This window comes from Fundulus heteroclitus, chromosome 10 (genome assembly GCF_011125445.2).
Source record: "Fundulus heteroclitus isolate FHET01 chromosome 10, MU-UCD_Fhet_4.1, whole genome shotgun sequence".
Lineage (NCBI taxonomy): Eukaryota > Metazoa > Chordata > Actinopteri > Cyprinodontiformes > Fundulidae > Fundulus > Fundulus heteroclitus.
The window spans coordinates 26463416-26527895 of record NC_046370.1 but is presented as its reverse complement, the minus strand read 5'-3'; the positions used below and the strand labels follow the sequence as shown (position 1 = coordinate 26527895).

The 64480-nt window shown below is 42.3% G+C and overlaps 4 protein-coding genes across 9 annotated transcripts in view; 1 reads left to right on the top strand and 3 right to left on the bottom strand.

Annotated features, from left to right (window-relative positions):
• The first annotated feature begins 2766 nt into the window (after nt 1-2766).
• On the top strand, nt 2767-9082 carry LOC105935717 (nucleoside diphosphate kinase B). Its single transcript, XM_012876269.3, has 5 exons — nt 2767-2887; nt 4951-5083; nt 6039-6140; nt 7646-7758; nt 8713-9082. The coding sequence occupies exons 2-5, from the start codon at nt 4955-4957 to the stop codon at nt 8825-8827; spliced, it is 459 nt and encodes a 152-aa protein (XP_012731723.2). The 5' UTR covers nt 2767-2887; nt 4951-4954; the 3' UTR covers nt 8828-9082.
• Nucleotides 9083-16993: 7911 nt separating this feature from the next.
• Nucleotides 16994-38814, bottom strand: mbtd1 (mbt domain containing 1). 2 transcript variants are annotated; one of them, XM_012876246.3, is made up of 17 exons: nt 38638-38814; nt 34005-34209; nt 33191-33324; nt 32997-33111; nt 32826-32908; nt 32623-32740; nt 31670-31804; nt 31478-31566; nt 31143-31371; nt 24880-24935; nt 22778-22882; nt 22521-22668; nt 22191-22273; nt 21869-22103; nt 21218-21289; nt 19768-19917; nt 16994-19481 (listed from the first exon to the last, which is right to left on the bottom strand). In XM_012876246.3, exons 1-17 carry the CDS (start codon nt 38656-38658, stop codon nt 19363-19365), a joined length of 2097 nt encoding a protein of 698 aa, XP_012731700.2. In that variant the 5' UTR covers nt 38659-38814; the 3' UTR covers nt 16994-19362. The 2 variants fall into 2 exon arrangements, with proteins under 2 accessions (XP_012731700.2, XP_012731701.2); XM_012876247.3 differs by lacking the exon at nt 19768-19917 and having other exon boundaries at nt 38638-38812.
• A 130-nt stretch (nt 38815-38944) lies between these two features.
• tdrkh (tudor and KH domain containing) lies at nt 38945-60027 on the bottom strand. Of its 3 annotated transcripts, none has more exons than XM_021323444.2 (14): nt 59954-60027; nt 55645-55805; nt 55472-55563; nt 53796-53997; nt 52196-52335; nt 51805-52111; nt 51518-51684; nt 48932-49107; nt 46855-46919; nt 43220-43371; nt 41796-41906; nt 41602-41656; nt 39570-39645; nt 38945-39468 (listed from the first exon to the last, which is right to left on the bottom strand). In XM_021323444.2, the coding sequence occupies exons 2-13, from the start codon at nt 55772-55774 to the stop codon at nt 39590-39592; spliced, it is 1653 nt and encodes a 550-aa protein (XP_021179119.1). In that variant the 5' UTR covers nt 55775-55805; nt 59954-60027; the 3' UTR covers nt 38945-39468; nt 39570-39589. The 3 variants fall into 3 exon arrangements, with proteins under 3 accessions (XP_021179119.1, XP_012731703.1, XP_035998298.1); XM_012876249.3 differs by lacking the exon at nt 59954-60027 and adding an exon at nt 59680-59879; XM_036142405.1 differs by lacking the exon at nt 59954-60027 and adding an exon at nt 56414-56907.
• A 3092-nt stretch (nt 60028-63119) lies between these two features.
• tmem94 (transmembrane protein 94) overlaps nt 63120-64480 on the bottom strand; it is a 53206-nt gene continuing 51845 nt past the window's right edge. For all 3 annotated transcript variants that reach the window (XM_012876226.3, XM_012876227.3, XM_012876228.3), the window contains one exon: nt 63120-64480. This exon is cut by the window's right edge and continues 3594 nt beyond it. The gene's annotated coding sequence lies outside the window, so the exon portion shown is untranslated.

Sequence of the window (64480 nt, the reverse complement as noted above, 5' to 3'; positions counted from 1 at the left end):
AGTTAGTGGTAAAGGTGGGATATCTGATAGTGTTTACCATATATAATTTAAGTCTCTAGTAAATTTAGGATGATGAGCAAAAGCACCCAGCAACCAACCAGGGATCATACGCTTGGAAGACAGATTCGATCTACTGTGGAAAGTTCTTATTTGTACATTAATTTTGCTCATCTGTCTTTCTGAGAGGCAAATTTCTCATTGGCACTGGTATTAAAATTAGGAATGTCCCATGTCAGTTATTTGTTATGGAGAACATTGCCAGAGTACTGAGCCAATCTTGTGCCATGGTGTTTCTAAGAGATGTTTTTATCCTTTTTAAAGAGGAGAAGCACCTCTACGATTCTGATGTTGTCACTGGTCTGGTGATGAGGATGTTTAAAGGACTTGCAGTTTGGGTGAGTGTATGGTGTGGATTATTTTCCATCAAAACCAGTGCACCACTGGAACTCCTCATTCTCGTAGATCAGGGATAGTTCCGTTTTAAGCCTGGCCTGGTCCAATCAGGGATGGGAATGCCATCAGGAAGGCATAGATGGGCTTCAATCGTGGTGTTGAGTCCTGAAGCTGAATCTGGGAACTTTCTGCTGGCTTGTTGGAACAAGTTTGCTTGCAACAGAGCAATGAGGTGCTTGGTGAAATTAAGCCTCTCCTTGGCATGGTTCATAATGGTGTCACATACCAGTGCTATGATATATAATAAAAGATTTAGATAAATGGCAAGTTTGCCCAAATAAAAAGGCAAATGAAAGCTATGACACATAAGAATCAAAACCTTAAACACACACACAAAAATCCAAAACTTAAAATAAACTGTCCAGCAAAAGAAACCCCACATATCAGAAAACAAACCCTGTAAAGTGTTTACAAATGGCATACTCAGATGAAAGGAGATTTGTGACACACGAAATGTGCACTGTTGCTGTGCAGAATTAAAATTCTGCTGTGCAGAATAAAAAAAAAAAATACAACAACCTATTTGCAGAACTCCCTGACCTGTTTTATGTGGTTCTGGAACCGAGCTTTAAAGGATGTGGCACAGCCCCCCCTGCTGGTCGCACTTGAAACCACAGCAAGGTTTTCCAGCTGGGTCTCTAACTGGAACCAGAGTGATGGAAACACAGACATATACTGTTTACATAGATGCCTCATTGGGCGTAGGTTTGCCCGTCGACGTCACCGCCATATTGTATGTGGCAGCAAGTCTATGTTCCCTGTATATATGTTTTAGGTATTTAGAAGGGAAAGATATACACATCCATTTTCCAACCCGCTTAATCCCTCATGGGGTCTCCAGCATCCACTGGGCGAGAGGCAGGGTACACCCCGGACAGGTCGCCAGTCTATCACAGGGCAACACAGAGACAACCATCCACACACACAATCACACCTAAGGACAATTTAGAGAAGCCAATTAACCTAACAGTCATGTTTTTGGACTGTGGGAGGAAGCCGGAGTACCCAGAGAGAACCCACACATGCACAGGGAGAACATGCAAGACCCAGGGTTGGATTTGAACCCAGAACCGACACCAGATCTTTTAACATACTGTTGCCTTTGAAAGCTGCCATTAAAACAAAGTGCAGGACCAAGAATTTGTTTGGAAGAGCATCCCGTGATTTATGTTTTATGAGCAATGTGTGGGCTGAGAATATTGATAAGATAAATTATTGACTCTAGCTAAAATGGTAAATCTTGGGCGTGCTTTGGTGGCGCAGTGGTTAGTGTGCATGACCCATGCATGGAGGCCTTAGTCCTTGATGTGGCTGACCCAGGTTCAACTCTGACCTGTGGTCCTTAGCCGCATGGCTCTCCCCCTCTCTCGTACCGCCTTTCCTGCCACCCACTATATGAAAAACAAGCCACTACTGCTGTAAAAACCTCAAAAAAGGGTAAATCTCAAAGGTATATTAATCTGGAAATAATAAGACATTTAATTGTGGACAGATTAGCTTCTTCCGGTGGAGTATTTGAGCTCCAGCATCTACAAACTCCTCCAGAAAAGGACGCACCTTTCCAGACACTTACTGTGTGCCAGAGCTCAGATAAAAAGCAGGATAAACCCAGGGTTGGTTCAACCACCCCTGCTACTGAGCAGAGTTCAAATCCAGCATTTTGGGCTATTTCTTTTCTCATAATTTTCCCTCCATCTTTAATTGTATTTTACTGCTCACCATTACAAATGAACAAAACCACCAAAGAACAATAGTGTTCTTTGGTGGTTTTCATATGAGTCAGCTTTTTTTGCTTCAATCTCAAAATAATGGTTGGCAGGGATGTTTCATTAATGGGTCAGAGCTGTTACTTGCTTCAAGATTAACTGTGGGCAGTTCTAGACAGGGCCCAGTGTAGAGCTGGTCCTGGCCCCTGTACTGAAGATGCAATACTAAATCCATTTGGTCTGGCCCCCTTGGGAAATTTGGTCTAGAACCGCCACCAACTAAAACATTTTTAACGCAGAAATTTGGTTTAATGCAAAGTAGGCTATGTTCAATGCCAAGTTGAGGTAACATAATCGTAGGTATTTTCAAAAGGCCCCAATAATCTGGCTAACAAGCCTCACCAGACACCTCTTCCATCCATCCATTTTCTAACACATCTATATCCCTTGTGGGGTAGCGAGGGGTGCTGGTGTCTATCTCCAGCTGTCAATGGGCGCGAGGCGAGGTACACCCTGGACAGGTCGCCAGTATATCGCAGGACGCCTGTTCTATGTAAATAATTATGATCGTATGTGGAACAACAACGGAATTTTGGCCCCATAGACTCGCCGTTGTCTCAGTCCCCGCCTACACATATAAAAGCTCGTGCGCAAACTCCGTAGGTCTTCTTCTACTCTAACTTTCGAGTGGACTGTCTGGGTTCTGAAGCGGAGCTCCACTAGTGAAGGTAATGGCAGGAAATCACCACTTTTACCAGTTCTTTTTATTTATTCATTAATTTTTCCATAATTTGATTACCTACGGCGGATTTCAAGTCTAGTATCACCACTTAATTAAAAAATATTTTTTTTAACCCGGTGAAAGTCGCGTTTGTGTCTCTTGTAATGGGTTTAAAATCTTTAACACCTTAATGCATTCGACGCTAACGCTGCGCGGTACCAGCCCGGTTCTGTTGAGCAGAAGCGGCGCTGCAGAACTGCCTCGCTGAAGCAGCGGGAACAAAGGGACCATGTGGCTGTTCAGGAAGGCCCAGACATGCCCGGCTAGACGAGACTATGCGGAGCTGTGGTCTTTACTGACTGCCGGTTTAAACGAAGCGACGGCTGCTGGTGTCTGGGTGACTTCTGGCAGCGAGCTGCTTCCTGTGGAGAGGAGGGGGGGCTCTGGTCTCCGCCTGCCCAGCTGCTCACGAGCAAGCCGAGGGCAGCCGGCTGACGGATTAGACCTCGCTACGGAGCAGGCGGGGCGCTGCTGAAGCCCAGGCCCGTGCGCTCTAACGCCTATCAGCTTTTGCCGCGTGACTTCCACGTCACAGCTCAGGGAAATGTGGCAGTTGAATTAATGGTGATTAAATGTTTTTACGCAGCTGTTTAGAAAGTTAGAATATGTGACGGAATGTTGGAGAAGCGGTTTGTTCTCGTGACTTCCGGTCGGTAGTCTGGACGAAAAGTCTGCAGCAAGCTCCTAGTGAGTGGCTGGAGTGGGCAAGTGTATGAGCGCCAAGTCTGCATGGGTACAACGTAGAACGCAGCCACCACCGTCTTATTCATATTCACTTAAGGGTTAAACATAGTTTTCTACTACATCTCATTCATTTACTTTACATTCTGGGACTCATTCTATTAGCGCCACCTACTGTTACGCTGGTTTTCCTTTCAAGCTATTGCTCTCCAGGGTTTTAGTTGGTCGGGTAAATCCTGTGGTCTTGATCTCTCAGCAGATCCGCTTCAGTGCGTGTGATCCCTAGTCTTTAGGATCTGCACAGTAGCATAAAATGAAGCAGAAGATTTGCATGAACTGGCTCCTAATGCACTAATTACAGCTGCTGAGATTAGATCGCTAAACGAAAGGGGCTCATCTAGATGGTTAAACGTTGTTTAGTACAGTTTGTGTTCTGTTTGATAGTATCACTTCTGGATCTGATCTTGGTGACCAAGTTTTACTGTGTGGCATCTGAACTTCAGCAAACTTCCAGATAACACATGGAAGGAGTCCTTTTGTTGTTGTAAGATTTTAAAAACCTGATTTAACACATTAGGAGCCTCTCATCCATTTCTAACTCTTCAGGTTAGAGTTTTGTGTTTCTGATTCTGAAAGATCTCTGTGGAAAATCTCCCTAGGAACATTTTCCTGTTCTACTGACATCTTGGTGACTACATTAGCAGGTTTTTGTCCATGCATTTAAATAAAATGCCTTATCAAGTCATCGTCTCTGCAGGGTAAAGGGGATTGCCTTCCATTAGGTAATGCTGCGCTGTGAATTAGGGGCAGTGGCAAAGGAGGATTAAACTTGAGCTCTTGGCTTCTTAGCAAGGACTCAAACTTGGACGATGATGTTTAATACGAACACCTTTCAGGTCATCTGACTGCGTTTGTTATTGAAATGGCCCCGTTTTAACAAACTGACTAGAATTTTTAGCTGGATGGCTGGACTATAGCAAACTGATGAACCTTTCCTTGCTGTGCAAACACTAAAATGAAGGCTGATGCTTGAACGTGCCGCCTTTGAGGTCGTATCCCTGCAAGTGTTGGCACCCAAAGCTGTGATTCGTTGCCCGTCAGGGTGGAGTGGCGTGGGTGGGTGGGGCGGTCGGTTGCTGCAGTCCTGGTTGGCTGCCTGATCCTCAGAGTCCCTTGGGTGTTTGTTGGTGGGATGGGGTCGGTACCCTCTGCAGCCGGCCCCTCGGCTCCTGGCGCGGTGCTGTGAGTGACTGCCGGCCTCGTTCCTCCTGCCAGCTACAGCTCTCCTCCTCCCTCTGAGTCACGTTGTCCTTGCCGCTTTTGTTTCAGAAAAATGGCCGAATCAGAGGAGCGCACCTTCCTTGCCATCAAGCCCGACGGCGTGCAGCGCGGCATCATCGGCGACATCATCAAACGGTTTGAGATGAAGGGCTTCAAACTGGTGGGCATGAAGATGCTTGAGGTGAGCACGTCCTCTAGGAGCTTAAGGCGTTTGTGAGCCATGTGCACACGACCGCACCGGGCAACAGGGCGGCGGTCAAGACCTCTGGAGAGCTGATTAGCTTCTGATCTATTCCTGACTGCAGCAGAGCCGGTTGGACCCCAGAGCCGCTTTTTACCATCTGATCCAATAGTGGAGAGTAATGCTGCTTACGTAGCCGTGAAGTGAGATTCATGGACATATCTGCCTTATGTAAGGAGGCCCCTTATGGAACGGGTGTGCCGGACGGTTTCATAAAAGTTGCTCTGGGTTAGCGAGGTTAGGGGATTACATTAAATGCTCAAGTGCAATCCTTTAGTCTGCGATGTACAGAACAGATGGAGCGGGATTTCCTGAACCAGCCTCACCACGCAGGCCTCCTTTCACTAAAATGAGCTGCTAAAGCCATCCTGCTAGCTTTTGTCTGTTGTGCCACTTGATCTGGCTATTAAAATCCCAAATATTACCAAAGTTGGTCATTTTGATCAAAGTAACCAAGTCTGTACACCCCCTGATCACCAGGAGCTCTTAGCCAAACGGCTCTGTCTCTATTTTTATGAATAAATGTTCCCATAGTATTGACCTCTTTTTACCATCGCTATTAAAGGCTCAGGAAACCTCTGGAGGGGCTGAGTTCATGAGCTGATCGGGGTGACATCATGAGGAGAATAAACCTTTTCACACACACAATTTTGATGATCATGGCTTGTAAATGAAAACCCAAAATTCAAAGGAAAATAAGCCTGGAATACGTTACTGTGTAATGAGTTTCACTTAGAGTTTGAGTTTAGATGTACCTGTAGACTATACAGCAGTGATGGTGGATTATAATGTCGTCTCCCTGGTGTTCATGGGAAGTGTGTGATGATGCTGCAGGTCATGTGAACATGGCTTGTTGGCCTCAGCTCTGACGTTAAATGAAACTGATTCTCTGCAGGCCTCTGAGGACCTTCTGATGGAGCACTACATAGACCTGAAGGACCGACCCTTCTTCCCTACCCTCCTCAAGTACATGAGGTCTGGTCCAGTGGTTGCCATGGTGAGAACACAACACATCCTGCAACATCCGAGACTGACAGAAACCTTCCAGTGAATGTTGGAAAGATTGTTTGGGACCGTTTGAGTTTTTGTACTTTTTTTAACTATTGGCTCTCTGGAGCCTCATGTATAAGAGCAGCTTTCATACTAATGTTGGCAATAGGGAGACCTACCAGTGGCCCCTGCTAGGAGTCTGTTTCCAACAGTAACTACTCTACCGATTGGAAGAATCATGTTTTAGCCCAGGCCAGCATGTGTATATTTGTCAGCACATTTGCACATCACATAGGAGTTGCACACCTATTGAATGAAAATTCTTTCTATTCACTAAAGCTGTCTGGTTTCCTGATGGTGCCCTGAAAACGAGACAATCACATTTGGAAATCGGCCCCTCAGAACACTGTTTAATTTCTTCCTGGTCAGCCACGGCGTGAGGTTTTCCATGTTTGGCCGACCTGAAGGTGAAGCTGTGCCACACTGCAGCCACAGCGTGGGACTGACCTGTCAAACAGGCTGCGATTGCAGCCTGTAGTGAGAACCAGTACCGGCAGCGCATGGCTCCGCCTGGCTTCCCTCTGATGCAGGAGCCACCTCCATGCAGAGCTCCTAGGTCAGAGGTCACCAGCCTTTTTGAAACAGTTACTTCATTGGTACAGTTTCGCTATATGTCTAAGCATCTAAGACGGACCCCTAAGGCACCACATGGTCCTTAAGGGTTACCTGGTGCCTGTGGGCGCCATGTTGGTGTCCCCTGTCCTCTGTGATGGCCCTGGATCTTCTGCACCGACTAATTCACTCGTGTGGCAGCAGGATCTGTGAAAACATGCTCCCTCTGAATTCTACAATCAGCAGTGTCCTCCAGCAGCAGCATTGCTCCATAATTCCACGCGGCTTTACGCAGCTATTACGAACGTGTGATTGTCTCCACCTTAGAATCTGTTTGGGCGTAATCTGCTGGTCCAGCACGGTTTATTTATTGCTATAGGAACAAAAGAGGAACGACTAATGCTCCGTTTAGTTCTCTGTCCACAGACCGCTGATATTAAATAGACATGTGACAAAATCAGGAATATTCAGTTTCCATCTTTATTGAGGTGTGCAACATTTGTGTGAAGCTGAATTGGATTAAATTTCTTGGTACAGACTAAACATTGGGTACGATGCTCCTTGAGTTAAATAAAATAGAAAGTTATATTTCAGTGTATCTGGGTGAGTTTTAAGACTTTGTGCTTTGCTATTGTTGATTGAAGAAGTTCATCTTAACGCAACGTAAAGTTAAGTAGCGAGCGCATGTTTTTGTGTGTTGGCACTTTCTACATGAGACCCCAGATGTTTGGGAGAATGCAGCATCTGCTCCTGTATTCCAGAGAGGTGACTTGATTGTTCCTAGGTTTTCAGTCAGTGTGCTGGGAGCCGCTACAGGAACAAGGCAGTGAACACATGAAAGATGAGCAGAGACTGTTTATATGTGGAAAGAGTCAGAGCTGAACTCCTGCTGTTTTCCAGGTGTGGGAAGGAAAGGGCGTGGTGAAGACTGGCAGAGTCATGCTGGGTGAGACCAATCCTGCTGACTCCAAACCCGGAACCATCAGAGGAGACTTCTGCATCGACGTCAGCAAGTGAGTGTTGGCACGAGATCTACGGCGGCTGTCTCCTTTTGTCTGAAGTGGTGGTGGCCCTTAAAAGCTCCTTCCAATTCCGTTACATAAACAGAGAATAACCACCTCTAAACAGAGGAGACCTCAGCTTCTGGCTTTCAGAAACACAGCCTAGCATTAGTCCTGATATTGGGTCAGATTCAGGGCATTTTGGACCGGGACCAGACTGACTTCCTGTTCTGTTGCACCACTAGCAGCACTAAAACCACATTGAAGCATCTTAGACAGACCCTGTTGGGGACCTAGTTAAGGTCTGTAACAGCTGAGCAGGGATGATGGACGGCATGACCCACTGTTCTGGTTTCACAGATTAGCAACTTAATATCTACGGTTACGTGAGTCAGTTCCTCACTGGCCAACGGCTCCGTCTTCCTGTGGAAACAGATTCAGGATTCTGGTCCTTCCAGCACCAGATGGCTGCACCACGGCCAGTATTCAGCAGTAAGGGAATAACGGGCTAATAACACCAGTAGACATTAAGCTGTGGACCTAGACTGAAGCTGGGCCTAGAGCAGAAACTGGTCAGAACCAGTGACGACCCTCCCCACTGATGCTGGTTCATTAACAGAGGGAATGATACAAATTGACCAGAAGTCAGAAGCTGAACATGGCTGCTGCTGCTGAAAACATTTGCATGGTACAGATCTGTTTACACGGTAAAAATGTAGCCCAACCTGTTTTCATTTAAGGCCAAGGTGTTTTACATGTCAACATGAAGTGTTTTCCACTGATTTGCAACACAGAAAAGTAACCTTTTTTTTTCCTGAAGGACACAAACACCCATATTTATACACCACAGGTTGTAGTGGTGTATAAATATGGGTGAATGAAACACTTTGAATAGTCTGACTAGAAGGTTTGGGTCCATTCATGACTTCCTTTCCTCCCATGTTTTTTTTATTTTTTTTTTATCAGGAACATTATCCATGGCAGCGATTCGGTGGAGAGTGCCAAAAAGGAGATTTCCCTGTGGTTCAAACCCGAAGAGCTGGTCACCTACACAAGCTGTGCCTTCAGTTGGCTCTACTGACCTGTTCAGGACCCTTCTGCTCAGACCCCCGACACTTTACCTCAGACTTCCTGTCCTTGGCTGTAGCTTAGATGAGGAACATCCTCCACCCATCTACTCATCATGCTGTACATGGACGTGGTCTTAGTCTGGACCCGTTGTCATTCCAGCTTTCATTCCTGGAAAAACATTCCATCCAGTCGATATCTGTAACTTGTCTGACCCACGGTTTTGTTAAAGGTTGACCTGCTTTGCAATAAAAGGAAATGATTCTAACTTGTTTAGTTCCCCAAGTGTTTATACGCACTGTTCCAAACACTTCCATCTGCAAAACAAAAAGACTGACTAAAGTAAATTCATAGAGCATTTACACTTTTTTTTTTACAAAACACTATATTCCAGTGCCTGGAGAAAATGATATTGAAAATGTTTTGCCTTTATTGGACTTGCCAAGGTTGAATGCATAGCAAAATGAACAAATGGTGGCAGAAATAACAGATGGAACTTAAAAGAACTATTAGTAGTTCTTTTAAGTTAAGTAGATCAAGCAGATCACCTGGGCCAGATGGCTACGCTGCTCACTTGTATAAAGAACTAAACAAATGAGTTTATTCACACAATACTTCTCACATTAAACTGGGTTTTAAAGAAGGCACAAACACCCTGAGTTGGAAAGAAGCCATTATTACTGCTGTACTTAAAGAAGGCAAAGATAAGACTGAGTGTGGATCATACAGGCAAATATCAGTTCTGAATATAGATTATTCATTTCTACAATGGCCAGAAAATGGAAGAACTTATTTACCTATGGTATATAATGATCAAACTGGAGTCATAAACAGACAAGACGATATACTTGGAACTCTTCACGTAGTAGATCAAATAAAAAAAAAAAGAATTAACTGAAGCTATGCTTCTGAGTGATGCTGAGACAATTTTTGTTATAGTTATATTTGGTTAAAACATGCCTTGTATACAAATCCAGCTGCAAGGATCAAGGTTAACAGATTTCTGACGGCTTCATATTACAAAGGGGAAATGGACAGGGCTGCATGTGGTCTGCATTATATTTAGAGCCATTGGCCCAATTCATACGACAAAAACAAAATATGAAAGGTATTACTATCAAAGGAAAGGAATAAAAGCTTGTTATGCTGATATTTTCATTTATTTTGGAGAACCTGCAAAATCTCTACCTAGACTGATTCATCGGTGAGCAATATGGTGAAATGTCTGGTTATAAAATGATTAAAACTCAAACACTTTCCTACAAGTAAAATCCACCAATGGAAACACTTACCACATACCCAATGGTGTGGCAGACTGAATCCTTAAAATGTCTAGGCATTAACATACATAAAATTGAGGTGAATTATGTCCCGTTGCAAAAGAAAATGAAGATTTAAAAAGATGGAACAGGAGTCCTTTCTTTAACCATGAATAGTCTATTAAAATTAATGTACTGCCAAGGCTATTGTATTTATTCCAGATCTTATCCATACCCATTGATCAGAACATATTTAATGAATGGGATAAAATTATATATATATATATATATATATATATATATATATACACACACATATATGAAGGGAAGAGACCTAGAGTCTATTTCAAAACCTACAATTAGCTAAAGAAAAATGAGGTTGGGGCCTGCCAACTACATAGAACTGACAGATCTGTAGATACATTAATACATTTGAGTGATGTATCTCAAAATGCCCAGTGGAAAAATACATATGATTCTGACTTCATACTGAACCAATTAGGGTCACGATTTAAAACTTGGACTGCCAACAATAAACAATTTGTCTGAGGGTGGTAAATTAGTTTGTTTTGAAAACTGAAGTAAAAATATAACTTGGAAAAACAAGATTTTTACAGATACCTGCAAATACGGCATTATATAGAGATAAAGGTAGATCTGCTATCTGATGTCAATCTACGATATTCATGTTTAAAAATGCATATATTGGTGTTAGTAACAAGAAACTTGTTTCTTTTTTGATTACGTTTTTGTCAAGTCACATGTCGAACACAACTGTGACTGTTAAAGCAATACGGGAGAAAGAAGCAGGAATAAACATATCTGAGGAGGAATGGACTTCGATGTGGAAACATCAATGGAAAGGTACTTCCTCACAAATGCAGAGAGTTTGGATGGAAACATTAATCAGATACTTTATTACTCCATGTCAGAAGTCAGATTACGACAGAAATCCCCCCATCTGTTGGAGAAAATGTGGAAATCAACGAGCAAATTACTTCCATATTATGTGAGACTGTTCATTAATTAAACATTATTTGAAAAAATATTCATAGAACACTGCAAGAAATTGTTAAATGTGTAATCCCCTTTGATATAAAGACTTTTTTTAGAAATGTACCACAGGCTTGGATGAAAAAGGATGCATTTGTATTTAGTAATTTCTTAGTGGCCAGTAAGAGGTGTATAACTGAGAAACGGTTATCACAGGAAGTACCAAATTTGACAACAGGGAAGTTCTACTGGATATTTATAAAATGAAAGAGATGACGACATTTATAAACAACAGACTTGGATGGTTTATGTCATGATCAAAGAAGTGGGTTGGCTATACTAAATTTTAAAAGACCCAGTTTTATATTGAAAATTTGAGTAAATTGATTAATGTATATTTAATGGTCACTCCATTTTTTTGTATGTTTTGTTTTTTGATATGATGAGAATATTAACTAAACCCGAACACCACTGAGAAGTGTACCAGTCAGTGCATGTTAAATTTACATAATTAAAAAATGTTGAAAACTTATTAAGAATTAAAAAATAATGAAAGGTTATATTTACAATTAAGAGGGAAAATCGATTTACTACAACTATAACATGTCATAATGAGAAGGTGTCACCAAGCTTCAAATAAACTGTTCCTGATTAAAGGGTAAATTCTGTCAGGGAGCCTTGTATATTTCATAGAAATAAGAGCTATATATTAATTATTTCAGTTTATGTAGCGCCAATTCCAAATGCAATTCATCTCAAGACCCTCTAAAAAAAGGTCAGTTCAATCGAATCATACAAAGTTATCCATTAAATGTAATAGTTATCAAACAATGCAGTCAAGTTCAGTTTATTCAAAAAGTTTCCCAAGGAAACCCAGCAGGTTGCATAGACTCATTGACCTGCAGCATTCACTCCTGGATGAGCGTGGAGCTACAAAGGACGGTAAATCTCCCCTTTAACAGGACGAAACCTCCAGCAGAACCCGGCCCGATGTGAATGGCCATCTGACATGACTGACTGGGGATTTGGGACAGCAGGGACACAGAGTACAGAAGCACTGATCCAGGAATGCTTTCTATGTTAGAGGGTAATGGCAGACTCGCTCCATAGCTGGCTGTCTGTGAAAGAAACAGTTAAGCAGATAAGCTCTGAGCCAGTTTTCAGGTAAAAAGGATGAAAGAGAGCACTTAGTTGCAGTAAAAGCTCAACCAGCCGCCATGTCTAGGAGAAAAACGGTTAGACTGAGAGACGGGGCAAAGAACATCGGCTATAAGATGAAGTTGACAGCGTAGCTCAGCCCATCTGGCCCCTAGGATGGTGTCACAGCTAAACAGAACACCAGCTCAGATGTAGCTACTATGGAGAGAAATAACAGAGAACATGAAGTTAAAAGCTTAACAATCAATACAAAATTAGAGAATAGTAGAAGAATCAATCAGGGTGTAGCAGATAGTCCCTAATGTCCTCCAGCAGCCTAAGCCTATAGCAGCATAACTATAGTGGTAGCTCAGGGTAACATAAACCACTCTAACTATAAGCTTTATCAAATAGGAAGGTTTAAGCCTAGTCTTAAAAGTAGATACGGTGTCTGCCTCACAGAGTTGGTTCCACAGGAGAGGAGCCTGATAACTAAAAAAATCTGCCTCCCATTCTACTTTTGGAGACCAGGAACCACCAGCAGACCTGCAGTCTGAGAGTAAAGTGCTACCAGAGGAACATATTTCTCAGGGGAACATTTTTTTTTCTTTGCAGGTCACGCAACATCTCCTTTTGGAGACAGCATGTATATATTTGATTTGATTATTTTGTCATGGGGCCCAAAATTCCTGGCAGCATCAGGAAACATGTGCTTGTGATCCACTGACAGGGAGGAGGACGACTGGGTTGGTGGTGTTGAAGATCGAGATGAGGTACGTCCCTGGGTGGTCAAATTAGTGCAGGATGAAGAGTAGCTCCAAGTCCATTGCATCATCTGCATCACATGTTTGCCTGTTAAGTGTTTTGTGACCACAGACACCAGGTCTGTTGTCATTTATTCCTGTGATGGTACGTTTCTCGGGAACTGGGATAATGTTGGAGCATTTGCAGGGCGCGCATGTGGCGCAGTGGGTAGCGCAATCCCATATGAAGAGGCCTTAGTCTTCGACGCGGTCGACCCGGGTTCGAGTCCGACCCGCGGTCCTTTGCCGAATGTCTCTCCCCCTCTTCTACCCCTCTTCCTGTCAGCCTACTTTCACAAAAAAGCGAGTCACTAGAGCCACAAAAAAATAAATAAAAAAATGTTGGAGCATTTGAAGCAGGGAGGAACCTCACTCAGCTCCAGAGACTTGTTCAAGATCTGTGTAAAGATGGGGAGCCAGTTGGTCAGTGCAGGCTTTCTGGGAGAAAAAAAGAATGACCACCAGGTCCTGGAGCTTGGTCTTCTAACACTGAAAGAATTTACATCTTCCTTGGTGATCATTAGCGAAGGCAGGAGGGAGGAGGGTTGTAAACCTGGTGGGGGTAAGGTTAGTAATTTTCTTTAGTGAGTGAGGGGTGAATGGCTTGGTTTTCAAACCTGTTCAATTAATTTTATTTGCATGACGCCAATTCACAACAAGTCATCTCAAGTTATTTCCAAAGTCAAATTCAATCAAATCATACAAATTGGTCAGAAAGTTTCCTCTCTAAGGAAACCCAGCAGATTGCATCAAGTCTCTCCAAGCAGCATTCACTCCTCCTGAAAGAGCGTAGAGCCACAGTGGATAGTCGTCTGTATTGTCGATGGCCTTGCAGCAATCCCTCATACTGAGCATGCATGAAGTGATGGTGGAAAGGAAAACTCCCGTTTAACAGGGAGGAGAACCTCCAGCAGAATCAGGCTCAGTGTAAACGGCCATCTGCCTTCACCGACTGGAGGTTAGAGAAGACAGAGCAGAGACATAACAAGCACAGAAGCACACATTGATCCAGGAATCCTTTCTATGTTATATGGTAATAGCGGATGATATGCCTCCCCTAGATGATGTCACAGCTAACAGAAGCCAGACCAGGTGTACCTTCTATGAAGAAAGAAAATCACAGAGAACAAAAAATGAAAAGCTGAAATAACAAACAATGCAAATTGGAGAACAGTAGGAGAACTCAGCAGAGTGATAAAAATAGACCCTGATGTTCTCCAGCAGCCTAAGCCTATAGCAGCATAAGTACAGAGATAGCTCAGGATAACCAAAGGCACTTTAACTTTAAGCTTCGTCAAAAAGGAAAGTTTTAAGATTAGTCTTAAAAGTAGACAGGGTGTCTGCCTCACGGACCAGAACTGGCAGTTGGTTCCACAGGAGAGGAGCCTGATAGCTAAAGGATCTGCCTCCCATTCTACTTTTAGAGACTCTAGGAACCACCAGCAGACCTGCAGTCTGAGAGCGAAGTGCTCTGTTAGGAACATACGGGGTAATCAGAGCTCTGATATATGACGGAGCTTGATTATTAAGAGATTTATACATAAAAAGGAGAATTTTAAATTTGTTTCCTGATTTAACAGGAAGCCAATGAAGCTATAATAGGAGAAACTTTGTCTTTCTTGTTAATTTTCACCAGAACAGCATGCGGCAACAAAATTTTGGACCAACTAAAGGCTTCAAACTGCATTTTGTGGACTTCCTGATAGTAAAGAATTACAATAGTCCAGTCTTGAAGTAACAAATGCATGGACTAGTTTTTCAGCATCACTCCTGGACAGAATGTTTCTAATTTTGGCGATATTCCTGAGGTGATAAAAAAAAGAAACTCTGGAAACCTGTTTAATATGGGATTTAAATGACATGTCTTGGTCAAAAATAACACCAGGACTTTTCATTTCATTAACCAGAGGCCCATTTAATGCCATCAGATTAAAATGTTTATTTTTTAAACAAAAGAAACTGTTGCATTTGTCAGCCAGTTGGAGTGGAGGTCATCCCAATTTAGGAGTCTGAAGTCCCAAGTGCTGCTGAGCAGTTTTTCAGCTTCTCCCTGTGGCTACTCTCAGCTGCCCTGGTCTCATTTTCACTCAGTTTGTTTTTTTCCTGCTTATAGAGGGACCAGTCCCCACTCCCGTAAGCTTCTTCGGTCCACTGAAGTTTCCTCAGATGTGAAAAAAATCTGGCTGTGAAGTCTGACAGTTGAACTTTCAACAAGAATGAGGTGTTAAAATTGAAAGAAAAAAACAAGAACAAACTTGCAAGCACTGGACGTCATAAGCTCTTTATTCAGTGTAAAAGTCCGATTTTACAAAAACCACCAGATAAACTTTCACAGCCATGCGCAAAACAGTTTGTAACAAGGAAAACAAAGAACCCATCCATTGACGTTGGTCCAACAATTGGCTTTATTTACAAAGTCTATCAAAGCTTTATCACAGCACAAATTTACTCAACTTTTTTTAAAATTTGTATCCAAAATAGATTTTTTTTACCCCATAACCTGAACTCACAATTATCTTCTGACAACACAATAAGTAATTCTTATCAAATATAAATATATATATAGCACCACTATATCATGATTTTCTTAAGGGCTATTACATACAAAAGACCCGTGTTAGTATCTAGGTGGGGGGGGGGTGGGTGGACTTTCCAACATGCTCCTCAGGACAGGGAAGACCTCAAGTTAGGCCTTCAAAGGAAACCAATCATTGCCTACAAAATGAAACCAGTCAAGAAAACGAGTCAAAAAAAAAAGTTAGGATGTAGAAACCCATCAAGAATCTACTCCCATTTGACTGGGCGACATTTTGCTCCTAATCTCAATACATTTTCAACAATCTAAAGTTTAAGATTCAGATGAACGCAGTTTAAACACTCTGATTCTGACCGGCTCAAGCTAACACGCCCCATTTCAAAAAAAAGTTTTCAATTCTAGGTGGGATTGGATTTCCAAATGCTCCTGTTCACAGCTAAAGAGACCACCCGACACACTGAAGCACGACCAACAACATCAACAACCCAATAAGGGAAAGGCGGGGGGGTGGGCTATAGCTCAGCACGTCTGTACATGTTCTGCAAATGCGTCCAAATCATCGCTTCCATCTCCTCGCCATGCGAGGCTAAAGGGCAAAAGGGATCAGCCTCAAACTGGAGGGTTGACTTCTCAACAAGGCAGATTTGAAATCAGAGCATGCATCTGATGATGATGCGCTTTCCTGGGGGTGGCAGCAGTTTGTGGACTGAAATATTAATGCTTTTGTCCTGCTTCAATCAGCGCTAATGGGCAACAATCCACACTCAGTCCTTTATTGCTCATTTAAAAGCTGTTTCACAAGAGCTGCGTCCTTCAATAAACCCCAGATTAAAAAAAAGGACCATTCATAAATTCAAAACACTTAAAATGCAGACCTGAGGAAGAATGTTTCTAAACCAAAACACCGTCCAACATAAACTGTGAACTTTGTGCATGCTGTTATCACAAGTCCTTCATGTAAAAAAATTTTTTCAAAAAAAAAAAATTAACCACAAATTAATTTTTATATTGACGCACATTCAGAAAATGTCAATGTGTCGTTGCATCTGGTTTTCTTTAAAATAAAAACGGAGAAAGGTGGAACAAACTATTAAACCTAAGCTTGGTTGAAAATTCCTTTTGATTGTGTTCACGTTATCAAGCTGTAATTATTAAAAATATTAACAGGTAGCTGGGGGGGGGGGGGGGGGGGGGGGGGGGGGCATTCTCTGATGCCAATTGTTCAAAAACCTGGTAAATGTTTTTGTAAAGTTTCTCCCTCAGATTCAGAAACTTGGCCCCATATTTAACATTTATTTAAACAAAATAAAACGGCTTTTTTTAAAGTTAGAAACAGAGGATTCAAAATACGTTTATACTAAAAGAAAATAGCAGTGCATGCTAAAATAAATAGAACTGAAACAAGTGAAAAAATATGAATTTCCGTCACTTATATTTAGATGAAATTTTGCTTTTTGTTAAATTTCAGTGAGGAAGAGTGGTCGAGTTTCTGGACTGTCAACAGGCTAACAGTTTTTACAGCTCTGCTTTAGACCCGGAGAAGGAGCGAACATGAAGATGATTGAACCTCCCAGACCCTGCAGACCCCCCACATCACTAAACATCTAAAGATAAGAGGAAAGCATCCTGAGAAGTGGATTATGAACCTAACTGGTAGAAAGAGAAAGTGTGGACCTGCTAGCGTCACTGAGCTTGCTCTGCATTTCCATCCAGCGAGCGTTCCATTTGAACCCTCACCCCTGAATAATCACAGTTATAAGATTCTGTTAAATGATCTATTCCTTAGAGTTCTATAATGATCTGAGAAATTGCAGCTGGGATAAATTTTATTTCATAGAACCAAACAATATAAGCTCTGTTATTGCATAACATTGAAATGAGACTACCTCGTATGCAGGAAATGGATCCATGTTTGGTGTGTGGTCTTAAAGTGGATCACTAAGGAACCGGTATTTGTTTGCATATGCTAACAGACTGCAAATATTGATTTCATCCTCTTGGCTGATCTATAATCTGTTGGCATTAGGAGGTAGTAGAAAAACAGCTGCAAAAGTCTAGCTTAAACAACCAAAGCAGTCCCACCTTCTATATATACATATATAATATATATATATCTGTGTACACTGTACGAATGTTTAAATGAAGCTGGATGTATTCGTTTGCCTGTGGACTGGACTGCAGGAGTAGCAGTGCATCGTGTCATTCTGTGGCTCAGATAAATCAACACATCTGCATACATAAGAACCAAAAGTACAGAAAAAAAAAACAAATGTGTGCATATTAGCCAAGTATTAATAATAATGAACAGTATGAAAACAGCCTCTTTAGAAGACTGCTCCAACACGGCAGATTTTTCCAGCCTGAACAGATCAGTGAAGAACGGTTGGCGCCAGAGATTCCTCAGTAGAGCGCGTATTCAGTGTTTAATCAGTAAATAGGCTGAGCAGTATTCCAGCAGGCCACGGCCTGCTCCGCAGGAACAGTGCAGCTCCCCCTGCCAGCGCTTCCACCCGACAGCAAAGCTGTGTGAATGTCTGCTCGCTCCTTAGTCTCTTTCTCTCAGCTGTGGGTGAGATCTGAAGGTGATCACAGTTAAAGACTAGACCGCCACAGCTCCTTTTACGACAATTCTCAACAGCAGCATTTGGGCTCATCAGCAGCAGACTGAGGGTAGATCTCTCTCTGACCCTAAGCCTCTTCAAGCTGCACAGTCCTGCATGTAGGCGACTTGCTCCCATCGCAGAAATCTGGGGGGCCCCATTATGCCGTGTCGGCAACAACCACGGAATGAGCTGAAGTGCTTTTTCAGACAAATACAATTTAAAAAAGCTTTTGGGGTTGATGTTTCCCAATTAAATCTTTGTCTGCAACAAAATGTTTCCCTAAATTCCAAAAAAAAAAAAAAAAAAAATGTGAGGAAATTTTTGTTGTTGACTACCAACAAGCTGGTTGCCAGGGGAAACCGGCCCGTTTCTTCTGTCGAATGAAGAGGTTGTGTTGAGGGGAAGCTGCTGAGACTGAAATGTAAACTGTGATCAGGAAGCTGCTTGTGCAGAGCGAAGGTCAAAAGGTTTGCATGAGCAGCTGGTTTAGCTGATTTCAGGGGAATCATGTGGAGGGCAGCTGAACTGGAAACACACAGAGGTTAAGGAGTGATGCTGAGCTGCACTGGACCGTCTCTATAGAAAGCTGTCTTATGTACAGTTGGGACTTGGATTCCAACGTGTCTCCGCCCACCTCTGGATTAAAAAACAAAAAAGGATTCTATGGAACAGCACACATATTACATTTCCCACACAACCACTTTAAATGTTAATGCAACAAAGACAAAATAAAACAAATCAACCCCAAAAATAGTAGAAAATCAAATCAAATCTTCAAGTACTATTAAAAAAAACAAAAAACAAAGATCAATCTGTCAATATTGTTCCAAAGGAAAGAAGGAAAATGTAAAGGTCTCTGTTGTCTCCACACGCTGCGAGAGCCAAACACCAACTGAAGCAACTAAAAACAAAAACCATAGACCCGGCTCAATAAATGCTTCGCACAGCTTCTCGGTTCCTCTGGGTGTGGCCCAGATTTAGGTAGAAGCAGCTGAATCCGTTCCTGGAGTCGTTTTGTGGAGCAGAGAAGGTGGTAGACAAGACAATGCCTGAAGCCCAGACCTCTGGGCCCCTCCAACATGTGCAGCACACATCAGGTGATCCCGTTTGGGCTCGCCTGTCTCAACTCTCCTGCGTCCGTCAGAGTGATTCCAGATGCTGCGGCGTCTTGTTCTGCAGGTGCGTCCACGAGCTTCTCCTCCGTGTCCCGTTGACCTTCACGGCTCCTGTTTGATGTAGTAGCTGCCTGAGCCATTGCTTTCTTGGTCTGAGGTTCCCTGCGTGAAGGTGAACTCGTCCAGATCGGCCATGTCTTCTTTCATCCGCAGCAGAGACTCTGCAGGGAGAGAAAACGGCAGCGGGGGGGTGAGCTCCACGACTGACAGATTTTAGAGGCGGCGCGTTGTGTTACTGCACACACAGTGAGCATCAGCGGACGCCACACATGCTGCTTCAATCTGGAGATGAAACATTGAGAGAATCACATAAAGAGGGAAGTGAAACGGTGACAGTGACCGGTCCCACCAGAGGCCGCCGTGTCCGGCAGCATCAGCAGCCTGCCGCTCCACACCAAGGCGGAGGCGCTCCGGGCCCATCTGATGTAGTCAGTAGTGTGCCAGTACCTGATTTGTGGATCAGATGGAGGTGGGTTCTGGGCCGAGCGGGCCCGTGGACATGGTAACTGGGTGGACTCTGCTCTTCGTCTCCTGAGAAGCTGCTCCTCCTCCTGCCTGACTGACTGAAGGGTCGTCGACCAACTGGAATCTTCCTCTCTAAACACCAAGCCAGACTGGGGTCAGCTACCAGGGGCTTATCATACACATGGGGTCAGTTGAGGAGTTCAGTTATGAACCAAGAAGGAAAGTAAGAGGTTAGAGCTTAGGATGCAACCTTCCAACAAACCGCGCTGCTGTGACTTCCATCCACTAACCCGTCTGAATAAGCCCCTGGTACGCTGTACTCAGTACGCCCTTCCTATGTGCAAAGCCGTTCACTTGGGGTTCATCTTCAAAATGACATTTGGGAATGCATAACCTAACAACGGCAACTTTTGAATGAAGTACGTTTTACCCTGATGTGAGGCAGAAGAGGTTCCTATGCAGGCCAGTGTTTTTCCAGGCTGGAGAAGTATTCAAGAACATTTTTCCTCTGCCTCCATGCGACATTCTCAACCAGGACAGCAGAAAATCATCCCAAGCCTTCATCTTAGGACCAATCGTATCCACCCTTTCACGCTGTGACTGGAGAGTGTTTTAACCAACTCAGCCATGTCCACCATGATGATGGACTCGGCCTCCTCCCCGTTTTCTCATTCTGAATTGTTAACAGTTTGCCAGATATTTCTGGAGGTCAACCAGAAGTCCTCCCCCACCTGACATTTTTAGTCTACAACAGAAGCCCCAATGCTTCTGGCCTCCAGGTACCCGTCTCCTGTTTCAGGAGACCCTGGAGACAACCGCTCCTCCAGCCTGGCAGCTTCCATCGCTCCACCCATCCACCCAGGGGCGGTGCTAGAGATTGGGGGGCCCTAAGAGCAGATGCTTTGAGGTGCCCCCCGGCCCCTCCGGAAAAAAAACAATAACAGGATTTGTCAGTGCGTTTTTCTTTATTTCCAGAATAACCTCTCAATATTAATATTTTGAATATACCTAAGGAATTGAAAGAAACTCTCCAAGAGGTGCGCTCTGAAGATCTCCTGACAGAAGGAAAGGCCTCCACCCAATGCTTGCACTTCAACCACACCACTAGTTAAATGGTGTGGTTAGGGTTTACCAGTGTCCATTAGTCCTCACGGTGGCATGGCCTTTATGGGCTTCTACCATGTCAGACTAGACTAAAAGGTCTAAGACAATCCTCCCTGCTTCCCAGAGCTTTATTTATCCAGAGGCCAATGCAACCTAACCTTCTCAAAGGAAACAGATGCTACCTTCATCTTTTTCCTATGCTGTGCCAAGTTGGGTCAAGGTAGGTCCAAAAAAACAGTTTGGAACAAAGGTTCCAGACCAAAGATGGCTGTATGAGGAAGAGGAATGACAGAGGAAGAGGAGAGAACCTGCAGGAAAGCGTACTGACTTTTCTTTTGTCCTTTGTACTGTGGCGTCTTTTTCTTCTGCTTGGGCACCGACAGGGGCATGTCTCTGCTACCTGAAAGCAGAGACCCAAACTGAAAGTGAAGGCAAATGTTTCACATCAACAAAGAACACAATTGACAACCGAGAACAGGTTTCACAATAACTTCAGCACCACCCTAACTTCCATAGATCCTCCCAGAGTCATTGATTTAACTTGCTTTTAGTTTCAAAATGCATCGTTTCGTTAAAGTCTCAAATTTGTAGAGCCAGTGAGTTTCTTTTGTTCTGTATCAAGTCTAACATAAAATAACTAAGAATTTTGATTCCAGGAAGATTTTGATCTCCTTGACCCTTAATCTGCTGTTGAGTTCTAGCGGTGGATTTTCACTCAGCGTTACTTGAGGTCTAGGTTTTTTTATTTAGCAGTGAATCTGGTGGATGATCAATTCGTTTTACCGTGCCTCGAGAAGTGTTCCTTCTGCTTGAACCTTCACACAACCACAAACTTTGTTCTATTAGGATTTTATGTGACAAACCAAAACTAGGTAGTTAATACACGCATTAACATTATAACTGCAGCCAAACGTGCTTTCAGACAGTAGTGACTTGTTAACAACAGGTCTGAACAGGTCTGAAGAGTGGAAGTCCTTACTTTGTGAGGCAGGTGGTTGGAGCTGGTAGCCCGTCAGCTGACACCAGCCCACTGGGTAGAGATCTGGTGACTCACAATCCACCCACTGGTCATACTCGTCTTCCCAGCCGTCAAAGTGGATCCTTAGTAGCCGGTGCACGATCCTCGTTACTGTGGCAACACATACGAGCCGCGGCTCCATCAAATCAACGGCTTCCAGCTTCATGCCTATCCGGAAACCGTGATTGGGAACCTCCTGTAAAGCCAATGGTAGGTGATTTACGTACTCCATGCAAAGTTGACGTCTAACTGACATTAATTAAAGAGGAACATAAAGTCTTACCTTGTTAAAGAGTTTAACAGGGGCAGCTATTGAGCACGTTTCTCTGAGGTAGTCAAACCATTTAAATGGCAACTTAGTGTACCCTGGAGAACAGAGAACCTGTATTTAACCAGTACCCTGAGCATCTTCTGTATCTGATCTTCTGTAAAGCCTCTTTCACAAAACACTCCATTACAAACGTACAAAGCCGGAGCTCCCTCTGGTCATTCATAAATAACAAGTAGAGATGGGGAACCAAACGCATCAGTGGAGGCTCCCTCTACACATTAAATCTGAATCTGGCTTTTAAAACACAGGCTCAGTTACACTTGAAGCAGGCCAAGAAACTACCTTTAGGGGGCGTGAGTTCAATGTTGTTGATTTCACAAAAGCCGACGGGAAAGATGGAGGGAGACATCCCATGGTAGCAGAACCAGTCTGATCCGTCAATGGCCTCCGAGCCATCAACTCCAATCATGAGGTAACCGTCTGCCAACACCTACAGAGCAGAAGACGCATGAGGTAGCTTCTCAGAAGACGTTCAAGATATGAAAACATACTGTTCATCTACCCTTAACATGAACATCACATAAAAACAACACGCTCACCTTTTTTACTGTGGCCACACAGATAGCTGAGAGATTGAGGGGGTCTATAGCTTCCAACTTCATCCCATCTTTGAACCACTCTTCGCTGGGGTCCACATCTTTAACCTGGAACAATCATGGAGGCAACAGATACATCTCAATAAGTTTGACTGCAAAAGAAAATGGGATGTTGCATAAGGACAAATTAGATGGGATATCTTCTAAACAGGGTTAGTGGTGAACAGAGAACCACCCAAGAAGGTTCAGGTAGAAATGGCATACAGTTAAAGCTTGATTTTGATCTTTTTGCTAAACAGAAAATGATACGTTTACAGTGGTCGTCATCCATGTGAACTTTCAAGCCCCAGAAAAGCATTCAACCATTTTCAAGGACGGTGGGTTTTATGGTTTGTTTTCACAAACTTTCCAGGGCATTGAACTTATTTTTTCAAATTCAAACACTTTCAAGGATTTCAATGACCCATGGGGACCCTGGACATATAACGTACACCTCTGTCACATCCCATCAGCCTTTCACCTTAAGGGTATTGGAAGACATGACCAATGCCATAACATTAACACATTAATTCAATTAATAATTCTAATTAATAGCTCAGAATACCCTGATGTCACTTTGTACAATTCAAACCAAGAAATTTTTAAAGAATGGCAGAGGTACAAACAACTAAACAAAGAACGCTCATGCAAAACTACAGCGTACAAAGTGGTTATTAAAGTTAGAAGGGAGATCCTGCAAAGTGCTTTGATGCCATTCGCGCATCAGGCTTGGCAAATATTGAGATTTCAAGGATCTGATGCCAAAGAGGCCGATGATAGAGTTGGAAAATCAGAATTTTTGCAGATGTATACGGAGCGTCGACCAATCAGAGACTGGGGTTGATATGTGATATAGTGGCGCATTTTCGGACGGGACAGAAGGACCATGAAAAGCCTGGAGGCCGACAATGGAGGAGAAGTTCTTCGTCGCAGTTTGTGCCCATCCTAATATCTACAATCAGCCGAGCTACCACTGCAGAGAGAGTAAAGGACCTTCCCTGGAGGAGGATTAGTGAAGAAGTTGGGATCTCAAGTTATCAAAACTTTAACCATGGTAAATATTTCCTGCCATTTGAGGAAAAGGACAGGGTACTGACTTCAAAGTGTAAAAGCATTCAAGTTGAGGCGCTGGACGCTTTTTTCACGCTCAAATGGCGTTCGGTCTGAATGCAGCATTACTAGTCTAAACTAGGTTATCAGCATATTAACATGGCTTGTCTAGAAGCAGGAAACTTTAAAACAAAACATGTCTGGGTCAGTTTTTGGAGTAAGTAGTAAGTGATAGAATCTACTCTATGAATGTCATGCATAATGTCCCTTAAGGGCACAAATAAGTTCATTTCTGCATGAACCAAAATCAGCAGAACACACCCTGCATATGTAGCCCATTGTAAATGGGCTCACTTTTTTATGCTTTCGTTAATCAAAAAAAGCAGCGATGCTGTGTTTCTTTTCATTTCCAACAAACCAGAATACCCAGTTCCCAGACAAGTATTTTGATCTGATTATATAAGCACTTGAGGACACTCAGAATTTCATTTCCAGATGGTAGCTTGATCCTTATTATGAAAATGAATTAGCTAAACGAGTCGATTTCATGTAAAAGTAAAATACACTGCCATGCCGCAGTGATGTCTACCCAACTGTTCTAAGTATACACAAACTTAACGGGAGCGAACCACAAGCGACACACATACTTAAATACGTGACCGGACTTGACGTTCTCCATTTCCTCAAGTTAAGACCCACTTAAAAGACACACAAATACATAAATTAAATCACCAACGTATCAAGATAGCAGACAGCAGCATGGACAGGTTATCCCTAATTTAAGGATACACTTGTCTCTATCGGCATCCTAAGGCAACTGAAAATTAACGATTGGGCCAACAATTACCATCAAGCTCCCGCTGTCACCAAAATCCCTTCACTACCTTAATACTGTTGTGGCTCTTCTGATTTTTCCACAACTGTGACCGGAAATATTATAATATCAACCCAGAACAACATAGCTGTTTTGCCTTTAAAATTATTGTGTGTTATGGTATATCCTCATACGTTATTACCTTCTGAAATAGTTGTGCAGGGGCATCGACTTGTCCTTCTGATTTCTTTGTGACATCTGAGGAAACAAGTGTTACATTAGCCAAAAAAAGAATAAAAAAATACATACATCACATATTACCATTTAATGGTAGAAATAATTGCACAACAAAACATTCCCGTCAGTGTTACTTTCAAACTCAAAATGAACACCTAGACAATATATATTATTTATACTCATTGGCCACTTTAAAGCTATAGTTGTTATTCCTGTTCAGAAACACTTTTTATTATACTGGGTAAAATCGTCCTTCCATCCTCGTTCCTTGATGAGTTTCCATTTGCTGGCTGCAGGTGCGCACTTGTTTATGTATCCGGTTAGCTTAGCGGTTAGCCATTCATTGTAGCTTCGCTGCTCTCATCGTAGACTTTGAACATGGCTGAGAATCGCAAGAAGCAAACCGCGTACAACTTTATGAGAAGAAGAGGAAGGCCTCAGTAGAAAGAAATAAGACCACAGTGGATTTGGGGGATTTTTTCATGCGATCCCCCCTGAGCAGAGGAAGAGCAGGTCAGATGGTCTTGCGCATTCAGTTATTAAAAAAGGGACTTGAAGAAACTTCTGGAAAAATTGCCAACTCTACCTTTAATAGGTGCAGCCATTTAACTGTTTGTTAATAGACACATAGACTCATCATTTAGGCATCTGGAAGCGGTTAAGCATCCAGTCAGCAAAAGCTGTGTGGATGAAAGTGCCTAGCTGATGTCGGTGGAGAATGGGCAAACTGGTTCCAGAGGATAGAAGCCTGAAAAAAGCTCTCGATTACAACCAAGATTTAGCCTCTAAGAACATACAGTCATGTTTAATAAATAAGAATTTGTGGTGCAAGGAGCCTCTTTTGTCAGATTAAAACTACCTTATGAAAATAACTAAACAGGTGTCAAACATCCTTTTATTAAGCGCACATTTTTGCACTAGAAACTTTTTTATTGGTCTGATATTTCAATCCTAAATCTCTTGTGGTCATTAGCTGCAAGTGGAAAATTGTCATAATCAACAGATATATGTGATTTATTTCACTTAGTGAATCAAGGATAATGCTCTTGTCACAAAGTCTAAATGACTTCAAATTGGTTTCTTCTTCCACCATAGCATAGCCTTTGGGATGTGGTGGAGCAGAGTTCTGTGCTGTGTCTTGGGTGTTCATTTGGGCTGTGTGTCCTTCTAGGCAGACGTCTCAAGTAAAATGCACTTTATCTTTCACCATTTCCACCATGTACTAATCCTAGTTAGCCTGTTGATTAACATCAGGTAATTCTAGTCCATCAGCAAAGTCTGACTGGACTTTCAGAATAAGCTTTTCAAACAAGCACCAAAAGACAACACAGTGGGCCACAGAGCTTTCTTTCAAAGTTTTTTTTTCTCCTTTCCTCTAAATCCAGACGATTTACAATAACACTACCGGCCCAGAATAGCCAGAAACCTGTGCTGGCTAAACAATGCATACCCATCCACTGTCCCATTGAGGTTTATTGGAAGTGTTCTTCCTGGCAGAATACAGCCAAACCCCATATTCTGGACAAAACAAGACCAAGCAAATCCCCTGAAGTGTGTAGTGAAAATAAATGTCAAGAGAAAATTTGACATAACCGGGTGTACCGGCACTACATTTCTGCAGAGTTAGTAAACTGGTTAGGATCAGTGGAAGGCAAGGTCATCCGGGTTTCCCCAGCTGTATTATAAACCTGGAAAGCTACCAGGCCATACTCCGTCCGTCCGTTGTCTTCCGCTTATCCGGGGTCGGGTCGCGGGGGTAGCAGCTTCAGTAGGGAGGCCCAGACGTCCCTCTCCCCAGCCACTTGGGCCAGCTCCTCAGGAGGAATCCCAAGGCGTTCCCAGGCCAGCTGGGAGACATAGTCCCTCCAGCGTGTCCTGGGTCTTCCCCTGGGTCTCCTCCCGGTGGGACGTGCCCGGAACACCTCTCCAGGGAGGCGTCCAGGAGGCATCCTGACCAGATGCCCGAGCCACCTCAACTGGCTCCTCTCGACGTGGAGGAGCAGCGGCTCTACTCTGAGTCCTCCCCGGATGACTGAGCTCCTCACCCTATCTCTAAGGGAGAGCCCAGACACACTACGGAGAAAACTCATTTCAGCCGCTTGTATCCGGGATCTCGTTCTTTCGGTCACGACCCAAAGCTCGTGACCATAGATGAGGGTAGGAACGTAGATCGACCGGTAAATCGAGAGCTTCGCCTTTTGGCTCAGCTCTCTCTTCACCACAACGGATCGGTACAGCGCCCGCTTCACAGCAGACGCTGCACCAATCCGCCTGTCGATCTCCCGCTCCATCTTCCCCTCATTCGTGAACAAGACCCCAAGATACTTGAACTCCTCCACTAGGGGCAGGACATCCTCCCCAACCCGGAGAAGGCACTCTACCCTTTTCCGGTTCAAGACCATGGTCTCGGATTTGGAGGCACTGATTTTCATCCCGGCCGCTTCGCACTCGGCTGCGAACCGCTCCAGTGAGAGCTGTAGATCACGCCCTGATGAAGCCAATAGGACCACGTCATCCGCGAATAGCAGAGACGCAATCCTAAGGCCACCAAAGCGGATCCCCTCAACACCTTGGCTGCGCCTAGAAATTCTGTCCATAAAAGTTATGAACAGAATCGGTGACAAAGGGCAGCCTTGGCGGAGTCCAACTCTCACCGGAAACGAGTCCGACTTACTGCCGGCAATGCGGACCAGACTCTGACACCGGTCGGACAGAGACCTGACAGCCCTTATTAAAGGGTCCGGTACTCCATACTCCCGGAGTACCCCCCACAGGATCCCCCGGGGGACACGGTCGAATGCCTTCTCCAGATCCACAAAGCACATGTAGACTGGTTGGGCAAACTCCCATGCCCCCTCAAGAATCCTGCTGAGGGTGTAGAGCTGGTCCAGTGTTCCACGGCCAGGACGAAAACCACACTGCTCTTCCTGAATCCGAGATTCGACTATCCGACGGACCCTCCTTTCCAGAACCCCTGAATAGACCTTACCAGGGAGGCTTAAGAGTGTGATTCCTCTGTAGTTGGAACACACCCTCCGGTCCCCCTTTTTAAATAGGGGGACCACCACCCCAGTCTGCCAATCCAGGGGAACTGCCCCCGATGTCCACGCAATGTTGCAGAGCCGTGTTAACCAACACAGCCCCACAACATCCAGAGCCTTAAGGTACTCAGGGCGAATCTCATCCACCCCCGGAGCCTTGCCACCGAGGAGCTTTTTAACAACCTCGGCAACCTCAGCCCCAGAGATGGGAGAACCCGACCCAGAGTCCTCAGGCTCTGCTTCCTCAATGGAAGACGTGTTGGTGGGATTAAGGAGGTCTTCGAAGTATTCCGCCCACCGACGCACGACGTCCCGAGTCGAGGTCAGCAGCACACCACCCCCACTGTAAACAGTGTTGGTACTGCACTGCTTCCCCCTCCTGAGACGCCGGATGGTGGACCAGAATCGCTTCGAAGCCGTACGGAAGTCTTTCTCCATGGCCTCTCCGAACTCTTCCCACGCCCGAGTTTTTGCCTCGGCGACCAGCCGAGCCGCCTGCCGCTTCGACTGCCGGTACACATCAGCTGCTTCCGGAGTCCCACAGGCCAAAAAAGCCCGGTAGGACTCCTTCTTCAGCTTGACGGCTTCCCTCACCGCTGGTGTCCACCAGCGGGTTCGAGGGTTGCCGCCACGACATGCACCGACAACCTTGCGGCCACAGCTCCGACTAGCCGCCTCAGCAATAGAGGCGTGGAACATGGTCCATTCAGACTCAATGTCCCCCGCCTCCCTCGGGACGTGTTTAAAGTTCTCCCGGAGGTGGGAGTTAAAGCTCCGCCTCACAGGGGACTCCGCCAGACGTTCCCAGCAAACCCTCACAGTACGTTTGGGCCTGCCCGGTCGGACCGGCTTCCTCCCCCGCCATCGGAGCCAACTCACCACCAGGTAGTGGTCGGTGGAGAGCTCCGCCCCTCTCTTCACCCGAGTGTCCAAGACATGCGGCCGCAGGTCAGATGAAACGACAACAAAGTCGATCATTGAACTGCGACCTAGGGTGTCCTGGTGCCAAGAGCACATATGGACACCCTTATGCTTGAACATGGTGTTTGTGATGGACAATCCATGACGAGCACAGAAGTCCAACAACAAAACACCACTCGAGTTCAGATCAGGTGGGCCATTCCTCCCAACCACGCCCCTCCAGGTCCCACTGTCATTGCCCACGTGAGCGTTGAAGTCCCCCAGCAAAACGAGGGAGTCCCCAGGAGGGGCACTCTCCAGTACCCCTTCCAAGGACTCCAAAAAGGGTGGGTAATCTGAACTGCTGTTTGGCGCATAAGCGCAAACAACAGTCAGAACCCGTCCCCCCACACGGATGCGGAGGGAGGCCACCCTCTCGTTCACCGGGGAAAACCCCAACGTGCAGGCACCGAGATGGGGGGCAACAAGTATGCCAACCCCAGCTCGGCGCCTCTCACCATGGGCAACTCCAGAGTGGAAGAATGTCCAGCCCCTCTCAAGGAGACTGGTTCCGGAGCCAGAGCGGTGCGTCGAGGTGAGTCCGACTATCTCTAGTCGGAACCTCTCAACCTCGTGCACAAGCTCAGGCTCCTTCCCCACCAGAGAGGTGACATTCCACGTCCCAAGAGCCAGCTTCTGCAGCCGAGGATCGGAACGCCAAGGTCCCCGCCCTCCACTGCTACCCGTTACACATTGCACCCGACCCCTTTGGCCCCTCCGACAGGTGGTGAGCCCATCGGAAGGGGGACCCATGTCGCCTCTTCGGGCTGAGCCCGGCCGGGCTCCATGGGCAAAAGCCCGGCCACCAGACGCTCGCCAACGTGCCCCACCTCCAGGCCTGGCTCCAGAGTGGGGCCCCGGTGACCCGCGTCCGGGCGAGGGAACACGAGGTCCAACATTCGTACTCATCATAAGGGGAGTTTTGGGCTGCGCTTTGTCTGGTCCCTCACCTAGGACCTGTCTGCCTTGGGTGACCCTGCTAGGGGCTTAAAGCCCCTGACAGCATAGCTCCTAGGATCACTGGGACACTCAAACCCCTCCACCACGGTAAGGTGGCAGCCCAGGGAGAAACACTTTTTATTATACTGGGTAAAATCGTCCTTCCATCCTCGTTCCTTGATGAGTTTCCATTTGCTGGCTGCAGGTGCGCACTTGTTTATGTATCCGGTTAGCTTAGCGGTTAGCCATTCATTGGCCATACTCACCGCGTTAAATGTTGTTTGGTTATTTGAAATGCCTCGATGTTTGAGAGCAACATAAAACAGTCAGGAAAGCACCTGTCTGGGAGAAAACCTCCTTCCATCTGCACCACACAACGCTCAGGCGCTTTGCATTGCACTTGGTGATGGAAGGTTTGGATGCCACTGCTCAACCATGGAAAGCCCTCCATGCAGCTCTCTATTGACTGCTCCTGAGCCAAGCTGAAGGTCACATAAGGTTTGTTGATCTGCAGAGTTTGACTCTGCAGAAAGTTATCAACCTCTGTGCACTCTGCATAGGAGCATCTTCTGACCCCACTCTGATTTCATATAGCCCACCACTTCCACTTTGTGATAATACCACAAACAGCTGATTATAGAATATTTAGCAATGAGGAATTTTAACCACTGGACTTGCTCCACAGGAGGCATCCATCACAGAACTCAGCTCACCCAGCTCCTGAGAGCAACCTATTCATTCACAAATGATTGTAGAAGCAGCCTGGGAGCTGGATTTTATACACCTGGCTACATGGTGAACTTATCCTTTAGCTAGCCTCAGGGATGCGTCTGACTGACATCAGATTTATTTTAAAGCAGGGCACTGCCCCTAAAAATACCCTGGGTATTGTCTAGGATTACATGAAGGACAAAAGAATTTGATTCAGGCTTCATCCATCAGAAGTAGTTCTCTATCATTTTTAAAACAACCTGCAAGTTGAAAAAAATGTTATGCTGTTTAATGGTAAAAGGTTGGCAGATGAAATTATCTTAATGTCTTTCATTCATTTAAATTTTAAACTATATTTAAAAAAGGTGTTACTAGAAGATTTTATAATAATAAATGAATACATTTTGGAAAAAAAACAGACCTGTAGCATCAAGATAATTTCATTCAAACCCCACACACTATAGAGTTAACAGTTTCTGACAAACAGCTCAGGTGTTCCAGTCTCAGAATGGGCTGGAGCGTTACTTGTCTCAGTAGAGCAGTACACAAACAGCTGCTGGATATTCTCAGTTCCCACCAGATCGTTTGAAGCGGTGGCCGATACTCCGCGACCAGCCTATATTGTGGATCAGGGGGCTGTACATGTGGCACCAGAAGTCATCTAGCCCGTCATCCTCATAGACCAGCCTGAGGCGCCCTCCGATCACCTGCTCCACCAGAGCCACTCGTGTCCGGCACAAGTAGTTCTTATCCACCACCTCTACCCGCATCAGCTTCTTAAATGGGAATTGCATGTTTTCACGAACCTACGGTTAGGAAAATGAAAATAAATTGTCTGCATCGAGTTAGCGGCTGATTAAAGAAAACATTGAGCAGAGCTGGGTTGTGTCCCTAGGAAGCTGTGTGCTTCACCTTGGCATTAAAATCCGATGGCAGTGTTTTTGCTCCAGTGAGACGCTTCACAAGAAAGGCTTTCCAGTTAGAGTACTTATGCTGTATGCCTAGAAGGGAGATGACAGATGCCCCAGCAACAGTTAGCATCAACATGCAGGAGTCTCAGCAGCTTCAACATCAAGCTTTTAACAAATGTGGCGCAATGCTCACTTTTTGGAGGTACAAGAGGTTTGTTGCTGGAAGCGCACCAACCTACTGGATGCACCTCAGGGATGCAGAGATTACACCAGAAGTCTTTACTGGTGTCGTTGTCGAAGCCCTCATACCTCAGGAGTGCCTTGAACCCTGCACAGCAACAGCAGAAAATCCACTTTGTGTTAAAACGCAAAACATGGGAGATTCAAGTTTCACACGCTGTTAACCGTGTCTCCGTTCAAAAAAAGAAAAACAACACCTCGTACTAATAAATGTAGAAAGCATAAAAAGCCCTAAAAACCCAGTCACCTAATTAGTTCCCTTGGTTTTTTTTCTAGGCTTGTTTAAAACCAAAACCCCTGAAACACTTCTGCACTAAAAATCCGCTTTTATTAGCCCTAATTAATCTATAAAATACATAGGCTGCACTTTTTTAATTTCTGAAATATCTTTTCAAAGAATCTATTGAAATGCACTTGTTTTAAGGACAGACTCGAGTAAAGAGGTGATTTGAGCAAAAGCCAAAATTTTGGCTTAAGGCTTTATTAAAAGAGTTTCTAAGTAAAATCTTAGTTTCTCTGGAAAACATTAAATTACCAATAACTCTGATTTCTGGTGTGAAAACTGAAAACAGGAGACAAAAAATGTGAGCAGTGGAAGCACAAGCATCATGAAATATATTGGATGATGGAAATATCATTCAAGACACACCGTCTGCTATTGTCTTTGTGATGAATGTTACAAATAATCAGTTTTAAACTGTATGCAGGATGCTCCATCTCCTTCCAATGCAGTGCTTCTATCTCAAGTGTATCATTGGTGTACCGCGTCAATATAAAAGAAATGACCAGGGGACAGTAAGAAAAATGGCCAAAATTTATTTAAAAAAAGTTTATATTTTTTCACTATGCTCACATATCCTTTGCAGCTTGTTCATTGGAACATTTTACATTTTCCGGCAGTCTTACCTGCCAGCTTTATGATTTCTGCTATCCAGTAGACCTTAGTGGAGAGGTTGGTGTCAGAGTTGGGCACTTCAATCCTCACTCCTTCTTCTATGTCTCCCCAGCATGTCCCCATAGGGGCCTGAGGGCATGTGCAAATCAGTAAAGGTATTCAGTAAAGAGAGTTTAAATCCTCGGTCTCCAGTTGATATTCAGCTTTAACTTACATGCTTAAAACAGCTGACGGGAGCTCCCACTGTGTTACTGCTGCAGATGTACCTTCCCCAGTCAAAGCTCTCTACAGGCACCACTGAGTAGGCCCAGAAAAGGTGCAGAGCTACAGTAAGCCTACAACTCGAAAACTCATCAAATTCCACGGGTTCTTGTAGCCGACTTACCAGATTTGGACTTGGCTTGGTTCTGCTGACTTGCTTGGTACTGGGCATAAGCTGCCAACTTTGCCATAAGAGGCTGTTTCTGCAAAACTTTTGCTTTCTTTGTCGGAGGTTTGCCCTTATGAAACAAAACAAGCCAGGGATCAGTATAAGTAGATTGAAATATCGGCCTTTGGCTGCGAATGGAATGAGTTTACCTGGAGCCGTGCCAGAATGCTAGCTTTTTTAGAATTCGAGGAATAACTCCTGGAACAAGACACGCTGCAGAAGCGTTTGGTTTTGGAATAAAAAGCATCTCGAACACCCACCATTCCACACATCTCACATGTGGCTGTAAAGATCAGAACACAGCAAAGAACGACCTTTGATACAAAACAAATGCCATTATACAAGCTTTTATTTCAAGAAGGGGAAAAAAACTCTTTGTAAAACAGAATTCTAAATAATAAGTGTAATTCACTGCAATTGTTAAGACCAAACAGAAGGAAAAAAATCTGTGAGTCCCTCAAAGATGAGGACAAAACCTATGGAATCAGCTTTAAATTTCTCCTCATGCAAACATCAGGTCAGGTGTGTAAACGAGCAGCTTCTAAAATGAAACAGCGCCTGCAGCTATCTGAAAGACGGCCCTAACAGGAGAAAAGCCCCCTGAAATAACGGACAGGAAGCTGCTTCTTCCCAGTTCAATGGGTCTAATATACAGAGCTTGTCAAAGGAAAACACTGAAGTTATGGACACTGTCATAGGTTTAAAGAACACCGTTGTCAAGAGAACCACACTCAAAACAATAAATACTAAGAAACAGCAGCCCAGAAACAAGAATCTGAAAGGTCCCCAATCATTTTGAAGCTGTTTTTACATTCAATGAAAATCTAAATAACAGGCAGGCTAATAATTTACTTTTTTTTAACCAAAACAACCACAGTTAGCCCATCTAAGAGTCCCATTTCAACATCTTTTTTGCCAAGAGTCTCAAAGAGAAGCAGAATAAAGGCGTTTTTCTGTACTGACCCATCCCAGCTTTGCCATCAGGATAGGTGTAGACCTGTCCATTATTCTTGATGATGGGCAGGCTGGCTGGGATGGAGGGCACAACATCCTCCTCGCTATCCTCTGAGCTGGAGCTGGTGGTGGACTCCTCACTGCAGCTGTCGTAGCCATCAAACATCCCGAATGAGTCCCTACGCTTCCGCTCTGAACGTGCAGTGCGCTCGGCCTTTACATGGAAACAGCAAAAAGAAAAGAAAAGAAAAAATTAAAACACAGTAAATGGCGGACATACTTTATATCTGCAAAGGACATGCACTATGAAATGGACAGACTTAAGCTTAGGAAAACAAGTGATCAAATTTTGCACAATTTTTTACCAACTGAAAACTGCGCTAACTGAATTTCTGACTGGTTTATTCTTCTACACTTCCACACTGCTTTTCGTATGTCTTCTTTTGGACACTGTGAAGAACAACCACACTGCTAACATTGCATCTCTGCTTCATTTAAAAAACAAAAAACAAACAAACAAAAAACCAATCCTGAGTGTGATGCATTGCTGTCAGTCACATGGCCAAAACCTTCCCAAAAAACAACACATGACCAACAGCCGCACGAAACACAGGCACAAAGGGCAACGAGGTGGAAATAAAACTCGGTTGCTAATAACGGCTCAGTTTTACTTATCAGACTGATTCTGGTATGTTATAAAAAATGACTGACGTTGGCCAATGCCAGTGTTAATGCTGATGTATCGTGCATCCCTATTAGGCAGGTAGTTGATCTGTAAAACACGCCCGTCATTTTTTGTTGCAATATTTGATAATCACCATTGCCTTACAAAAGTATTCACCCCATTGGCTTTTTTCATGTTTTGTCTCACAGCCTGGAATTAAAAGCGATTGTTAAAGATTTTATATAATTTTATCTACAGAACATGCCGACAGATTTACTTAAATGTCTTTCTTTTTTTTTTTGAAGCAAACAACAAAAAGGACACAATAGCAGAAAACTTCAGCTGCGTTACTGTTCACACCCTTCAGTGAGTACTTAAAGAGCCACCTTCTGCAACAATTCCAGCTACAAGTGCCTTTGGACCTCTCCTGGATTGAGAACACCTTCCAACCGGTAAAGAAGGCCCAACGACGGCTCTTCTTTCTCAGGAAACTGAAACGCACTGGACTTTCCACTAAAAATTCTACAGAGCTACAATGGAAAGCATTTTGTATCTCAGCTTAACAGTGTAGTTATAGAAGCTGCAGGGGCAGGAGAGGAAGGATGGTGATTATATATATATATATATATATATATATATATATATATATATATATATATATATATATATATATATACACACACACACACACACACACACTATTTCAACTCCAACCGAGAGAGCCACTTTTATACCCCATGGCTACCGACGTCAGTTATTCACAATACCTTTTGAACCAACAGCAATATTGATACAAATTTCAATGCAAGGCATCTGTTAAACATTAGGAGGGCGCCACACTTTTTAGGCACAAAAGCATGATTTCAACAAATATGCAGTCATTTGTGAAATGTAGACAGGCCTCTAAGACATCCATGTTTGCAGTCTCTTGACAACAAAGGGTTTGCCCTCTCTGGTGACAAGTTGAAATGACACCAGTGTTGTGCACACACATGGGAGAAGAGAAAAAGCATTTGCTGCTGCGACTGCACGGGTTTTTTGTTTATAGACGTAATGCTTTCTCGGGTAAGAAAGTTATAAATACTGAAGTTAGCCCGCCTTCTCTCGCTAATGCATCAATGGCAGCGGAGACTCAAAGCTGCGTGCTCTCGTTCATAAAGGTAAACCAGAGCATTCAAAACTTATAAGCTTAGAGGCAATAGAGGTAATGACAGTAAGTAGGGGAAATCTAATTTCACACGTCAGGCAATTATAAGGGCATGTATGGGAAAGAAAATAAATGATATTTAACTTCAAAACTTACACTATGCACCTTTAAAGAAGTTTATGTTCAGGTGGTGGGTGAGTCAAACAGCTCTTTGTGTCTAAGCCATCTTCCCTGCTTAAAACACTCTTAAGGCTGTGACAGACCAAACTGTTCGGGTCGATGGACAGATCCGTACATCCGTTGATTTTTTTCCCCCTGACCTATTGGCTCCAGAGTCTTGCTCATGTTTTTCCCCCAAAGCTGACGTGTTTTACGTTGCCAACATGTCTCTCTTTTTGTCTTGACTCAAAACTTTCCCATCCAATTGCTGCGTAGCCTCAACCACGACGGAGCGGGGGTCTACATTTGTTTGAGTCGCAGACAGTTACATAAAACCGCAAGTGGGTCTGCCCAGCCTTATTCACTTCTAAAGGATGCAATTGCAACGACTTAAAAAAAAAAAAAATTCCAGCAGATGGGATGCTAATTTGGGTTTGGTGTATCTCAGCCTTAAACCTCCCAGTTGACATAAACTAATACCATCTGTTAGCACATATATTCAAATCAACGCAGGGACACGTTAATCCGGTGATGGCTCAGTCAGTTCATAAATAGTGAAGTAACAAAAAAAAAACAGTACAACCACTCCTTACATCTCCATTTAGTTGTATAACTATTAGAGGATAATGTGGCTAATAATAACACAGGTTATGATGAAGTCAGACTGAAGCTGATAATTAGAGCAGAGAAAAAGTGGGAACCCGTAGAACCGCCGCTGGTGTTCTACGGGTGTTTGGCATGTTTTCTTCAGTTGATCACTGAGGAAAACATGCCAAAGGACCAGAAAGACTGAATATAATCTGGACCAGATCCTTAGCTCCGCCATTTTTTACTTTTTGCATGTACCACATAAAGTTTGTTTAAAACATAATTTATTTTAGTACAGAATGATTTTGTTTCTCAGCAGGAAAATTCAGTCAATAACTGCCTATAAATAAAAATAATAATAAAAGCTACATTCTTCCAAAAACATATGAACACTTCTACCAAGTGTTATATTCTCTACAGTTTTGCCAAAGAAAGAAATTAAATTATATATTTCTCTAAACAAAGGCTGAGTTGTCCCCTACTTATTGGTTTTGTACAAATAAAGTTAAGTTTTTCATTTTGTAATTACGTAATCAGATTTTATGATCCTAGACAAAAAGAACCCTGTCCCTTTAAAAAAGATGTTGACAGTATTGAAAGTGGAATTGGTTCTGTGTTTGGCATTTTATCATTGGCATAACACTAGTCCCCTCCAATGAGTATTTTGCTCCGTAAACAAACCCATACTATACATTTTTCTTGAAGCATTTTCATTACTCATGCAGGGAGGAAGTTGCAAATATGATCAAATATCAAGTACAATTTAATTATTTCATATTGCTTTCTGATGACTTTGTATTAAACCATTTCACTATTTTGGTTCTGATTCCTAGACACAGGCACATCACAGGCACAAGCTACATTGTTGAAAAGTTCATTTATTTCACTAACTCTACTACTGAGTCAAGCACAACAGATTAATTCTAGTGTTTGATTTGTAATTTTCTTTGTAGCTCAGCAACAGGTCAGCTATTTACACTTTAGTGTGAGATTTAACTGAGACAGGGGACCTTGCACCATGGCTCTTAATAAATGTGCCTAAAACATTATAAAGAACCAATTGTTTTGAAATACAAAGAAATGTGGGTTTTAACAGTTTTCAGTTTTTTATTTAATAATTGCATTGAATTTCCTCAACTGGGTGGTGGTAAAAGTACTGCTATGGTAGCAATATATTTTTTTTAGACTTTTTCTGTCACTAGATCGGAAACTGTGCTTTTAAAAACATTTTATTACATAATTTTCCACAGAACATCCCATTAAAGAAAATTGATTAATTCTCTTTGGCAAAAGTTTTATGTCCTTCTTGAATTATAAAACTCCAAAAGGCAATAATATGGTGGTTTTTTGAAACTGATGACAAATTCCATACAGTAAATAATATTCTTACATTTAATCAAGTAGATAACTGATACACTAGATTACTGTAATACTGAGCACATCATTTAATCTAGTCTTTATTTAAACCCAAATGAAACCACTCTGGTCTATTGTGTCTGTTTCGTTATTCCTAAGTCATAAAATGCTTATTCCTTGTTTTTTTGAAAAACCCATGCCTACTACCCGCTGATCCCAAACATCTGAACGAACCTAAAACATTTCGTGCTGCCATAACCTGTTTACTTCCTCTTCAGTTCATTACAGGTGGAATTTAAAACCCACACAGACATGTAAGGATGCAAGGAACATAACCATGCCATCAAGTAGAGTTTAAATAAAAATGCACATAAACAAAACAGAAGACTGCAATAAAAAAAACGGGGAAAAACGAGCAAAGATAAGAGAGGGACTTAAAATAGCATGTAATGCTAGTTCTGCCGAGAAGCGCTAGCACAACTAGCTCCAGGAAATCGATTTCCCCGATTTATTTCTCTAAAAAAAAGCACAAAGTTTTACTACATTACAATGAAACATATAAAAGTGCGTGTAAAGTTACGATGAACCAACGTTCTCTTGATTTCACCACATGGTTTTTTGAGGCGCCTTTTTAAATAAATGACGCTATCAGAAGCAATAGCTTGCTAGCGTAAACGGATAACAACAAAGGAGGAGCGCTAGCTCAGGCCCAAAATTGTGTCACTCACCAAATCCCGTGCGTCTTCCATCAGCCCCTCATATAGAAAACATTTAGGTTAGCTCGGCTGCCCCCTGCAAATCAAACTCCCGCGCTGAGGATAAAAATGACTATGGAACGCGGAGGACTAAATGAATACTAGTAAGCAGGATATCAACACAAATTACTCTGGCGCAACTACGCATGCGCGAGCGTAACCTACTTTTCTTTCATTGGTCAGTTCCGAATGGAGGTCATCGACAGATGCAAAACAAAACAGAAGAGAAGGAGGCGAATGAATGGTCTCAGTTTATACAGACACAAACAGAGGAAGCGCATTATTTTATTGCATCGTGTTTATTATTCGGTTTACTTCTGAACTGTTCAATTCAAATAAAAAAGATACAATCTCTGTAAAATAAGTAATTTATTGTAATATAGGTCAATCCAATATATATATGAAGAACAAAGTTTCATGGCTGTTTACAAATAAAATGAAACTGTAAACCACATTCAAAAACACTACATGCTTTCCTTTCAGAAATATTCACTGAACCATAATATATCCAACATATATAACAATTTATAAGAAAGGGGGGAAAAGTAAGCCACAGCCAGTTTTCCTTTTCAGGAACCAAAAGTCTCATAACGGGGCTTTTCAGGAATCTTGAACACAAATTTCACTTTTTTTCCCCCCAAGCAAAGCAGAACTGGGTACAGGAGAACAGCCTAAAAACCAAAACAACAAAGTAAAAATGGTTGGACAAACTGTGGAACACATGAAATGTAGGGAAGGCTCCACAATGAAGATTTAGGTACTTAGGCATGGGTCAAACCTCCATCCCCCTCCTCTTCATTCCACCTGGATCAATGCAAAGAGGTGCATGGTTAAAGCTGAAACACGCGTGGGGAGATGTAATCATTTTCAATAGATAAAATCTTTATCAATTAAATCAGTTATGCCTTTATGAATCTGTGTGGTATCAAAGAAGCTCATCTTCTACACCATCATCCACACTTCCTGAGACTGAAGCCGCTTCTGAAGGACAAAAATACAAACATCTTAGAAGTCATATCACGGCAGTGTGAAAAAGCATGTCATTGACATGACTCAAGTTGAAATGCAGTTGTTCACCTTAACGAGTACCTTTAAACAGCTCAAATCTGAAAATTTTTCACTTCACAAGGCAATCAGCCCGCGGGGTAGTCGTGGTTACCACACTTTTCAGTTTATTTCTGTCAAATAATTTTCCTGATTTGAGTTTTAAGGTTTGTTTTAGTGTTTTGTATCATTTCTGCATCTTTGCTTGCTTTTAACTTTTTGTTCTCTCTCTTTTTTTTCTTCATAGTAGGTACACCTGGTCTGCCGTTCTGTTAGCTGTGACATCATCCAGGGAAGACAGATCACCCGCTATTACCATCTAATGTAGAACAGATTACTGGATCACTGTGTGCTTCTGTGCTTTTTTTGTTTCTCTTGTTGTGTCTCTGTTCTGTCTTCTGTAACCCCCAGTCGGTCGAGGCAGATGACCGTTCATACTGAGCCTGGTTCTGCTGGAGGTTTTCCTTCCCGTTAAAGGGGAGTTTTCCTCTCCACTGTCGCTTTATACTTGCTCAGTATGAGGGATTGCTGCAAAGCCATAGACAATGCAGACGACTCTCCCTGTGGCTCTACGCTTCTTCAGGAGGAGTGAATGCTGCTTGTCAAGACTTTGATGCAATCTATTGGGTTCCCTTAGATAGGACACCTTTTGACCAATGTGTATGATTTGATTGAATTTGACTTTGGAAAGTGCCTTGAGATGACTTGTTTCATGTATTGGCGCTATATAAATAAAATTTAATTGAAATGAAAATTTTATTAAGTCAGCTTCCAGCTTTCAGAATGTGTATAGGGGCGATTTTACAGATTTTGTGGCCTCTGGACTAATTTCGATAAACTCCCCTGCAAAATCTTGGACTTGTCAAACAAGCAACAGGGTTTCCAATAAAAAGCACAGCCTATTTTTTACACAGCATAATTTTTAATTTGCTCAGAGACCAAATTGGCAGGTAAATGGTACTTTTTTATTTTTGAACCAAAGTAAAAAAAAATGTTAAAACAAAAATCTATCTATAAGATTGTTAAATAATGAATGTAGAAAGCTCTGGGTTTATTAAGCATTATTATAGTTGTCATTAGATAAATGTAAAAGAAGAAGGAAAATAATAATATCTGAAAATTCTTTCTTTTTCCAGACTGTGTAGGAACCCTAACCTTTCTAACAGCGCATCAGTTGGGACACGACCCGGATGTCCTGTTTAGATCCACAGAAGGAGGGCGGCAGACGGCAACTTTTACATAACAGAGTTGGTTGGGTGCCAAGGTAAAAACGTTTTATTGACTAATGAATGAAATCAGTGAATCTACAGAATATGTTTAACTTGAAGCTTTTTGATCCCTTATGTTTGATTGTTGTTTTCTAACGTTGCCAACAGTTAGCAATGCAATAAGCTCAGCAGTAAACACTTCTCCATTTATTTAAGAATGAAACTCCTCCCGCTATGCTCATCAACACTTCTTCTGGGGTCATGACCAGGCTCACCGCACCCCCCACCTTTGGCTCTTATTATGGATGTTTGTCTCACAGAGTTTCAACTAGAATTGTTTCTGTGCTCTCACTGGGTTATTACCTAAATGTTCTGGAAACTGAGCAAAGAGAAAACTAAAGTTGTGTGAGCAATGCACAAATACATTACCGTCTGTGTTTGACAGGTAAACACAGCAATCACCGAATGCAGAGAGAGAGTAAGACTTTTGGAGTGATGGTTTTTACATGAATGAGTGTATTGTTGTCAATTCAAACTGAATGTAGAGTCCAAGCAGCTAAAACAGAAACCAACTGGGAGTCAAGGGTGCATACAGGGTTTATTCTGAACACTGGAAGAGTTGGTGTATTTTGACGTGTGTCTATGCATGTGCCTCTCCACACTACATCCAAGTCATTCCACTCACCTGACAAACTGATACACGACAGACTGAGCTCTGAAGATGCTCCTATTACATCGTCCTGCAAGAAGACAACAAATAAAGCTGAAAATGTTTTGAAATAGGCAGGTTTTGGCGGTGCAACCCAAAACAGATGTCTCAGTCTGTGTTAAAACTTTGGAGACATTAAATCCAATCCACAATGAGTTTTAGTAACTCACCAGCATCCTTTGCAAACAGCCAAGATTGCCCCCTTCCGTCCTTTCATTCAATGCTTCATGGAAGCTGATAGCGTGGCCTAGCCGAATGAGTTCCTCACCGATATCCACAGCCTAGAGTGAACAGGTTTGACAATGTTATTTTAAATACATAGTTCACACTAAAACAGAAATCAAAGTACTGGTCATTTCACCCTTTGCTGTTTCACACCTTTTCAGTTTTGGTCTAAATGTACCCACATTTTCTTTTGTGAAATAGGGTTGTGTCATATGCATCCCTGAACCCTGACACCTCCACGCTTCACAGTTGGTGTGAAGTTCATTTCCTGGACCGCTGTATTTAGTTTATACCAAACTCATCCTCTGATCTGGGGTCCAGATGATTGCGTTTTAGACTCATCTAGTCCTTGTCTCCTACTCGCGCACCTTCCATTAAGATTAACCTTGTTCAGTCTCTGTCTGATTGGACAGCCAAGGACTTTCATATCAACAGTAACAAGAACCTGCTGTAGGTCTTTAAGCATTCTGAAGTCTGCTCTGTGAGGGAGCTTGCTTGGTGATACACCTGTGTGTGATTTTAGACATTCTAAGTGGAAATAAATGTGGAGGGGTCCTAATTTATTACTTAGTAGCAACTGTATTTTTACATAAAATTTTAAAAGGCATTTTCTTCAGTTTTAATTCTTAAGTTGGATTTATTTCATCCATCCATCATGTATTCCCGAGGGGCGAGTTACACCCTGGTTAGGTCGTCAGTCCAAGCAGCCATGTTTTGGGATAATGGGAGGAAGCCGGGGCATCTGGTACACGCATGCTCAGGGAGAACATGCAAACTCCATGCAGAAAGACCCCAGGCAGCAATTTCAACACAGCACATTCTATCTGCAAGGAAACAGTGCTACTAACGATACCACTGTGCAGCCCCTAGTTTACTGATAATAAATATCCACATGTCCATATGTCCAAATGCATTGTTTCAAGGGTTCATGAGAAGGATGAACGTTGTCTTTAAATTGCCTCCAACAGGGCTGTTTACTGCCCCACACTGAGGGCTTTGCATGATAATCCCTGAAGTCCTCAGCCCATAGAATGAATAAATGCCAGCAATTTCTCCAAACCTCAAAAAAAAAGTTATAAAAAAGAAGGAATGAATGAACAAATAAACCCTTTAAAACTCTAACAAACTATGCACAATGAAATTCAGTTCTATGTAAAATTAGACGATTTTTTTTTAAATTATTGTTCTCCATAAATCATGAAAATAAATGAACTGTAAAGAAGAAAGAACTTAAATGATAGTTTAAGAACCTGGCAACACTGGAGGATTTAAAGTCAAAGTGCAGGTGTGAAAAGGGAGCATAGATCACAAAGGGATGAACTGACCCAGAATCAAGATATCCAGATAAAATAAATAAAAACAAGCCAACCTTTCCTTTGCTGTTGTCATACAGCTTGACACTGGGCCAGGACGAGACCTCAGAATGCGAGTAACTGCAGAGTTTGGCCTGTAGGGGCTTCCAGTTGGCGCAGTATACCAACTGTTCAAAGGTATCCAGGGCTGCTTCAGTCCAAGCCTCTCCTTAATAAAAAAGCAGAAATACTGTGTGTAGGCATATCATCTGGAAAATATGGGCTAATCTAATGTATAACAACAAAGGCTATAGGCAAACCTGTGGTTAATGTGAAGGAGAATACCAAGATGGCGTCTCCTTACTCTCATTTACTGTATAAACCGTATATTTACATTTGTTATAAAAGACAAAACCCTTTCTTTACACGGTCTGATATTAAATAAGATTAAAATTTCCCAGTTTTAGTACAGTTAGGATTACCTAAATTTTTTTTTGTTTGCTAAATGACAGATTTTTGACAGAGATTTTTTTTTAGCAAAAGCACTCAATAACTACAGATGTATAATTTGTCATCATTACAAGATCTGCTTTTCCAGTTTTATTCTGAACAAATGGAACAAATCCGGGGAGATCGCCACGCATAACTATTCCTTATAATGTATACGGAAAAGAGTTAAAAAAGTTAGACAATGAACCCAGACAGACAGAATGCAGAAAAATAAACCGAGAACCTCAACACTCGTCTCAGACACAATCATATACATTTAGTTTTATATATTCAACCCATTTGTCCAAATCAAATCAAATTCATCTATTTGCATCTTGAGTGAAAAAGAGTCTTTACCATTCCAAATGTCATATTGTGTCAATCCAGTCATCACTGAGGGGCAGTTTAGTCTTTAACTACATTTTGATTAATATTGTTTTTACTGGCAACCAACAGGATATAAAGATATTTTTTTTATTTATCATTTTCATTCCAATCATCCACGTTAAATCTCTTAAAGGATGGTTCACATGGCAGGACTTTTAGCCCAATTTTAGTCCTGATTATCAGCGTTTATTAAAATAATCTTAAGAGATTATCCTGTCGTGTGTGGTGAGCTAAGAGTGATCAGGTCCGCTCGGTGGAAAGTTGGGAGCGCTCCGACCTCAAATCAGAGATATTCAACAGGCTGGATTTTCTTGCCTTGATATCCTACCGTGTGTGGTGTCTCCCAAACAAGAGAGCATGCAGCCTGTTGAATGTGGCGTGTAGCCAATCAGAAAGCGACACAGTTCACCCTATAGACATCCATTGTATATGGCATATTCTTCTCAGTTTGACAAATGTCAATCTTTACATTGACATTTGTATATTTTATATAGCCCTTGGTAAAGGGCTATATAAAAGAATAAAGGACACAAAAATGATAGTGGATTTCCAGAGAACACCCCCCACACTTCCTTGCTGTCCTCCACAACACCGGGTGTGTCCAAATTCAGGGGCAGCATCCTTCATAGACTGGGTCCTACGTCGGGTCCTATGTCGGCCCCGAAAAAAAAACAAGACCGGAAGAGTTTGGCTGTGAATATGGACGTCTAGCCTTCACAGGCTTTGCCTGCCCTTACCTCAGCGTAACGTCTGCAGCCTAGCAACCAAGATAGCATTAAGCACAGATGTGAAGCCAAACTAGTGGAGCCCAAAGGCTGCAGGCCACGTCCCATATATGGAGGCGTTAGTCTTCATGACCCTCCTGGGTTCAATTCTGACTGGTGGACCAGCTAACGTTTGAGGCTATTTGATTAGAACTTTTTTATAGGTGTCCTATAACACCTTTTTAACAGACACCCTGCAGCCAATCGGAAGTATTCACCTAGACCATGGTATAAGAGCAGGACAATGCCCCTCAAGGTGTCCACTATCAGAAATTAATGGACTTTGGGGGACGGCTTCGCATCGGCTGGGTCACGCCTCTGCATTGTCCATTAATTTCTGATAATGGACACCTCGTTGGGCATTATTCGTTACATATATAATAGGCCGGTCAGTTTTAACGCGTAAACACGTTAACTTTGTCAGACCATAACGGCGACATTTTTTTTGACGCGCGTTAATCACGTTAATGTTTTTTTTTCCCGCAGCGCTCTCCGGACTGTTTTTTTTTATTTTTTTATTACCCTTGGCACTTTCCGTAGTTCCAAGAATGCTAGCAACTATAGCAAAACAGCCCCGCACGTCACTGTTGCCAAGTCTGCTTGTTACATGCGACTTTGGGCTTCTTTTTTCTAAAGTCGCTTGTAAATTACATGAGTTGCAGGTTGCAGTTTTTCTGGCTTGTTTCTGAAAGTGAAGTCGCTTATTTGGGCTCTAAAATAAGTGACGTTGCCGCACTACAGACACAGTGAGTATAACCAGATGAAATATCCCTCCGCTTCATTATGCGCTGGAGCGCATCCTGACATAGGAGCCGAGGGAGTAAAGGCAGAGGGAGCAACTCTGCCCGTATTTTCTGCAGTTTATGGTTGAAATAACTGGTGATAACAGCTGAAAGTAGATTACATGGTGCAGATCACCATTTTGAGCCGAGATTGGTTCTGAAGATGAGTTTTTACACGCAGATAACCTTGCAGAAACCCAACCCATAAACCATACTTTAATGCCTATTAATTTGTTGTCTTTGTATTTGACAAACTAAGGCTGAATCACGTTGCCAAACGAAATACCTGGAGTTACAGTGTCAGCACATGCAAGCTGTGCTAAACAGTCTCTTTCAAGGGTATTAAGCTCCTGGCCCAGTTGCAAGCAAAGTGTAAGACTCTGGAATGACCTGGAAATTTTAGCCCCTTTTCCAGGCTTTAAATTTTTTTTTTGTATGAACAAGTATATAAACAGCATGCAAAAATATACAAAGAAATTATTGTTGGTGTGAAAGCTCAGGATTAGATGTGTGTGAGAGAGTGAAAAAATGAATAAAACTTGTGACTTTATTACAGTGTTAAATTAGTATTACTTTATATGCAAATGCTTAATACCATGTCTATCTTTAAGTGGTAAAAAAATATTTCGGCATGAAATATTTATTTATTTACAGATTTGTTTACACATTGTGTAAACATCAGGGCATTATGATTTGTAATTTAGCCCATTATCGGCCAGAGTTTATCATTTTACTGCACCAGGATAATTTCATTCCAATTCTGAAAAGTGCTTGAAAATAACAAATAAAATATTTTTTGTACAAGCATGTTTTGTACTAGTGTCAGTTATTGCAAAGTTGAATATTAAAATGCCCAAATTGGCACTAGTGGTCCTTTCTTATTGAAAGTAGGCTGACAGAAATGGGGCTGAGAGTGTGAAAGAAGACATGTGGTCCACCGGCTAGAGATGAGCTTGGTGATACCGTGTCAAGGACGAAGGCCTCCTTTTTATATATCCATTTTCAAAACGTCTTCATTCAGTGTAAAGTGAAACTGAGGTCAAATTCCTTGTTTGTGTGCATAAAAAATGGTGATTAAAGCCAATTCTGATTCTGAAAAAAATCTCTCTCGTTATTCTGTCATTTAGTAAATAAAAGGTTATTCTAACTGACCCAAAAGAGGAAAAGTTTAGTATGAGTTCATATCAAATAGCTAGATGAATAATGTATGATGTTTCATACATGTATGTAAACATCTGGCTTCAGCTGTGTGTCTGTGTCATATAATTATAATTAGGGTGAATGTTTTACCTTTTGGTCTCACTCCTGCTAAGCTGCACTCAATAGCTTGGAATGGTAAGCTGAGGAAGTCGCTCCTAGAATTTTAATGCAGCAAAAGCAAGAAGCAGTTATTAACTTCTGAGGCGCATGCTGCATGCAAATGTGCTCTTGGACGCACCTGTGGAGCACAGGAGAAAAACTTGACCAAATTAAAACATCCTGCAGTAAAGACATGAATCTTACTGTAGCCCAGCAAAATCCATTTTCCTCACACAGTAGAAATGTTTTGATGCTAGAGAAATGACGCTTCAGACCTAAAACAGCATTTATGGCACGTCCTCTGAGTGGACAATTTATTGTAGCTTTCTTAAACAAGACTACATTATAGTGTTTGGAATATCTAAGACTACAATTTAAAGGTCAAAGGTCAAAAGCATACACAAAGTAAACATGTTCAGGGACATAGCAAATCATTTCTAATGAACAGATTTGTTGTTTATGACAAGTCCAACAAGCTGCTACAGCTTTCTCAAGTTATTCCAATGGGAGAACTAGCCATGTTCACCAGAAATGAAGCCGGCTGCTAGCCTCATGCACATATCTTTGGGATAAAGAATGTACTGTTTGACCAGTGATCACACGCACTTCTCAAAACAGTGACACATGTAGTTTAATATTTTCACCTTCAAGGACCAAAAGACCTCCCTGCCATTATGGTCTCCCAGAATATTGCATGGAATCAGTGTCAAAAACTATTGCTAGAAGAAACCAGACTAATTATTTTGGACTATTCTGGCCAAACACACAACTTAATGTATTTTTCATTATTTAGGACTATTCATCTGTCTGACACGTCAGCTCCTAACAATGCAAACATTCCGCTGACATATCACGCAGGCACATATATCTGCTACCAAGTTTTCTGAGGAAATGTAACTCTTTGGTAAAGGGTTATTAACACATTTTACAAATAATTGCTTTATCCTGTGAATGCCTGAACTTATCTGGGAGGGTACAGCTTTGACAGTAAACACCAAGGGCCAATTGAGGATTTTATTATCACTCATTTTCTATACATGCATCTACTGTTTTGAGTGGAGCCCTCTCCTCACAACTCACAGTACACACTGTTGTCCAGTTCAAACTGGAATCCATGAATGTCGGGGCTCAAATGTCTGACAGTGGATATTACACAAGCTCTGATGACGATTACATGGAAATGAGTGAGTCAGAAAGGCAGCGACAACGCAACAGGTATATGCAGCCAATTAGAAACGCCTGGCACAGCAAGCAACATTTAACTGGTTTCAGCTATTCTCCTCAAACTCTGTTTAGCGCCAAGTTCCAGCAGAGTGCTAGATGTCCTCAACATACAACATAGCTATTTAGGTTTTCCCCCAGCTACATTAATTGGGGAAAATATGTTCACGATTACCTTCTGAATTTAGGTTTAAACCCTTACTGTCCATCTCTTGATGGTATGGTATATTTTGACCGACACAAAATCTATGAAAAATATAGAAACAACACACAAAGTAAATGTATACAAAAAAAGCAGGAATTTTTAAGTTTTGACCCGAGTATTGGCTTAATTTGAGATGATTTTTCAGGTCAATATACAACACTTGCCACGTATTGATGCTCGATGCAGTCCTTTTCAAAAAGAGGGGCTGCTCTAGGTCACATTACCATAGCTTCAAATAAGCCATGTTTGAAGTTTAAATACACCTACTATAAAAAAGCTCCACACCATGAATAATTTTAGTAAGGGGTTAAACTTACAAATTCAGCAACGCAAGGCAAATTTATTTATATAGCACATTTCAGGACAGAGACAATGCAAAGTGCTTTACATGATTAAAATATAGGAAAATAAAACAGAATAAAAGCAAGCAGGAATAAAATGCAGAAACAAAATAGAATATGGGAAAATAAAAATCAAAAGCAAACAAGTAAAAACAGTTGGAATACAAAGTAAACTAATTATATTTCAGTAATACAGTTCATTTAGAACAGTCAAAGGCAATCCTTCAAGGGAGCAAGCAAGGGATCTAATCTTTTTTTTCCTCTAGAGAGAAGTCCAGCTCTAAATCATAGCATCTCTTACCTGAGGGGGCGAAGGCTGTCCCTGGAAAGCTCCCCGTTATCCCCGAAGTCTACATAGTAAAGGTCCACCAGTCCAGATTCCAGGACTCCCAGCACCCTGGCCCGGTTCCATGTGTTGTGGTCTCGATAAGGAGCTGCCACAATGTCTCCAACCACAGTGGTATCCATCCGCTGCTCCTACACACCCACAACACCAGCTGTGTTAACGGAATTATAAGAGGGCAGACAGCACATTTGTGAAAGACTGGCTCATTCTAAGGAGCTCAGTGAGTTTCAGCGTGGCATAATGATGGGATGCCACCTGTTCAATAAGTCAGTAGTTACATTTCCTCACTACTAAATATTCCAGTAAGTTGTTAGAGGTAGTATAACAAAGTGGAAGTAATTTGGAGCAAGAGCTACTCAGTCACAAAGTGGTAGGCCACCTAAAAATCACAGAGTGGCGTCAGAGGATGCTTATATGCAGAGTGCACTGAGGTTCTGAGTCAAAGGCTGCAGACCTTCACACTTCATGTGGTCAGAAGATTAGCTCAACAGCAGCTTGGAAAATAGGCTGCACAATATATCACACATTTACTGTTAGCACAATATTGCTGTAGAAAATATCCATATCTCAATTAACTAATGTGACAGCAGTAAATATTAGCTAAACAGATCCTGCTTTTAACTATTTCAGTAGAGTATGAAAATAGAGTAGAAAATATTTTCGGACAAAATCAACATGGTCTAAATCAGGGGTCTCCAACCTTTTTGAAACTGAGAGCTACTTGATTGGTGTTGTGTCACATGAAGGGCTACCAGTACTGACCTTTGAACTAGAAGAGTCAGAGTTCACCTTAACTTTATGTAAAATAAACAAGATTTTTCAAGCTTTGTTATAGATATTGTTGTTTTTAAATCTATATAAATGCAAGTGTATATAAACAGGAAAAGGAACAGAATAAAATAACGTTTTAGATGCAGCTCACTGGTGGATTGGGCTTTTTTTTTTAAAAACAGGCTCGTGGGCACCACATGTGGTCCTCCGAGGCCGTTTGGTGACCCCTGCTCTAAAGTCTGCCGCAATGTCTTTAAGAAACTATAATTAATTTTTTTTCTTTGTCAAAAATACCAAAACACTTTGGACAACTTTATTGTAACTTTTTGGAACAGTTTTAGCACGATTCTTTCTTCTTCCAACATGACTGTGGACCAGTGCACAACCCAACATCCATAAAGACACGAATGAGTCAGGACTCAGCAGGCAGTGCCGTGCAGTGCAGTTTTCTGCCGGTCCTGTCTCCCTGTCTCTCTCTCTCCTCCCTCCTCCCCCCCCCCTGCAGGTGATTGCAGTTGGCAGGTGGGCGTGGTGCGCACCTGCACCTCGTTCAGCACCGTGGCTGGGAGTATTTAGGCAGTGAGCGGACAGCTGGAGGATGCCAGAGTGTTAACCTTGTGTGGCTCTTCCGTGCTCAAGTCAAGTCCCCCCACAGCCTGGATTCCACCCCGAGGCTCCCTTGGTATTACCAAGCCGGGCTGAGGATATCCCTGGATCCTCCAGCTGCTCACTGACCACTGCTCCAGCCATCGGTGCTGCTCGCTGCTCGGACCTCGTCTTAACTCCTCAGCCCGCTCACCAGCCACTCAGTCACCTATTAACATCTCAGAGGAGAGACCTGCTGAGTCTGTCTCTCTGCTCCACTCCCCCCGGCTAGGTTTCCCGAACTCGGTGAGCAACCGGTCCCGGTTCGCCTGCCGTGGCTTTTCCCCGTCACTGCCTCTCTGTTTAATTAATAAACACCTTAAACTGCTCTCTGCCTCCCGACTGTGTTCTGCATGTGGGCCAAACACCTAAAAACCATGACAGAATGAGAGAGTTTGGTGTTTAAGGACTTGACTGGCCCACAGACAGTCCGGACCTCAACCCGATAGAACAACTTTGGGATGAATTAGAGCAGAAACTTTGAGCCAGGCCTTCTTGTCCAAAAACCTGTGTCTGACCTGTCTGGTCAAAAATCTCCATAAACAGAAGAGCTGAAGTTGATAGAGCTGAGAAGGGAGAAACAACGTCATGTCAAAACCTAAGGACTTACAATGGGATGCCACTTAGGCTTTTGTGTGTGTGTGTGTGTGTGTGTGTGTGTGTGTGTGTGTGTGTGTGTGTGTGTGTGTGTGTGTGTGTGTGTGTGTGTGTGTGTGTGTGTGTGTGTGTAACGGCAGATGAAGGAACATTTTGAGAAACTGGTGATATGTGGAGCATGTAATGAAACCTATAGTGTTAAATTTAATAAATAGTAAAGCTATATTCAACAGTGCACCATCATGTAAAAACAGGCCTTGCCGTATTCTCTAAGTGTAAATAAACTATACTTCTTCAATGTGCTGTCATATCCTTGAACTTCTAAAAGGAGCTGTACTGTTAAATGTTATGTTGTTGCATTTGTCTCATTTTAATTGGTGCAGTCCAGCAGCTTTGCAATGATTGTGTCCAAATCTTCCCATGACTATGATCTTTGCGTCATGCCTCAACTACATTTTGACCCACAGCTTTGACACAGACCCATGTAGTGCGACATGATTAACACAGAAGTACAGCACAAGTCCTTACGGTTTGGTTTTCGTTTGTGTAAAAGCTGCTCATCTCCTCTGTGAGCTTGTCCAGCTGGAGGGAGCGAACACCCAGAATCTGGATCCAGAAGTGGTTTGGGTTTTCTGATGCAGACACATAAACCTCAAAGTGCTCATCCGGCTGGAAGCTCAGGTCTGGGCTGGGAACTGGGGCACAGAGAAAAAGTCAAACTCATTTGTGACAAATAACTGGAGTCAAACATAAACCATTAAAGGTGACCTGCAGTGTCACCTTTAATGGTTTAAAAATGATTCTAGTGAGCTGACTTTCAAACTTGGACACTTCAGAGAGTGAATCAGAGGAGACACTTTCTTCTTCCTGGTCATCAGTGCCTTTCAGCTCCTTCATCTTGTGAAATATACATTCAGTTGTGGCTTCATTTGAATGAACAAGTCCATTCTTCTCTGTGCAGGAGATGGGGCCATTATTGTTCAGACCAAGAGGTTGTTCAGGTTCCAACCAACAAGGTTCTGGATTCATGACTGTTTGTCCCCGCTTCTGACGAAGCGCAGATGACTGGGAGATCTTTGTCCTCACCACCGCATCCTCTCTGACTCGCTCTAGAATCATCTCCTGCAAGCATATCACAAAAGGAACAGTCAACCGTACTCTAAATAAAAAGTTTAATTTATTACATCCAAATGAGTGGGGGTTCACCTTAGCCTGCTTCACCTCCTGTCTGGTCCCTGTGATTGTCACACTGGACGTTCCTCCTGGGCTGTGCTTTTTCTCTCTGGAACAAACTACTCTGGCACCTGTGCTTCTTGTGATTAGTTTTAAACTCTCACCACCACGTCCTGTAACACACACACACTGTAGATAGTAGGAAAGTGCCCTCTAGAGATTCCATTTTAAATAAGTTTAAATTTTTGTCATGCAATACACACACACACACACACACACATGCAGATTTAACCTTTAGCATTCCCCACAGCTCGATCCTCAGTCCATTATTGTTTTCGGTTTTCATACTTCCCCACAGCAGCTAGTATTGAGTCTTTTAATGAACTCTATCTGGCTACTAAAGACCTTTTATCAATTAAAACCAAAACAATGATTGTACTCCGGAATGAAATACACTCCAACTGTAGCCACATCTATGAAATACAGTGTTTGTTACATGGGAGTCATTTTTGATTCCGATCTAACCCTGAATTAGCAAGTAAAATCTATTTCATGATCTTGTTTCTTTCAGTCAAGCAGCATTAGGTGATCTGCTTTTCCCGCTCCCAGTGCAGGGGATACAAGTTCTGTCAGGGATAAATCTACTTTGGCACGACACTAGTCACTTAGCCATACGTTGCTTAATGTTGAACAGGACAGAACAGAGTCCGCTGACGTCTGCAGCTCACAGTAGACACTCAGTACTCCCACCTCTGTGGGAGCCTTTAGTGCAGCCATCCCTCAGAAATTGGGTGTATTTAAAAAAAAAAAAAAAAAAAACACGTTTTAAAATGTGACTGCGCGCTCTCACTCTACTGATGTTACGGTGTTATATTTGTGCCACCAACTTAAGTGTGTGGTCACCAATCTTAGCGTGCAGTGAGGCTGGTGTGCACATTTGAGCGAGCGTGTGTGAGATATCAACCCGCACACCAGTCTCACTACACGCTCAGGTTGGTGGCACAAATATAACGGCATAAAAGCAGCGGCGCGACCACATAGAGACAGAAATGGCTCAGGATGTGATCTGACACTATTAAGAAAGGCTAAGAAATTTAGGGTCTCAAGGTATATGTTCTATGGTTTTGTTTGTATTTTATCTTGTGAAAAGGTTTATAGATCAGTTAGTCATGTATGAATACATTTCTCATCACACCCACTGCACAAGAGGTCATGAAAACGTTGCTAAGTTGTTTGGGCCGTGAGCATTTGATTTATTTTTACTAAAATAAATGAAGCTCCAGCTTTAAAGTGAATTCAAGTTCTGCGTCTTCATGCCACGGGGCACGATCGACTGTCTAGCTTTAAATGCTGAGAACTGGGGAGGAAAATCTCCAGATGGATGGTGATGAAAGTTGAAGTAGTTTGAGATCTTTTCACCGTTTGAATGTTTCTGATAATAAAAAAAAACTCTAGGTGAATGGGTTGAGTTTCACTTTATATAACACCGACCGTGTCTAAGAACTTTAATTTCCCAAGAGATGCACTACACCAAATTTAGCCACCGGCTAATCTAACAATAGAAACACCCCAGGTCTTATCATCAGTAAAGGCAAAAAGGTTCTCATGAAAACTGATCAACAAATTATAGTACCTATAACACGTCCAAATGCTGTCTTAGGAACCTCTAAGACCTCCTCCATCGGTTCACAGTCTGTGACCAGGTTCTCCAGGACACAGCGGGCCAACAGGACCTGCTCCTTTGAGCCCTGCAGCTGGAAACATACAGCTGCCTTGCATCCAGGCTCCCCAAATTCTGACAAAACTCTCACATGAGCACCAGACTTCTGGCTCACCTGAAACAAACAGAAAGAGACAAGCTTACTAAGCGTATTAACAGTTGTGTTCATACATTAAAGCACAGCCATCAAGTGAAACGGGTACCAGGTAAAGGATGGGAAAACATGAACACTGTGTTCACCTTCTGTGGTGAGAAAATAAATCTAGTCTGAATCTATCTGAATGCTATAAATGTAAATGAGTGCTCCTCGGTTTTGAAGGAAGACTCCAAAAATAGACATGTAAGGAACACAACACTCCTGAATTTAATCCCAGCTTTATAAAGTTTCTCTTTTGTTTGCTTGGATCATGTTTTAGCATAGAGGGTCGTTTTGATAGGAGCTTTCTAGACAGTATTAATAAGACTTTCAGGTAATCTAAACCCCATTGATTCTGCCTAAACCTGCTGCAGAATTTCCTAGAACCCAAACTATGAAGATGCCTCCACCTCTTCATAGTTTGGGTTAAACACCTCAGAGTTTCACTAACGGCTGTACACACTAATTATACCTCTGCTCAAATTACAAAATTCAGAAAATGTGCTTTTATGCTTATTCCAACTGTGATTCTTTGCATTTTTATTAATTAGGAAATTTTGTCAACAGGCCACGACAGAAGTGTCCATTGTTTTTGTGCCCCAGTGAGTCAAAGTTTAGAGTTAAAACAAAAAACATTTCTCCAAAAATTGGTTTATATGTTCACAAGGCCAATTAAAAAGCCAATTAATTAGAATTAATTTACAAAGAACTTCAGAAATGGAGAGAACTGACAGTGGTCCCCCCTGTTTAAAGGTAAAAGGTCAGATTTTTTGGATGTAATGAATGAAGCCATGATAAATCAATTAAAAATGTTTTTCAAAAGAATAATGCAAAATTTCTCCTGTACAATGCATAAGAAATTGATAAAAAAAATAAAAAGCTCTAATAACAGAGTAGATGCACAAGTGTGCACACCTCTAAGTGAATGTGTAGCTGAACCACTGTTTTAATTCAGTTTCAGCATTGAGCCTTCTTTGGGAGGAGTGTGGCAGCATCCCTCGACTTGGTAATATTTGCTCCCTTCAAAAGGTCTCTGGATCCGTCACATTAGGAGGAAACTTCACAGATTCTCTGATATACTTCATTGAAGAACATTAACTTTCCTCTCATGTGATCATTTTTATGCTGATTGGGATGAAGGCCTGGCCTCTCTGTGATCCTGGGTTTATGTCATCCATCTTCACCTACAGCTATCTAGCAGACACTTGAAGGCTTTGGGTCCAATTTGACTGATATTTAAAACTGTTCAAAAAAATGCATAGTAACATTAAACTCACACACTTAGGCCCAGTTTATAAAGTTTATCTGCAAAGAGAAGTGGATTTTGGGGTGAGTTGCACTTCAGCAGCTGATTAGATGCTTTGTGAATGATACTGATGGAGTGAGCCACAACCGCATGAGCAACATCAGAACACCAGAAAGCCAACGATGAAACAACATCTTCATTACTCACCACATCCAAAAACGTAGCCTGGCATCTAGACATGTTTCTATAGACTTCTATAGGAAGAATCATTTTGGACTCCTCTGTGTCAGGCCCATCACCTGTCAGTGGGAATTATTCACAGATCAGGAAACGACAGAATAAAACTAATATTTCGGGCTAGAAGAGGAACACAAACTCACTGCTGCTGGTCTTGCTGATGTGGCGGTAGACCACGTAGCCAATTGTCGCCCCCACAGACAGGCCTGCAGCCAGAGCCACGATTTTCCCTGAACTCAGGCTGCCTGTGTGACCCTCCTTCACGGCCTCCATGACGTAGCGCACACTCGGCAGGATGCTACACCTGAAACAGGACACAAGACTCCCAGCAGTGACGTCAGGGTATTAACCACTCTCTGCTTTCCAGCACCTTCAACTCCTAATGACTCATTCGGGCTTCTTAATGCTTCTGCAAAATATGAAATGTTTTTCAGGGTCCAAGGGGGCCGCGGGCAGTCGCTGGCGTTTCGCCTTGCTGAGCAGCTCTGCAGACGTCATGCAGCGAAGAAATGAAAGCTGTAGCGGGCCTGAATTCAAACATTGTATCGCTGATAACAAATAATGTCAGCAAGGATGCAAACATTTGATTCTCAGCATTCTAAACACCCCGGCCACCTGGACGTTACAAGACTACATGAAACATTTCATATTTCTAAGGTTTCCATTTTCACTTCATCACAACCACGTCAAACAATAGAAACTGAGCATTCATAAAACACACACGCGCGCTACGTGGAGCAAAGTCAAACCCACAGCCTCCCATGACAAGCGCCCTGTCAGTCACACATTCCAGCAGTTTGCTCCATGCATTTGTTTTACTAAATGCTGCTTTAAGCTCAGCGAAGCGAGGGAAAGCGCGATGGAGGAGAGCCGGCACTGAGGAGCGCCACCATGCACAGAGGCCTGTCTCACTTGGAGAGGAGGGCTCGGGAGCTGGAGCCGACAAACACACGGGACCTGGACACGCCAACGTCCATCTCACAAGAACTTGGACAAGAGAAAGTCTCTGCAATCCCAGCGTGCTCTTCCCGTTTCAGATCAGAAGTAGTGACAGACAGGTAGAGGGAAAACAACATTTCACTACGTGATAGCGGCTGAGTCTGGATGCCAAGAAGCACATCTGGAATGGCTGGAAGAGCCTCAAATTCCTCTGCAGGAGAAAACAAAAATAACTGCAGATCTGGCACAAATCTGCTTTATTTCATAGCTGCTCAATTGTGGCTTTGGGAAAAAAATGTAACTACACTTATAAATGTCCCATCTTTTTTGCAGTAAATATAGGACAGAACGTATGGAAGCACCTATTTTGCTCTTCTATAAACACATATCTGATGAAGTCATTCTTCAGAAGGATGCTGCATTGAGAAGGTTTTTTATTCAGGAAAAGCGATGACATGGCCAGCAAACCCCGTGGACTTCCCTGCAGCTGGAAACCGAGATTTTTGGAGCACGGAAAAGAAAACTACGGCAGAGAAGCTCCATCCTCTAACGGCGGTCTTTACACCGCTAAACCCCCATGAGGTTCACCACATGACTAACAGTGGTGTTACTATGGGAGCATCATTTCCGTCAAATTAAGTAATACCATCATTTATTTCCCTATTTCATCTAAAATGTGTAGAAACTCATCTATTGAAGTTTATTTAGCAGAATCAGCATCTTCAGCTGGGAAATAAAGGCTGGGGGTTTTCTCTTTAGTTACAAAGTGAAACAGCTCACTAAACATCCACCCATTCTGGCTCCACAGCTTTTTCCCTGCGGTTGTGCCAATCCCTTGGAAGAAAATGCTAAATGAAGCATTTTACAGTGGTGTCGTCAGTGCAGCACAGCTGTTGATCCGTCTACCCTGAGGCCATGAAAGCTGCTGTTGAACAGGAACCTTCCTGTAGAAAACATCCCAACAAAAGCCCCGTTTCTTTACTGCAAGAATGCAAAAACCACATCTGCAATTAAACTCAGTGTCAGGCAGAAGATGAAATAACTTCACTCAGAGCTGCCAAACACTTTACTGGCTTTTTATAAAAAAGCACTAAAAGTGGATTTTTTTTTTTTTAAAACATTGAAAAACAGGCAAAATGCTATTTTGGAGGTGCACACAGACAGCTTCATTGATCCTGATCAATTTTTACTTTATCTGTTGTTTGGATATTAATCTGGTCTACCAGTACGGGTTGACATTTATGGTATTGCTTATCGATGTTATCATAATTTTTTTTAATTATAAGAATTTGGACCCATCTTGGCACCAATAAATTCCATTTAATGTTTGAACCCAAGGCCCCCTGAACCGAGGAATCGGTTCAGAGTTGCAGCCGTTACATGTAACGTTGATTTTAGACGCACTGCTACAACTGTGCCTACAATAAACATGCTAGCTTATTGTAGGACTACCAGGTGGTGTACAGGTACAAGCTCCAGCTTCTTCCTTTTACACCACATTGCTTTCTCTTAACTTGACTAAGTTTCTTCTATATGTTCCTCAGTACTTCCTTGTCTCCCTTCCTAAAGGCTCTTTTTTACCCTCATTCAGCAGTTCCTTCAGGTCACTGGTGATCCAGTATTTGTTGTTGGGGAAACATCTCACTGTTCTGGAGGGGATGGTGTTATCTCCACCAGAAATAGATACTTAGATTCTGATCTGCGGCATCTCACTGCGCCACTGTCCCCAACTCCGGCGACAGTGGCAGAGAGGGGGAGGATTGCGTTTCCAACTGACCAGTGTTTACAGCTTGGTCCTCCAACACATTCTACAGAGTGTGTTGGTGTGTCGGGAGGCTGGTGCATCGTTCCGTTCAATCAATCAATCAATCAATCAATCAATCAATTTTATTAGTCAACTGCAATTTGCATTACAATCGAAATTTCAGTTCCAGTACAACCGTCCATCACATAACAAACATTTTGGGGGAACGATTGACTGAGGCCTTGCGTTGCCAGGAACACACCCAGTCGGCCGCTGCTACATGAGCGCTAGCCGTGAGGTGCGTTCCCCAAACTGCCCCAGACCCCGCTTTACACGGGGTCCCTAGGCGCTGCCTAGGGACTCCAGTTCCATTCCCTGGATGCATTCCCAAAGCGGAGTGTTGCACAGTGCAGCTCAAAGGGGGCTGTTCATTAAGCTAATAACAGCTAGCGTTAGCTAATGTGGTTCAGGAGGTTTATATGCACATTCAAGAGCTTTACTGACTTTTCTATGCTGCTCTCAAACATCCGTGTCGCACTGTTCTGTGTCGTACTGACCGTTACACTCGTGAAAAATTTGTCTAATTTCAGCGTAAGTTTGACAACTTTCAGCGTAACGGTTCATTATGCTGAAATGCGCTGGTGAGACCCCTGTCATTTAGCATTTGTCAGAGCTTACTGTTGTTGATACAAGGAGCTGCCATATTGGATTCGACAAAATCCAATATGGCCCAACCCTACCCAATTGTGGGTAGGGTTGGGCAATATATTGAGATTTTATAAATATCGAGATAAAAAAGAGGTATAAAATGAGACTATGTCGATTATATCGAGATGGTCTATGTTGCGTTAGAATTATACTTTTATATAATCTAGTAGGGTATTTTGTTTGTTAAAAAATGTGCCTGTGAGAAATTTGAGATGAAGCTTTGATTAAGAGATGTCTTTTTATACTTTATGAAAAGAAAATCATAGCGATAAATATCGTATATTGTAATTCAGCCTAAAAGTATCGAGATATTACTTTTTGTCCATATCGCCCAGCCCCAGCTCTGGGGCAACAATAACAAGGAATTCAGACCAAAGCATTACGGTTGCCATTTAAATAGACCACAACTGAATGATTTAAATGTGAAAAGGAAGGATTTAAAAGCATGACAGGTTTCCTTTAAAACACTTGGCGTCACGTCCACGGTTATAGTCTCTGCCTAGCCTGTTACCCAAGGGTCTGTGCGACATTTAAGCAGACTTTAAGGTTACTGACACACTGCTGAGCCGGTGGATGAGGACACATTGTCAGAGCGACCTTAACACTTTCTCCAATCAGCTAGTCGAGCTAATATTAGCTAGGCTTAGCTGCTGCAAAGTTATCAGTTCAGGTCAGTGGAGCTAACGCACACAGTCCCAGCAATACACCTAGCAGTACCATTCATGTTCAAGGCTCAATGTCCTCTACAATAACTACCAACAAACATGTTACATTGAATGACACTTACAGATGGAAGTAACGGAAGACCTGCTCAAATCGACCCTGGCTGTTACGGTTATCAAGTTACCCAGAGAGAGCGCTCAGTATACCGGAAGCTGAACCTCCTTTCGCATTTTAAACCACATCAGTCCAGGGAGAGTGACGAAGCAGGGCTGCGCGGCAAACGGCGCTGAGCACACAGCTTCCCCGTTTCAATACTTTCTACATCTGCGAAAACGAAACATGACCTCAATGTCACGTTGAGCTTTTAATTTGAAGAGTCAACCGGAAGCGAAGCTTACGTTTATAAGCGGGACGTTTGGTCCTGGTGCCCACAGACATCATATACGTATATGATGTCTATGCTGGTGCCAACCACTGAGCTATATTATACACTGGAGTGCTAATCGCCGCCTGTTAGAACGAGACGCTTTGAAGCCACCAGCCGCCATATTGGTACTCCATATTTCCCCTCAGTAACTAGGGAATATGTGCGCTACAGCATCGAATAACGAGGATTTTCTCATGTTCAGGGGGGGCTTAAGACTTTTAAAATGTCAAATACCATATACTTTTATGTTATGTTCTAAAACTATCAAGTACTGAGAAAGTCATGTGCTGAAATATTTTGCATTTTATTTATTTAATTATATATATATAACATTTATAAATACATAAATAACAATATACGAAAACATATATTTACATATATGTATACATATATATACGTATATACATATACACATACTTATATATACATATATATATATTTAATATGAATAACATGTAAAATATTTCAGCACCTAATTTCCTAGTAGTTGATAGTGTTAGTACATCCACTGACTGTAGAATTACCTGTGAAACGTTTTCACTCAGCCAGAAAACTGCTTGTTGTTGCAACCAAATCCTGTGGGATTCTGTGAGAGTAGGGAGGAGCAAGATGGCGGCCAGTGACTTCAGTTTGTCGGCAAAATCAGCACTCCAGTGTATTGTATAGCTCAGTGGTGCCAACCAATTGGAGTCGTTAACAGCAGGTGTCGTGCCGTAAAACAACGGTCTGCTGTCACACGCTGCGGGGGCGCGCACAGCTCTGGCAAGTCGTTAGTATCTTCTTCTTCGTGGAGTTTATCTACAAATGGTGCGCATTACCGCTTTATACCGTTATGGAGTGTGGTACAGAATGATTTATCATTTAATCATATTAAACTTCTTGCTATCCTTAAATTCTATTAATCAACTTTGTTATTTAAAAAAAACTTAATCAACTTATAATTTTACTTTCTGAGTCTTTCAGCAAAATGTTCATTACATTAATGTTTTCTTGAATCTTTTCTCAATCTTTTATCATCTGTCTTCTCTTTTTTATCTCCCACATTCTAACATGTTCTATTGTTTCCTTTACTCCACAATGTTCACATCTTCCTGTATCATGTTTATTTATTATAAATAATCTATCATTACGTCCTGTGTGGCCAAACCTTAATCTTAAATCGCTGGTATCAATACAAATCCGTAAATAACGCAATGCACAATTGTTGTTGCGTTGTGAATCTCAACCACCAGAGCAGTTTTTTTTATCTTAAAGTTCATTACATATGATTTTAAAAAACTCAACACCCATCAGCCCACACAAATGGCAAAGGCCAGTCTACATAACATTAAAATGGAAAATTAAGGGGGGAAATGTATAATTATTAATGTATATTAAAAGACATTTTTAGATGATCTGATTTTGATGTAGTAAAATATATCTAGTTTCAGCACCATTTTTGTCAGGACTGTACATGTACTATTTCAGTAAGATACCTCACCAGGAAGAAGAAGACAGCAATCTGTTCTCTAACTGCATAGTTCTGAGTTATCAAATGCCACGGTAGAGCCACTGAGGATGCACTCACCAAACTGTTACAGCACGAGTGTAAAACAAATTGATGCATCTGAATAAGACTAAAGGGGTGCTTTTGTAAATGTGTAACTTTAAACTGCTTAAAAGTTAGCTGTAGTTTTGTTATAATAACTTACAGTATTTAAGACTCTATTGTCACCGCATGTTACTGTGGGGCAATTCCTTTCAGTACATACTCCGCCTTAGAGTACACACAACACACAACACACATGTGTACAGCTTTTTTCACATTAGGGCATGCAAAAGATAAAAAAGTTTATGTCAGAGTCTGAGGGCTTTGATATGAGGGCAAATGATATGGGTCATGTTACATAGATTTCTTTGCCCTTCATGAATCACAACTAATCAGGTAATAGTGTGCTTTTGCGCAATGATTTGATGTTGAGGCCACATTTACAGAAATGTGCAATTGATATTCCTGAGAGAAGGGCATGGAAATAAGCAATAACAGTACAGTGATTGTAACATATGATAGACTTTAACATATTTAACGTTACATGAACTGTAACATACATGGTTGAAACATATGAACGTTTTATGGACAAACTCTCAGCAGGGGTCTATCACCCTCTGCTGAAGAACCGCAGTGGAGTGATTTTCACATATATGTTGGACCACAGTCTCCCATCAGGGAGCGATAGCCCTCACAGCTCTTGGAAGGAAGCTGTTTTCTAAGTTGGATTTAATGCTTCCTTAAATGGCACTATCTGTAAAAAGTTTTTTTATTGGATTGGATGTTCTACACTCCTTGCTTTGAGAATTATATCAAAGCTCATGAATTTGGAATACATACCTTTAGTGCATAAACGGCACATGAAGTGTCATCTTGTTGAATTAGATGATTGATTGTACCACATGCCCACCTAGATGCATTTAATCCCTTGCGTCTAACGAACAATTAAAAAATTGGAGAAGTGTTGAAAATGTCCCCAAAATATAATTTGAATGCTCCAATTTTGGAGACCAGAACAAAAATGTTTTTCCCTTCCCATGCATCGTTGCCATCCGTAATGTGACATTAACATATTTTACTTTATCAGTTAATCTTCTTGAATCTAACTATATTTATGACGAATCCACAACATCTCCAGCCAGTTTAGTTCTCTTTCATGTTTTAGTGTTCAACAGTGTCAACCATTCATTAGAGACATTTTGTTGTCATGAATAATTTCTAAATAAAACAAAGTTAACAGTCAACCAGGATGTTGGCCTGCCATGAAAGCACCCTTATGCTGACGTTCATTTTTATTTGCTTTACACCATAACCTTACCTTACACTTGGTTCTCAGGCCAAATAAAACTGTCTAAATGTTTGAAGAAATTGAAAAGGGATCTAAACAACATAGTAACTATAATGATGAAGAAAAAGCAACTTTAAGTTACTAAATATATAATAATTGTAAAAGAGAAGTCATCCAAGGGTGTTCAGTCTTTCCATCAACCCATTTATCTGTGGGTTGTACGGGGCACAAAATCACCTTTGAATGTCCAGCATTTAACACACTTTTTCATTGATCTGTATCATAATGAAATTTAAAAAGAGCCATCACAGAAAATCACAATTGTTTTACAAAAAGTCCATTTATTTCCATACGATCAAAACACAAACAAATCTGTTTGAATATACACTTTAAAATCTACAACATATACAGTGATGCATCTTGTGTGATGCTTATCCATCAGCCAATAGAGCCGGTCCAGATTTCAGCTTTCTCCCATTATCTAACAGTATGTAATTTACTTTTGTGTTTAGTTTTTGCTTTAAAAACATTCAGCAGTCCAAAACAGCTGTTCCGTTTGTCACAAAGAATCTCGCTGACTTTCAGTAATGGACAAAAGTTCCCAACCACCAAAAATGTATACCCAGTTTACTATAAGCCAGATGTTTTCTTTTTAAAGACAAAGGACTGGAAGACTTTCATGAAGCCCGCGGTTACATCGCCCCTGATTACAACGACGTCTGGAGTTAAAGGAAAACCTCAGCGTCTGCAACAGCAATCCCAGCATTGGTTTGACCACCAGACAGCTTAGTGTCCGCTTGGCCTCAGGGTTCATCATCTCAGCTCTGACTTATTTCTTTAACGCTCACTTTTATCGGTGGCTTCCAAAATGCAAAACCAAAAATAAAAAAAATACAGCATGCAACATGTATTCATGAGAGGATTTCGACATACAAAGACAACATTCCAAGTATAGAGTAACTCTGTGGCACGTTACAACAAGGACCGATTTTAAATGTCGCTCTTAGAACAGTGGTTTCCACAAGAACAAGCAGGCTTCAGGTCAAACAGAAATGGTGTGAAACATTTATACTATTTAAGAGCTCAAACTTTTTTGCAGGATAATGAATGACAATATGCATAACAATATGCATTTGTATCAATGCATCTGCCATGTGTGAGCAGCTAAAATTTGGGATTTGTGACATTTGTTTTAAAGATTAAAGTTTAAAAGCCATCCAAAGGCTTTTAAACTTTAATCCGCACCCCCCAAAACTTTACCAAGAACAAGAGCTGAGACCTACCTTTTGTTAGTAACCACCAGGGGGTGCGACCAAAGTGACAGCCGAGGAACAAATCCTGCCAACTATCTGCATTAAAAACCGTCTCCATTGCAGGACAAACAAGACATTAAAGCATTTTTGTTAGCTCTGAAGACTGTATGGAAGCGATCTTCACTCAACTGCTGGCCAAGGCCTTTTAGTAGCTGATTGTGGCCATGATGTGGCCGACATTCACAGATTCATATCTTGTGAAAACATTTAGGGCTTAGTTTTTCCAGGGAGGCACTGACTTTGAACTCCATTCTTCTTTTTCCTTACAGAATACAGCATTAAACAGCAGCCATTGTAGAAAACGAAAGCACCACTTCCACAAGGCGGGTTTGATCAACGGATTTCATTAAGAGTACAGACATTTGCAGA

Excerpts from the sequence above, each read along its gene's own strand:
- LOC105935717 (XM_012876269.3), top strand. The coding sequence starts at position 4,955 with ATGGCCGAATCAGAGGAGCGCACCTTCCTTGCCATCAAGCCCGACGGC. Across the intron at positions 5,084-6,038 it reads TGGGCATGAAGATGCTTGAG|GCCTCTGAGGACCTTCTGAT; the intron begins GTGAGCACGTCC and ends GATTCTCTGCAG. Across the intron at positions 6,141-7,645 it reads CTGGTCCAGTGGTTGCCATG|GTGTGGGAAGGAAAGGGCGT; the intron begins GTGAGAACACAA and ends GCTGTTTTCCAG.
- mbtd1 (XM_012876246.3), bottom strand. The coding sequence starts at position 38,658 with ATGGAAGACGCACGGGATTTG. Across the intron at positions 32,909-32,996 it reads CCAAGCCAAGTCCAAATCTG|TGGTGCCTGTAGAGAGCTTT; the intron begins GTAAGTCGGCTA and ends GGGCCTACTCAG. Across the intron at positions 22,274-22,520 it reads TGAACTCACGCCCCCTAAAG|GGTACACTAAGTTGCCATTT; the intron begins GTAGTTTCTTGG and ends TCTGTTCTCCAG.
- tdrkh (XM_036142405.1), bottom strand. The coding sequence starts at position 56,577 with ATGTTGTTTTCCCTCTACCTGTCTGTCACTACTTCTGATCTGAAACGG. Across the intron at positions 46,920-48,931 it reads GACAGCCTTCGCCCCCTCAG|GAGCGACTTCCTCAGCTTAC; the intron begins GTAAGAGATGCT and ends TTAAAATTCTAG. Across the intron at positions 39,646-41,601 it reads GTCGTGTATCAGTTTGTCAG|AAGCGGCTTCAGTCTCAGGA; the intron begins GTGAGTGGAATG and ends TTTGTCCTTCAG.